The 70,438-nt window shown below is 41.5% G+C and overlaps 6 protein-coding genes across 12 annotated transcripts in view; 4 read left to right on the forward strand and 2 right to left on the reverse strand.

The window, feature by feature from the left end:
* Positions 1-1,525, forward strand: part of josd2 (Josephin domain containing 2) — a 6,198-nt gene extending 4,673 nt beyond the window's left edge. For both annotated transcript variants that reach the window (XM_050047870.1, XM_050047871.1), the window contains exon 5: positions 168-1,525. In XM_050047870.1, coding sequence (XP_049903827.1) covers positions 168-279 — 112 coding nt within the window. In that variant the 3' untranslated portion in view covers positions 280-1,525. The remainder of the gene's footprint in view (positions 1-167) is intronic.
* Positions 1,526-3,537: 2,012 nt separating this feature from the next.
* ttyh1 (tweety family member 1) lies at positions 3,538-33,619 on the reverse strand. Of its 4 annotated transcripts, none has more exons than XM_050047847.1 (15): positions 33,482-33,619; positions 28,795-28,960; positions 27,080-27,309; positions 22,400-22,511; positions 19,297-19,631; positions 13,284-13,379; positions 13,066-13,138; positions 11,481-11,556; positions 11,242-11,297; positions 10,863-10,955; positions 10,676-10,768; positions 10,453-10,592; positions 8,875-8,935; positions 7,130-7,208; positions 3,538-4,640 (listed from the first exon to the last, which is right to left on the reverse strand). In XM_050047847.1, exons 2-14 carry the CDS (start codon positions 28,927-28,929, stop codon positions 7,170-7,172), a joined length of 1,539 nt encoding a protein of 512 aa, XP_049903804.1. In that variant the 5' UTR covers positions 28,930-28,960; positions 33,482-33,619; the 3' UTR covers positions 3,538-4,640; positions 7,130-7,169. The 4 variants fall into 4 exon arrangements, with proteins under 4 accessions (XP_049903804.1, XP_049903801.1, XP_049903803.1 ...); XM_050047844.1 differs by having other exon boundaries at positions 8,768-8,935; XM_050047846.1 differs by lacking the exon at positions 7,130-7,208.
* On the reverse strand, positions 33,495-46,923 carry leng9 (leukocyte receptor cluster (LRC) member 9). 2 transcript variants are annotated; one of them, XM_050047848.1, is made up of 9 exons: positions 46,778-46,923; positions 46,325-46,453; positions 43,799-43,892; positions 41,935-42,059; positions 41,467-41,793; positions 41,092-41,344; positions 38,856-38,979; positions 34,218-38,765; positions 33,523-33,629 (listed from the first exon to the last, which is right to left on the reverse strand). In XM_050047848.1, exons 2-8 carry the CDS (start codon positions 46,443-46,445, stop codon positions 38,094-38,096), a joined length of 1,716 nt encoding a protein of 571 aa, XP_049903805.1. In that variant the 5' UTR covers positions 46,446-46,453; positions 46,778-46,923; the 3' UTR covers positions 33,523-33,629; positions 34,218-38,093. The 2 variants fall into 2 exon arrangements, with proteins under 2 accessions (XP_049903806.1, XP_049903805.1); XM_050047849.1 differs by lacking the exon at positions 46,778-46,923 and having other exon boundaries at positions 33,495-33,629; positions 38,262-38,765; positions 46,325-46,771.
* Positions 46,924-47,101: 178 nt separating this feature from the next.
* Positions 47,102-56,347, forward strand: flcn (folliculin). 2 transcript variants are annotated; one of them, XM_050047851.1, is made up of 12 exons: positions 47,102-47,328; positions 47,526-47,738; positions 47,933-48,091; positions 48,196-48,417; positions 48,527-48,693; positions 48,791-48,882; positions 50,351-50,517; positions 52,089-52,202; positions 53,115-53,238; positions 53,371-53,496; positions 54,051-54,153; positions 55,729-56,347. In XM_050047851.1, exons 2-12 carry the CDS (start codon positions 47,526-47,528, stop codon positions 55,934-55,936), a joined length of 1,695 nt encoding a protein of 564 aa, XP_049903808.1. In that variant the 5' UTR covers positions 47,102-47,328; the 3' UTR covers positions 55,937-56,347. The 2 variants fall into 2 exon arrangements, with proteins under 2 accessions (XP_049903808.1, XP_049903809.1); XM_050047852.1 differs by having other exon boundaries at positions 47,933-48,079.
* A 1,578-nt stretch (positions 56,348-57,925) lies between these two features.
* zgc:174888 (uncharacterized protein LOC558116 homolog) lies at positions 57,926-61,883 on the forward strand. Its single transcript, XM_050047867.1, has 5 exons — positions 57,926-58,472; positions 58,831-58,937; positions 59,408-59,479; positions 59,778-59,924; positions 60,140-61,883. The coding sequence occupies exons 1-5, from the start codon at positions 58,460-58,462 to the stop codon at positions 60,491-60,493; spliced, it is 693 nt and encodes a 230-aa protein (XP_049903824.1). The 5' UTR covers positions 57,926-58,459; the 3' UTR covers positions 60,494-61,883.
* Positions 61,884-63,515: 1,632 nt separating this feature from the next.
* The window catches only part of grwd1 (glutamate-rich WD repeat containing 1), a 15,841-nt gene continuing 8,918 nt past the window's right edge, over positions 63,516-70,438 (forward strand). Inside the window, exons 1-4 of the mRNA XM_050047859.1 lie at positions 63,516-63,771; positions 63,875-63,992; positions 68,181-68,346; positions 69,487-69,697. Of these exons, the coding sequence (XP_049903816.1) occupies positions 63,549-63,771; positions 63,875-63,992; positions 68,181-68,346; positions 69,487-69,697 (718 nt within the window). The 5' untranslated portion in view covers positions 63,516-63,548. The remainder of the gene's footprint in view (positions 63,772-63,874; positions 63,993-68,180; positions 68,347-69,486; positions 69,698-70,438) is intronic.

The raw sequence follows: 70,438 nt of genomic DNA on the forward strand, positions 1-70,438 counted from the left end.
CTGCTTGATTTCTGTCTCAGCGAGTGAGTCATCCCATATGAGTGGTCACATGGGGCTTACCTCACTGTTTGTTTGTGTTAGAGCGCTGCACTCCAGTGATCTGTCCCTCTGTCTGTGTCCATGTTATTCTAACCTTTCATCTCCCGTCGTCCGTGTTTCTCTTTCAGCACATTTCTCAGCGAACAGCTTTCTCAGGATGTGGCAGAGATGCTCCTGGTCGTCCGCCGGGAGGTGGAGGAGGACGGTTCGTGGCTGAACTCTGACAACCCCAAGAAGTGACACCTTGGGACGGGACATACCTTTAGTTAGCATGGAAAAAAAACCTCCTCTGGGAAAATGACAGACATTTTTTAAAAAAAAAAAAACCTCATTACAGAAAACTCTTCAGGGAATGCACTAAAATACATTTAATATCTACACACAGAGGAAATTCCAAAGAGGAGCAGAGACGGGCGGTTACTCCTGAGATGAAGGACTGTTTTGATTGTAACAGCTGTAAAAGCTTTTGCTCTGATATGACACATGTATCTGCGTCGTCCTTCTCTTAGTACCTTTGTTTTTAACACTGAGGAGGTGCATCTAAGCTAACTAAGTTGTGTTTGATGAGTTGTGACATATGACTGAACTTTCACTGTTTTACGGTAGGAAGATTGCAGTGTTTGTGCATGAGAAACCATCCGCAATAAGGATAACTGCACTACTTTGAGTTCTGAAACGTCTCCAAGATGAAAACAGTTTAACAGTCCGAGACTTTTACGATTGAGTCGCCAAAATCAGATCAGTGTGTCAGTTATCAAGCAGCACCTGAGTTCTCTCTTCCCATTGTTGTAAACCTTCTATGCACTGCAGAGTTTGATTTGTTCGCACTGTTTGTCTTTGTGCGTGTTCACACAGGCACAGGTACTGTGAAGGCATCACTCAGTGAGGCGTTGAAGGACCTCCAGTGTCTTTGCATGTTTTCGCTGATTTACTAAAACATTTTCAGAGCGTGCCACGTTTTTTTGTTTTAGATTTTTAATTGTGTTTTGTTTTGCTCCATGCTGCCTTTGTTTTCGTCTCATTTAGCTTTGGTGTAAAAACCAAAAATCAACTTGTAGAGATTTTAAACAAGGCTGAAATCTGTAATCCATCACAGCGAACTTTTGTCTTTGATAATGATGGATGATACATTTCATCCAGGTTTCACGTCTCTGCAGGTCGAGTTTCGCACGAGTGAAAGAAGTTAGAAAGATCTTTTTTTTTTTTTTTTTTTAAATCTAAATTAAAAGTTACAGTAATATAAAAGAAACCCTATTCCTGATCAGTTTTAAATAATTCCAACATGCAAAAACACTGGTCCTGTGACTGTATGTAACCTTTACGTTTGTATGTTGTCTCTCCTATTGATCTATGCATATCCAAAAGAATAGGAGCGCTGCCTCTGGTACACACTAGTGAACAACTTACACATAAACCTCACAGCTCAGAGGTTCGTAATAGTGGAACTTATTTATATTAAACTTTGACCTCTTGTTTTAAGTATGAATCTCTTGCAAAGCATTTTGTTTGTTGTTTACACTAAACAGAAATTTACATGCAACACTTGTTTTTGCTCTCATTTTCACAGGTTTAGGTTCAAGATCTACTTATTTTATGCACTCGAGAGATTTATTTTTCTCACATTTTGGTTGCAAATTTGTTGAACCTGTGAGTGAGCACCTCCTTTTCCAAGATAATCCATCCACCTGTCAGGTGTGGCGTATTAAGAAGCTGATTAAAAGGCATCATTACTACACAGGTGTGCCTTGGGATAGTCACAATAAAAGGTCACTCCAAGACAGTGGTTCCCAACTGGTGGGTTGCGGTTCAAATTCTGAATAGGCCGCAAGTGACTCACTTTATCTTTAAGTACAGTGAATTTCCAGCACAGAGCTTTTATTTTGAAGTGCCGTTTTCTGAAGTAGAGTGAGTGACTAATAGACTTAACAGAGACGGCAAACTTGAACTAATGTCTAAGGAGAAATCTGGACCCCGTTGCTAGACCATTTGGGAACAACTGCTCTGAAATGTGCAGTTTCATCACACAACACAATAATACACGTTGGAAGTTTTGAGGAAGCGTGTCATTGGCATGCTGACTGCAGGAATGTACAACAGAGCTTTTGTCTGTGAACTGGATGTTTATTTCACTAAGCAATCCCAATGTTGTTTCAATGAATTTGGCACAACCCCGGACCACATGTAACCACACCAGCTCAGGAACTTAATATCCTAGATCATTCGAGACCAGCCACCTCGACAGCTGCAGTAATTGTTTTGAGCGTTTGAAAAATGTTGGTGCAGAATGTCAGAAACCTTGTCAGGGAAGCTCATCTGCATGCTCGTTGTCCTCACCAGGGTCTTGACCCGACAGCATGCTCACCTGGCTTGCTCTAAATCACCTCGACTGTCTCTTACAAAATGCACATATCTAAAAAGAATATGTTGAGCCTGGAGTCAACCTTGGGAGCTATGGCAACTGCCATCGCTTATCTGAACCAGCAGTGACCATTAATGTCCATAATTTACCGCCGACAGTGTGATACTGGATACTGTGTGTTATGTTACCTTACCACCGGAGTCTGCTAGGCACCCTTGTCTGGGCAGAAGTACTCCCTCTGCCACAACAATGGGACCAGAGATAGAGTGCATTTCGACCTCGAGGCCTCTTTGAAGACCTCTGCTGACTTGACTGTTACCTTGAGTATAACCATCATCCATTTGCTTTACTGACCGAGGCTAAAGGCCGTAACACAACAAAATTCCTTCACACTGAGCATGTTTTAGATGCTCTGGATCGGAATGTACGACAGTGTCCTGCCAATATCCAGCAACTTCACACAGCCACTTGAAGAGGAGCGGGCCAACATTTCACAGGCAACAATCAACAACCTGATCAACACTATGAGAAGATGTGTCACACTGCACACGTGTCTTAATGATGCTGTTTAATCATCATCTTGATATGTCACACTTGTCAAGTGGATGGATTATCTTGGGAAAGGAGAAGTGCTCACTAACAGGGATTGTTAACAAATTTGCGATTAAAATCTGAGAGAAGTCTTTGTGCCTAGAAAAGTCCTAGATCTTTGACTTGATAAACAAAAGTTCAAACATTCATTTTCCGTAACCGCTTATCCTGTTCAGGGTCACGAAGGGCTGGAGCCTATCCCAGCTGGCATTGGGTGAGAGGCAGGGTACACCCTGGACAGGTCGCCAGACTATCACAGGACTGACACATAGAGACAGACAACCATTCACACTCACGTTCACACCTACGGACAATTTAGAGTCACCAATTAACCTGCATGTCTTTGGACTGTTGGAGGAAGCCGGAGTACCCGGAGAAAACCCACACTGACACGGGGAGAACATGCAAACTCCACACGTAACAGCTCCCCCACCCCAGGGTTCGAGCCAGGAACATTCTTGGTTACATCGTGCCACCCCCCAATCGTTTAATTTTGTTCAGCGCACACTGGATTGACTTGTAAACATGAGGAAAACAAGGTGAAGGTTATTGAAGTTATTTTTATTTATATTAGACTCTTGAGTGTAAAAGGATGCCATTCAAAAGGAGCATTGATAACCATACAAACTCAATTCAAGGGTTAACAAGGTCAGTTGGCAAGGACGGGGGGATTCAATGAAATCTCCAACATACCAGACCATATATACACAAAACATCTTGGAGAGATCTCAGAAACCCAATGCTATACATAGTTATTATTGCTAGTTACGGTAGGGCTACTGCAGCACCAGTAGCAAGAATCATATTGCTATGTACCTGCTGTCATTGCATGGGATTTGTAGTTCTCCACTCTCAAGACTTGAGTGGCAGTTGTAGTTCTCCGTTCGATGGTTAAAACAGGGTCTTGGTAGCCCTCGAGTATGTTTTTTTTTTGTTGTTTTTTTTTAAGAGCAAATGTTCATGATTATTCAGATATTATAGACAGTGAGATATACAGAATACCATAAGGTAATACAAGGAAAATACAGAATTGCCACCTATAAAAAGTAATAATAAAAAAACATGATACCAAGTGAAGGAACTGCATAACCATTCACAGAAAAAAAATGTGTATTGTTGCTACGTGCCAGTGCTTTTCTACAACAATATTTATATAAAAACTTAAAAATAAAATCGGTGGTACTGATACATTGAAGAATATAAAACTACAACGTAGTAACGTCAATACCATTCTGACTTGCCTCACCACTGTTCACAGTTTACACAGAGTTTGGACAGACGAGGGGGAAAAGAATTTAGACCAAGTGGACTTGGTTCATATTTGCACAGCCAGCGTACCAGCATTATCATTGTCGGTTATATCAACGGTCCGTTCAGACCTGTTTCTTTTAAGTGCTTCTAATAATCATCATAATAATAATATTCAGTGGTACTGACGTTACGCACTTTGAATTCACACTTAGCATTCATTTTATTTAGATTAGTTTCTTTTTCATTTCAGTAAAGTGTCCATTCATATGAAAACTAAACTTTTTTTTTCTATACATTTCCTAACAAAAAATAATAATCAACGTGAATACAGGTTCCTCGAATGGGCAGGGTTGGGGTGTGATTGACTTCCCCCGTAACCAGTCAGCATGCTGGGAGAGTACTGTACGTCCAGAACAGACGATGGGAGTCGACAGGAGAGAGGTTGAGGTGGTCCAGAGGAGAGATGAGAGGAAATAAAAGAGAGGAGAAGAAAATTTGTTATTCGCACACGTGAAGATCAGCTCATTAAGAAGAGCAGACAGCACATGTTTTGCTCACTATCTGACCAACAGGCTTCAATAAATTTATTCAGAATCAATTTCATTAAATAAAAGTTAAAGAAATAAAGCTGTCCACTTACTCATTTTTTTCAGATTTCAGTTGCATCTCATGGTCTTCCTAGCACAGTGGTTTTCAAATCCAAAAGGCACGCCTGTATTTATATCTGTGCACAATCGCTTCTATAATGTGTGTTATCACGACGTAAGACAATAAAAATAAGAAAAAATAAGACAGGTAGCTTTCATGATGCTTTCTACTGACTGGTGCTTTGTCGTAATTTGCTCCGTACAATAAAGCGATCCATCGTCCTGCTCACAGCTTTCTCCCTTTAAATGTTATCATCCGCTCACACTGGCTGCCAATCAGAACTTTTGATGTGTCACACACTCATCATTCCCATGTGCGAAATAGGTTCAAATAGATCACGTTTTTTTAGCTGGAGTTTGCCTCATTATTAGGAAATGGATCCCCACAACATACTGATACAGTCAACTAAAAAATAATTTATAACTTTTTGTAAAGGCCTGGTTAAATACTGCAATAATGGCTTGGTTATATAACGGATATCACAAAATCCCATGGCACACCTGGACTGGCATCACGGCACACCATTGTGCTGCGGCTACCATTTGAGAACCACTGTCCTAGAAGCACGCAGTTTGCTCAGCTGTGATGTAGATTATTAACTTGTTATCATGAGACCGAGAGTTTGGTCATGTGATAGACTGTGTGATAGACTATGAGATGCAACTGAAAGCTCTGGAAAAAGCTAGAGAGGTGACCTTACTATACTATGGAAGAAGGAAGTTAGAAAGCAAATCAGTAATATGAAATTATGCTATATTATAGGCTGAAAATAGTCTGGCAAAAGGAAATAAATAAAACGACATATAAGGGTAACTTTGGTATCTTTCAGCCTGGACTCTATTTTCCTATGTTTTACAATTATTGAAAGTGGTCCAGTATTGGGCGAGAGGGCAGCAGCTGGCAACAGCAATACAGGCTGCAACATAATCACACTGGGAATATTAACACCGTCAATTTACTTCCACTAAAGGTACTGGTTTTTGCCACGGACAATCTGGCAATGTCATGGAAAGGATCCCTACAGAGGTGGACCTTTTTGGTAAGAAGTAGCTCTTTTTTGTTTAACCAGAAACAACCCTGAAATTGTTGTCATCAAACCCACCAGATTCCATTAAAAAAAAAAAACACCTCTCCACTATTCCAACAACCTTCAACTCAGGTTTGGTTAAAATTAACCATTAATTCACCCAGTTAGATGTGAAAATGAACTGGCTCTATATACTCTAGAATTACTGTTTATTTAAATGGAGTCTGGTGGGTTTGGCGATAGTGATTCTGGGGCTGTTTCTGGTTAAACAAAAAGGATCTTACTCTTTTAAATGAAGGTCTATCTCTGTAGGGATCCTTCCATAATGTTGTCAGACACTTAAATAATAATCTGAGCCTGTCAGTGGCAAAAACAAACACTTTAATGGACGTAAGTTGATGGTGCATGACTGCCCTGAGTGATTAAGATGCAGCCTACATCCCTGTAGCTCAATCCTGGACTGATTTAAAAAAAAACCTGTTGCTCACCTAAACATAAAACATGGGGAAGTAGTGCAGGTTGAATAAAAGCAAAGCTACATTTTAAGTTATGTGTTTTTTTTCGTTTTGCCAAACTATTTTAAAACCTCCGAAGCTTTTAATTGCATATTCCTGATTTCCTTTCCAACCCCCTTCTTCCAAAGTAACTGTTTCTAGTCAAGTAAGAAGATTATTTTGACAAAAACAATAGGCAAATCAACGTCAATGTCCTCTTACTAGCTTTTTCTTAAGTTTTCAACTGCATTCTGATCTTCCTCAGTGGCTGGAGTTTGCTCGGTTGTCATGAGGATAGCTAAGATGTCATGGGACTGTTAGTTCGGTCATGTGATACGATGTGGTCACAGTATATATCTGCCTCAGTGGATGACCATGAGATGCAACTGAAAGCTGTCAATTTCACATTGAATGTCATTGTTGTTAATTATGTTACATTATATTTAGATTGTTACGGTTGAATTAAGGTGCTCTCTAAAATGGTTAGATAGTGATAAAACATGAGGAGCTCTTAAATCTTATGTACAAGTAAATCAGGGAACAGTGAAAATATGTAACTTCAGGTTCATGTTTTTGAAGCAACAAAAGTCCGGCCCACAGGGTCCTGCGAGGTCACCATGTTAGTCCGTTTGCTACTGATTATCAAAGCGAGCGTGTGCCCTAACAGCAGTGATAAAATGGCACAGATTGCGATGGCGTCACAAGTACAGAGGAACTCACAGAGGGGGGTGGGGACTGCCTGTCAGTCAAGGGTAGGCTCTCATAGCCAGGGTTGCCATTGGAGGAAACGTTTGGAGTCCTGTATAGAGATAGAAAGAGACAAGGACAGAAGAGAGAGGGAGAGGAGCAACAGAGGATGAAGGAGAGAGGGAAACAGGGGTGAGACACATTGAGAAAGACAGACGGGACGAGAGGGGGCCGCAGGGGTGACGGGAGCCAAGGACAGGTAACAGGAAAGAAGGAGAGAGAGCGGTTAGAAATATAGTGCGGAAAAACACAGCACTCAGTATGACTAGTAGGTATTAGTGCTACTGGCACTCAGGCGAGGCTCTGAGAGCGCCAGCAGCAGGCGTACAGTCCACTCCTGACTGATGATGCACTGCAGGATTTATACAATAATCTGCAATTACATGCATTTGGAGCTGGGTGTGACTCACCAGTCCCATTTCAGCTGTAATGTTGTTTTTCTAATGAATCTGTTTATCTGCATGATAAACCCCAGAAAGCTTTTAAAGCAATCCCGAGCAGATTCCATTTAAGAGGAGTGGACTGTATTTTTAGAGCTAGCTGAGTTTCTGAGCCTTGACAGTTTGGTTTTAGTCCATATCCTTGTATTTTTGTGTTAATATCAGACAAGGGAGCAGTCAAGACGATTAGAATAGGAAGTCAAATAGTCCACGATTATTGGGTTTCTCAGAGCTCTGACTAAGCTTGGAAACATCAGTGAGAAGGAGAGACGGGAAAAAACATAATAAGATGAGAAAATTGAAAGAGAGAAAAAGGAAAAGGAGGGATGATAAAGAGAGGACAGATCCAGAGAGATAACTTGAGAGAATCAGACACCACGATGAGGAGACAGATGATGCAGAAGGGTGTTTTTTTGGGGGAAGGGATGGGGAGGGGGAGGGGGAGGGGGTGGGGTTACCTATAGTCAACCTGAGCCTCACATCGCCGGAGTTTTTACGAGCGCGGCCTCGTCAATGACACCCTCCCCCCAACACAGCAGTAGTCTACTGCTGTTTAGGAGACAGGACGCCATTTGAGACAAGATCTGTGAGAGTGACCGAGCGGCCTACATCGTCTGTCCTGAAACACTCGACAGACGGATAGACAGACACACAGACAGACAGACAGACCTCTGGAGTTGTGTCTGTTTCTCTGCCTACACTGTAGTCCATATTGACCTGTCTGTGTGTCTGTCTGCAATGCATGTGCTTAACCTGACAGCTCTGTGGATTTGGACTACGTGTCTATGTAGAGACAAAAGTGTGTGAGCCTAGCTGACTACACTGCACTGACACTACTCTCTGCTAAAGATAGGTGTATAGGTACTAAGATAGGTGCTGATTTGAGGGGGGTATCTTCACCAAAAAGACTATGTGTGTGCACAGAAACGTCTCAGTAGTGTTCAATCTGTCTCTATGTGTTGTTTTAGTATACTCTTTGTACTCTGGCCTTCCTGATTTAGGGGGGCATCAGTATAAAAGTTGCCCATAGGTACAGATATCGACACAGAAACACAAGCTTGATGTCAAAACTGTATCTAAGAGCAACCTCCTCCTCCTCCTGCAACATCTGGGACGTTCTGTCTGTCTGTCTGTCTGTCTGTCTGTGTGTCTGAGTGTCTGTGTTACTCACGGGAGGGGCGGCGCGCTAGAAAAGGGGGGTGTCCACCCGGCCCCCGGGTAATTATAGAAGGGGGCCATGGCCCCTCGCTGAGACCCCGAGGCCGTCTGTCTACGTGCCTGATGGGAGGTGAAGGGGTCCTCACTCTCGCTGTCCGAGTCTTCGTACTCCTCTGATTCACTGTCGACGTCCATGAAAGAGACAGAGAGGGACATGATGAGTGTCTTAAAACTTTCTTCTCTTCACATTCTAATGGTTCTATTAAAAGACACTTTGTCCTTTCAGCCCTCTAAACATACTCAGAGCGGTGACTCAGCATTTTTTGCGCATATGTGAACACTCCAAGAGAACTCAGACCCCTCTTGGTCTGAGTGCGGCTTGCTTAACCTGTGCCTTGTAACACAAGGTGCTCCAGGTTTGCCTTGCTCATTGCCATTGTATTTAGCCCTCTAGATCACATGCTATTGAACTGGGACACTTGGAAAAAACAGAAGAAACCATGTCAGCCTGTAACGCTTGCAAGGGCACAGGACGAGGAGTAGTTTGATCCACGGAAGATACTGCACGTCTCCAGATGTGGAATGTAGAGTACATCAAACAGCAACAGTCTACAGCACAGAAACACTAAGGTTTCCTCCAATTTTAAGTTCATCTGAAAGCGAGTGGCTTTGTAATCGCACTGCAGTGCTACGTCAAAGTAAAAACAAAACTACATCAATATATATCATATATAGGCTATAGTGTGAATAGAAAGAGGACTGAGGCCCCATCAGAGCTGAAGTTGAGCAGAAAGAGTCCTCTTTCAAATGAACTGACAATGTGAATGCAAAAAGGACTGAGTCCCTTTACTGTTGGTCCACTTTAAGAGGACTGAGTTCGGTACATCTAGCATCATCAGCTCTGATGGGGCCTCAGTCCTCTTTCTGTTCACACTATAGCCTATATAATATATAGAGATAGTTTTGTTTTGTTTGACGCTGCACTGCAGTGTGGTTATACTTAAAGTATGTTTGATGCTCAAACTTCTGTACTGAAACTAAAATAAAATTTTGAATGCAGGACTTATTGCAGGAATATTTCTACACTGTGGTATTATTACTTTTACTCAAGTATATGATCAGAATACTGCCTGGATGTAGCCAGCTACTCCATATCCACTCTCTGCAGATCTGACAAACCTGAGCCGCTGCTACCAAACTCCTGAATATGCAAAAAATAAATTAGTTTGATCTAAAAGTGGGCTGAGGAGAGCCAAACCTCCAGCTATTATTAGGATGACTGTACACCCTTTTTAGGCATGCAGGACTTCTGCATATGGCAGTTTTTGTTTAAAAATTTTCAAGGCTAAATTTGAACCAACTATCTCCAATACACTTTGTATATTTTGTATTTATGATCCCATTGTGGATGTTACAGATATTTTTTAATGAATGGACAAGCAGAGGAATGTAAGTCCTCCCCGACACTGTGGGACAAGATGGATTTATTGCTTTTCAGAAACTGTAGCCCAAAAGTGCTGAAAATAGAACAAGACTGTGTCAGACAACAGTGTTTACACCAGGCAATTCAAAGTGTATAAATAAGTGTAAGGGCATGAAAATAACAAAGTGGTAGAAACTGATACAAACAGCTGATCGCTGCAAAACTAACAGCACTTACATCTATGACTGCACACTTATATCCACACGTTCTCTCACCTGGGGAAGCTCCTCCAGGCGCCGGGCAGAGAGCAGAGGATGGCAGTGAAGGCCAGAGCAGAGAGGAAAGAGTAAAGGGAGAGGTAGAGCAATCCCTCCATCCCGTCGTAGCACAGGCCTTTCAAAGAGTCGATGTAGTCCTGCAAGAAAATAGATGTATCAGTGAAAATAAAGAAGCAGTACTTTGGTAATTAGCTGTTACACACACTTAGACTTGGGTTACCTTATTGAGACCTCGGCAGTTTAGCAGCGCCACCAGCTGATGAAAGTTGCCCTCTGTGGAGTTGAGTATCTGCTGAACCTCCCTGAGTGATTTCTGCAATGATGGAAAAAAATCTGACAGGTTCAATATGAATTACCAAAAAGGTGGCAGAAATTCTTAAGCTGCATGTTTGCAGATTACAACATACCTCAGCTTTGGGGAACTGTGTGAGAGCATTTCTTTCCAGACTGGAGAGGTGTGTGTGAATGTTGGACAGCGCCCTCTGTGACTGGGTCAGCAGCTGCAGCCAACAAGTCAGCGGAGTTAAGCGCTTTTAATTTGCATCACTGCTCAAATATACCATTAATATGCCGAGAGTGTAGCTATTTATCTGGAGAGCGAATCGTTTAAGGATAGGACACGCTGCAACAGCTGTGCCTCCCCGTCCTCAAATAATTTGTCCTTAAGTGGCCTTGAGCAAGTCTGACATGCAACCTGTTCACTTGAATCAGTGAGGGGAAGAGTGCCAGCTGAACGCCCGCAGTGCTCTGTGTTATGTACATGTGACTGACAGGAGGTCACATTACCTGCTGGAATGGACTGTTCATGCGCCTGCTGCAGGTCAGGTAATAATCCAACACATCTGAATGGCCAACAAAACACCAGTGCGACAACAGATCAGTGCATAATAGAACAGATGTGGTAACATTTAACTGTCATTATATTAGATTGTGCTGACATAAGCACAGCTGGGAGGTAAATCAAGTGCACTGCATGAATGGGAATCAACTAGTGCTTGTGTTTCAGGGGTAGATTGATACCGTACCTGAGCTGGTGCCGGTGTTGAAGTGGGTGGAGTTTACTACAAACGTGTTTGGATCCGAGCAGAAGTCACTGAGAGCCTGGCAGGGCAGCGAGAGTGACGGGAGCAGCGAGGAAGGATGACAGCGGGAAAAAGAGAGGGACAGATGAGGTGAAAGAGGGAGGGCGAGAGAAAATGATCACAAGGGAGAAGTTAGTAGACACACTGACCGACTGACATACTTACCTCCTCAGATATCTGACAGCAGCTCACAATACAGTGGCAAATATTGATCAGCCTGCATCACATGATGACCTGGATAAACCTGCGCTACACTCCGACGTCTATGTTTCTTTCCATTAGCTCATCACTCATATCCCCCCTCCTCTGTCAATCTGGTTTTCCATATCATCTCCATACACTGCTGTACATTCTGGCCTATTTTTTTTAAAAGAGGGTGCACCCACAAACACTCTCAGCTTGAGATCGCACCACCAGAAGAGGGAGTGAGAGCCACACAGAGAGCCAAGCGGCTGACGGGAAAAGCGGCGACCCCGGGATAGAATAAAGTGGGCAGGCCCACAGCTGGCCCATTGTTTCCCTGTCAGTGACCAGGGACAGAGCGGCTCTGTGTGGACCCACAGGCCTTGGGACCATCTCCCGCCAGCTCCACATGACACTGAGTCTCTTAAAGTGGGCAGCAGTGCAGAAAAACAGCAACCATTTACCCTCTTTACACACCCTCAGACCAGATCCCCCCCTTCAGAGAGTACGACCAAACTTCACAGGGGAAACTGAAAAAGAACACTCCTCTGTTTGAGACATAAAAACTCTCTCTGTGCTTTGTTCTTGATAAATGTTACCGTCTGGACTCATGCCTGCAGCACACTGGTGGTGTTGTCGTGTTTAGGTGTTAAAAGTAGAACATTGTCCAGCAGCATGTTAGTGAGTTTTACTTTCACAGGATTACACTCACACTTCCACCTCCTTGCATGCTCAGTCTGAAGCCCCAAGGGGCCGCGGCACAGTACGGCAACAGCCTCGAGTCTTGCACTGCTGATGGCAATCTGATGGTTTACCCACTTTCTCTCTCCCTCTCTCTTGAGCTGATCTCGAGATGCACTCTCCCGCTCTTCCTCTCCCCTCCTCACTCTCGGTGAAAGCACTTCTCTTCATCTTCCATCTTTACTTCTCCGAGCCAAACGCCCACACACTTGCAAACACACTTACACAAAAAACACACACTTTAATGCACAAACACACTTTGTTCGCAAACGCTCTTGTGCACACGCGCATTGAATCTTTAATCTCTGCCCCATTTTCCTGCCTCTCTGGTCTTCTGCCACGAATGCAGCGTTCCCTAGGAGGCAGGTCTTTTCACAGTTTAGCACAATGGGCACAGAAATCACACATACATACACACACATGGTTCTGGCCTGGCATCAGGGGTTGATCTCCTGTAGCTCTCTTCCCTCGGCTGAAGCCAGCCAATCCCTCCCATGACAGTCCCATTCACTTCCTATTCCTCCAGCCCTTCATCCCTCTGCTACCCTCCCTCCAGCAGCCCCTGGCCTCCGCTCACCAGAGCAGTCTTACTGGGTCTACTCACCACTACTGTGGCTGTCTCCAAACCCAGGGAGCCCCAGCTTAGGAAGAGAGCCAGCCACGCCAGCACAGTCATCCTGTGGGGGGAACAGCACAAACTCTTCAGCCAAGAGGACACCCTGACCATCAATATCAATCCAGTGTTGTATGGATTGTGTCAACAAATACAAGTGTGTGTGTGTGTGTGTGTGTGTGTGTGTGTATGTTTGTGTGTGTACTCACAGGATGAGCAGCCAGCGGGCTTGCTTGGCCAGTCCCAACAGGATGAACAGACACACTATGAGGTCAAGCAGCAGCAGCAACACGTAGGACAGCCACCTAAAACAACAAGGCACACAAACACAACATACAGCAAATTCATAAATATATCAAACACTGTGAAAATGTCGAGTGTCAAAAGTTATTCTTCACTTCAGATCAAAGAGGTCTTAACTAAAGGTCCACTTGAAAGTTTTGAGTGAGTACAAACCACGAGAGTAACTGTCGTTAGCATAGTTCAACAGCAGATACTACACTGCAGCCAGAAATCAGTGAGGAGGAAGTGTAGTTTGTCTGTAGTTTATTGTTGTTTTTCGTGGTTTTATTTTATGAGTACACTGTGTTTATGTCATCAGTAGGGATGCACTGATTGTGAAATTCTGGGCCAATATTGTTGTTTAAAATAACAATTCGGCAGCTGGTTTTTGTTGTTGTTGTTTATTTACCATGCAGCGCCCCTCCCCTTCCAAATATTAAAGGAATAGTTCTCCCATAAAATGACCAATTGTTCTTGCTATGTTCCTTGAACTCATGAAGAAAACTTTTCTCGCATGCCCTACGGAAACGGCAAACATACTGATTTATGGATTAAATGGGGACCACGTTTAACAACAGCAAAATTTGACGCCCCTCCCACTGATTTGGATGATGTTCCAGCCAACATTAAAAGGCAGTTGGCTGAAGCGGGATTTATACTTCTAGGTTGATTCGACGCCATAGCTACTGCATAGGCTCCGTATCGCATAGAGCCTACGCCGTAGCCTGACGTGCACCTCCCCAGAAGGTGACCTACATGTCGCAGCGACGCAGACCTCCTGTCTATTTTTGTAAGCTGAAACCATTTCCCTCAGTGGAGACGAACCTTTTATTTACTTTAATTTCACAGAAAAGAAACAATAAATTGTTAAGACACTAAAGCCTCCACTAAAATAGCATTTTAAGTCTTGTGTGTGATTTATCCTGGCTTTGAATGAGTAACGGAAATCTCTGCTCGTCGCTAGGCTAATTTATACAATGTAAAATGCCATAGGCTGGCGCTAATAACATTAGCATGTTGTAGTTGTTTCGAAAACATGTTTAGCATGACAGTTGTTTTGCCAGTGAACCCTGTGAGTTGTAATGGAGCCAAATTATGTACCGTTACCTTTGTTATGTTACTGTTGTCCCTGGTTTTATATGAGAAGTGGAAAAGACCGCCGGCTGCTAGGCTAATTTATACAATGTAAAATGCCATAGGCATAGGCTAATAACGTTAGCATGTTATATTTGTGAGGAAAATGTGTCCAGATAAAGACATGTGTTTGTCTGTGAATGCTGCGAGTTGTAATGAAGCCAATTTGTGTACTTGTGTTTGAAATTGTCTCCATTAAGTTATGTTTAAAGTGTGTTTTAGGTGTGTTTTGAATCAACTAAACTTTACAGCGCTTCACGGAAACTCCCTTAAACAAACCTTAAATTAGTACACTTAATGCTGACAGATATGAGCTAAAATGTCGACCAGCTCGTCTCCTTTTTCTTAAGCTGGGCAGCTTGCATATTTAAGTTTTGATTTGTCATCTTAGCTGGTGTGTTTTGGGTGATGAGTGAAATATGCAGCGTTTCTTTCATCACATTCAGATTATTCCACCTGATCTGGGATTAAAATTTGCTATTTTCGTTCCACTGTTCCCAGAATTAAAACTGCAGAGAAGTGTAATAAGATTATTGGGATTCAGTTAGCGCTGCTGATCCAGGATATGTCTGTATAAAACAGAAATGAAACACTCAATGTGTGTCTTTGGTCAGCTTGAGTAACTTTATTTGCTCTTTGAGATAAGAGACACAAGGATCTGCTGTATGAGATCAGGGAAGTGGTGAAGTTAGGATGAGGTTGAACTTTACATAACCTCGCACTGTTTAAAGGGGAAGGATGCATTTATGGTCTGTCTGTGCTCTGTGCGGTTAGTTTATGGGAAGCAGTACTTTAATATTGTTATTAGGCAATATGGAATGTAAAAGCATCCCAGTGGCCCATAATGCATCTGAACATTCTGTAGTTTTAAGAGAAGTTTCAATTACATTACCTCAACAAATCCAGCCATCTTAATAAACATGCAACATTTATGAAAGGCTGGTTGGGACAGTTTAATCAAACACTGAGAGCAGGGGTGTGTCATTTTTGATAAACAGCCTGCAGTGTTGATAATTGTGAAATTGATCCAGATGGTTCATGTGCACAGTCCTACAAATCAGCTTGTTTTACACTTTAACTTGTCAGAATCATGGGTGGATCATGAGACAATGGGGCCCTGGGTTCAGATTTGCAAAAGGCCCCACAACCTCTCCTTCACAGGAGCAAGACACACAGATTTTGTAGTTGTTTAGCCTCCTTTTGTTGGTTGTTTTGGTCGCTTTGTAGTTTTTTGTGTCTGTGGTTGTTTGTTGCTCCTATTTGTAGTCGTATAAGTCTCTTTGTAGTTGCATTCTGTCTATCTGAACTCATTTTGTGTCTCTTTGTGGTTATTTTGAATCTCTTTGTAATTGCTTTGTGTCTCTTTTTAGCCATTTTGAGTATGTTTGTAGTTGCTTTGTTTCTCTTTGTGGTCATTTTGTGTCTCTTATTGGTCATTTTGAGTCTCTTTTTAATTGCTTTACATCTCTGTTTAGTCATTTAGAGTTTGTAATTAGTTTGTGTCTCTTTGTAGTCATTTTGTATATCTTTATGATCATTTTTTATATCTGTGGTCATTTAGTGTCTCTAAATTGCTTTACATCTTTGTTTGCGGTCATTTTGTGTCTCTTTATGGTCATTTTGAGTGTCTTTTTAATTGCTTTATGCCTCTTTGTGGTCATTTGGTGTCTCTTTGCAGTCATTTGTGTCTCTTTGTGGTCATTTTGTGTCTCTTCGTAATCATTTTGTGTCTCTTTGTCAGGGTTCCTACACATTTGGAATTTCAAAATTCCATACTTTTCCATACCCTAATTTCCAGACTTCTCGGCGTTTTTTTTTTTTTTTTTTTTTTTCAGAGAATATGCGACATCTGAGTAAATATATCAGTGTACCATATTTCACATCATATTTAATTATTCTTAATAGGCGATTGTAGCCAAGTACCATAATGGCATGCAAATAAAAACTCAGGTAAGTTCAATGTCTGGGCTGAGGCAAAAAGGTTGGGACTCTGGGTGCAAGCGATGCAGTAACGAGACGTCTGTGTTTTTTCCTTTCATGTGGCTCAAAATCGCCTTCTCCCCAATGTTGGTGATGTCAAACGATTTCACACCAAGCTTGCATCTAGCTCTCTGTGTGTGAATTGGGAATCCTTGGCCAACCAGTATTTATATACGGTATTGTCAAGCCATCCATCCAAAAACTTGCATCTACCCATTGTGAACCACGTGAAACTCGTCTTCTTGTCGAAGGTGCAGTGCAGTGTTGGAGAGAAACTTGGTACTGGGGGGCTGGGGCTGTCATGGGACAGCGGACTGGACATACCACTCGTCAATCAGGTAAAAGGGGCGGTATGTTTTCTGAGACGTTTGCTCTCACACAAACTGTGCTTGGCCCGGCATAAAACACGATCCAGACTGATTAAATTATTTTTGGAAATACCTAATTTTCTATTTTAGAAAACAGTATTTTAGAACAGTGGTAATAGTCTGGAAACATAAATATTTTTTCCATACTTTATTTTTCATTTTCCATACTTTTTAATACCTGGAAATTGATCAGATTTATTTCCATACTTACATAGGAACCCTGCTTTGTGGTCATTTTGTGTCTCTTTGTAGTGTTTTGAGTCTCTTTGTAGTTGATTTATATCTCTTTGATGTCCCTTTGAGTCTCCTCCTGATTGATTCAAATTAATTTGAGTGACATTTTGTGTTAAGGCCAGGATGGCCCTTGACTCTTTGGGGCCCTGCGCCTTTGCCAAGTAGGCCCGTTCATTAATCCATCCATAGCCAGAATAGGAAATGGTTATATGAGCAGACTGGGAATGTGTGTTAGATGCTACTTAAGTTTCCATCCTCCAAGACAAAGAAAATGGTTGCCAGTGGTTATTCTTGGATAACGGATGAAGTGGGCCTGGTATAAAATGTAATGGTTCCTTTAAAAAAATACTTTTTACTCTAATCCCTGTAAAATGTATCCATAGATTGGTTGTATTTTAACCCTTGATGCTTCTGCTGAACAAGCTGTAAAAAGTTATATTTATGACCACCTGGGTAAATCCATGTTTACGGCCACATTGTTAAACCGCTGGAGTGGAAAATTGACAGATCAGGATTAGTGCATAAAGTATGTTTGTAAGTGGAAAGCTCAAGAATCCAGATTGTGTTAGTAGAAGAATGGAGTTACGCCATCTATTTTTATTGGAAACATAAAACATGCTTTGGAAGAATCATCATTTCTTGCACAAGAGGAACACATACGTTTATAAGCAGAGCTATCTGATGGTGGTCAGATTATAAACAGAGAAAGAACATGAACAGCTACCAATCAAGGCCAACTGGGAGAGAGCTTTACTCTTATTTCCCAGGAAGATGACTGTCGCTGCCAATGTTTACTATTGTTGGTGTGGAGGTAAACATTGTTTTCTATATTTCTGATTGTAAGCATGATGTGCAAAATTAGGAAATATGGATGTTTCTTTTTTAATTCAGTCGCTTAAAACTAATTGTGGTTGATAAACAACCAAAAATATAAAATCTTGTTGAATATGGGATTAATCAATATGATGTCACAGTAACTGTCTGTCTCTTTGAGTCAGGCCTGTGACAGTCTGGTGACCTATCCATTGTGAACCATACCCCTCAATATTAAGAACATGTGCATTTGTCCCTCTGAATAAAAACATGAAAGTAGCGAAGGACTTTTAAATGGACAAACTTAAAGACATTTACACCATAAATTGATGCAGAAAAGGAACAAATCGGTGCATAAACATTCACCAGAATGCAGGAAATTAGGTGTTTGGTGCTCTAAATTTTCTGCTGGAGGACCCCCAAACCCTTCATTTTATATGCGTCCCCCTCCAATATTGAAATGAATCCTACCCCCTTGATTATGGGCCATGTATCTAAATATGTGTTGATTCATCTGAAATACACAACAAGATCCAGACTAGGGAATTAAGTTAAGGTTAATTTTGATTTTGATTAACTAACCAGTTCAATTTTAGGAAAAAAAAAACAAAAAAAAACACAAAATGATGTCAAACACATGAGGCCTTTCTTTTTGCTCCAGTGCTCCATTAACTTAGCGAGCTTTAGAGCCATATTTTAAAACACTATCCATTTAGAGGTGGTGAAATTTTAATGTTTTGTGGAAACTAAGTGCCCAACGCCAACTCTGCGGTCTCCACTGGTTAGCTAACGTTAGCCTTGGCTGCTCTGCACTGCGCACCACCTGGGTGGGAGCTAGCTAGCGGCAGTGCTCATTTGAAGATTACTGCTAGTAACACCATCCTAGTGCTGCGGAAATATGTTAGCCACCCACTGGTTTTTCCCTCAGGTAGCCCCTGGTGAGTAAGTGGCTTCATTTTGAGCTGCAAAATCCCTTTAGCATTGTTGTCTATGTTAGCACTACTAGCTGTGCTGACGCTGCTAACGGAGCTAAGAGAGCTAAGTGCTAAAGGGGGTTTGGGGCTAAAAACTGAGCAACTTACAACCGGGACTACTTTGGGGGGACCGGAGGGTGGGCATAATGTTTTCACGCCAAAGCTGTTGGGTCAGGACAGCGTTTCTAGCGGTAATTGCTAAATAAGCAGCACCACTAGCTAGCTCCTACCTGACCCAGGTGGTGCACAGTGCAGTAAACTGAAGAGTAGTGAATTCACCTACAGAACAATATACATGACTGGTCAAAAATATTCTATAATCTGGGCAGTTCATTTCAATTCAAAAAATACATCTATTTCCAGTGTGTGTTTGATCCAAATTAAACATCTACTTGTCCGTTTTCAAATCAAGTTTGAGATCTGGACTGTAGCCTCACCTGTAGTCCTCGTTGACCATCAGCGTGTTGGCCGCCCAGCCAGGTGAGAAGGGGCTGGGCATCAAGCTGCTGGTAGGCACCACTGTAGGGGCCACAGAGGGAGGTACCGGGGTCAGAGGTATGATGGACGCCCCGCTGATACTGTCATTGCCCAGGCCTGTGTCCAGACTGGACCGAGCCAGGGAGATGGAGGAGAGGAGGTTGATGACGTTCTCAGATAACCTCCGACAGTTCCGCGTCGACACCAGGAAGGGTTTACTGCCAGTAAAGAGCTCCTCCAGCGAGGTCAGGGGGCTAGAGACGGACAGCTGCAGCCCAGAAATTGTGTCTGAAATCTTGAAGAGGAAGGAAGAATGTGAAGGGGAGTTAAGTGGAATGGAAACCACAAAATAGAGATGACAATGCTCATAAAATGGTGGTCAGCTCAGAGTGGCTGTGTTATGGAGATAAAGAGCAGAAGATTGTGGTCAGCTCAGTTCCTCAGCCTGCTAATGCATCTCTCATAATGTATAACACAAGTTTCAAGTGAACAACTTCTCTACTTTTACTCCTACTTGCAGACTTAACTAACTCAAAGAGCATTTTCAGTTAGAAAGAGATTAGATAAATGTCTTTTTTACTTAAGTTTGCAAGAGAAGCTGCAGTACAGAGACAGAAGTGAACACGCTCCCTTTGTTTTGTATGAATCATGATGAATAATTTGTTATCTGTCACATTCAGGACGGAGCAGTTTGAAGTCTGTTATTTGCAGCTGCTGCTTTTTTGTGAGTCCTTTATCTTATTATCTAATATCTTATCCGTCTATTACATCCCTGTACACACATCCCTGTGTGTATACTGTGCAGTTATTACTAATACTAATCAATGCAACTCCAATAAAGCCCCTCGCTATATTAAAAAACTAAATTCTTCAAATCATACAATTTCTCTGATACACCTCATCTACCAGCAGCAGAATTTCCTTTTCCTCTCCGATGAGGTTTCATTTTGCTTCACAACTCAGTGTTATTTCATTCCTGTACATATACTTTTTCTAATACTATAGACATTTTTTATTTTACAAATATATTCATCTTCCTGTTAATTCTATATTTCAGTGGCTCCTGGTGATATTAAAGATTTCACACGAATAAAATGTTCATAAAAATTCTGTTTTTGCAGAATAACATACTGCAAAAACAGAGGATTTCTATAACACCTGATCACTGGATCACACAGTGGGTCACTGGGTGCTGTGTGACACAATATTTACTTATTTTATTTATTTTCTTACTGTATATTTCTAAAAACAAAAGCAAATTTTCATTTGCATAAATCAAAAGTGGAATAAAACATCAATAAAAGAGTATTAAAAACCCTGTTTACTATGTCACAAGACAATTATAATGTTAAGAAAACCCAAGAAACGGTTTTCGACCCCAGGTCTGTCACTACTGACCCAAACAACATCCTTCATAAGGAGTATGAGCTGATAACCTCAGGCAGAAGGTACAGGTGAGCGAACTGTGAGCTGTGTGTATGTGTAGGGGTGTGATGGGAGGGAAGGGATATGTAATATTTTGGCGTAGGACATCCGTGCCATAATGTGACGTAGGGCATTTGCTGTGAAATAACCTTGTTCAGGGCATCTGAGCAATTACTATGTGTAGGGCACTTATGCAATAATTTTGTGCAGTTGCTTTAGGTAGGGCATCTGTGTACTACTTGGTCGAGGGCATTGTTCAATACTCTTGGGGTGTATGGATGTACATGTGCGTGTCCGTGTCACCTGTGTTCTCTCAAATGTCAGAGACAATAAAGGCTTGTCCTATTTTATCTTATCTCATCTCGTCTCATCATATTATCTGCCAGAGAAAGCTATCAGCAGATAAAAGAGTTAAAGATACACTATGCAGGATTTTCATTAAAAAAAAGGCGTATATAGACTCATACAAAAGTAATCCCCCTTAAACATCCCCCACTCTAAGTGTGTGACAGAGCGCAGGTGAGGTCGCAGGTTTATAAAAAGGTAGTGACCAGGTACTAGACCACAAGCAGCATGCATCCAAGAGAAAGCTACATAAATTGCCGACACAGCACCAAAAAACTGCAAATATAGCAACAAGAGTGAATCCATTTGCTTTCACTGTTGCTGGCGACACATGCAGCATCCGACGCTGCCTGTATAGTATAAATTTAAACAAAAAACAAAATCAGTGCATGATTTCATTTGTGCAATTTATCTTTTTTAGTTTAACACTCGTTTGTACATCTGCACAGCAAGACAGAACGTAAATCGCTGACCTCTTTTTCACTGAGCGACAGCATGTTTGAGGACAGGCCTTTTATTTCACTTAATATTTGTTCATATGTTTCTTATGTTTTAAAACAATGCTTTCTTTTTTGTTCTATTATTTTGTTAGAATAAAATCATTTGATAGAGTTTGATGGTTTTGTTTACAGCTGAAAAGGTTGCATATGTCAAAAAGGCTGCCATGAAAAACAAAGTCACTAGAGATGCCATGTTTTAAAGAATTTAGGAAGCACTGGGGTAAAACTTTGTCTCTGATGGGATATTCCTGCTCTGACACAACATCCAGTTACATGTGGGAGTAAGTTTCTTGATAAATGTGTGTTATTCTTCACTTTTAGCGAATTAATGTTTAAATTAAATATCAACTGACTCTAAATATGATTCTGTCCACTCTCTGCATGTTCACTCTTTTCAAATGGGTCAAATGCTGTTGCTTTATGAGGGTCAAAGACCTCCTGCTGTAATTTTAATAAATGATATGGTAGTTTATATTTTATGAACAGACATGAGCGGAACCGATTAACTCAGATTTATATTGTTATCCATATTACAGTAGCTCTCCTGACCTGCATCTTCTGCAGAGGGAAGAGGACATTTGGCAGTCTGACACATAAACCACTGTCTGACCACAGGGAGATCGATAAAAACACAAGTTTGTATCTGATTTTCTTTCCCTCTCTCTGCAGACCACACTCTCTCTCTCACACACACGCACACACACGCACACACATGTGCACACACATACACACACGCACACACACAGGTTAAGTATTCTGCATGACAGTTTACTCGCTGACTTGCAGCACTCACCAGCAGATCGATGGAAGCTAGCGTATAATTGGCTGTGAGAAGAGACGAGGTCAACTGATACATCCCATCATTAGCCTCGCTGTTGCCATAGAAACCGATGCCTATGGCAACACTGCAAAGGGAGAGAAAAAAGGCAACATGAAAACATTGTGGGAAGGTGTGTGCATGTGTGTGCGAGGGAGAGGGGTGTAGTAGAACAGATAGCAGTGGCATAAATGTGATGTTTAATTCAGTGTGCATGTACATTTTAAATGAATGTGACACAAGGAGATAGAGCTGGAGAGGATGGGATATGTGTGCTCTGGATGAGCATACCAACAGTGGAGCACAGGGGAAGGAATAAACAGATGATGGGAGAAAAAAAGCTGACTCTTTGCACTGCACAGTTAAGCTTCAGCAAGGAAAATATTCGAAATGTTAAACATAGCGACATGTTTACACATCTTTCTGTTATTCAAATATTCAGATTAAGGCTCGGGCCAGATGTTCGTCAAATCCCCTCAAACCCGAGAGGAATGGTATGACCCAATCTCCCACAAAGTATGTGACCCAGATTAGAAAGCAGGGGGAAAGGGAAAAGGAGGAATGTGTGTCTGCGTCTGTGTGTGCTTTGCATTTCAAGCTGCCAAATGTGAACGCTGTCTAATGCAGCTGCATTTCAAATGACTGTTTTTTGTACTTGTGACAAAAGGGCCACCATCTGGAGGAAAGGGTGTCACATGAAATATTTTCAAGAGGTAAACTGCTGCATTATTTTTTCATCCTGTCTAGCGCAGGAAGTCCTTGTGCGGAGCATCAGAGGAGGAGACGGGTACATTACATTACATTACGAGCCATAAGGGGGAGACACGAGCCGCATCAACCTACAGTCTGTATATGACGACATCATTATGACAACTGAAATCAGATTCCCGGTACATTATGTTCTGTGATATAACAATACAGTCTCAGTACATATAACCTCACGGGGAATGGACTGGAATATAATAACAAGCACTGCTGAAGCATTAAATTGCACTATAATTTTATCACAGCACACAGCTGCGCCTCTAGCTTTAGATTTAAAAGGTCTGACGGGCAGCCGAGCTTCCCCTCAGTGACTTCCACTACACAAAAGTGTCCTGGACAGATGTCAAGCACAATTTCTACATAATGTACATCCGGAATGTACTGACTTGATGACTGCATGGTCACCAGATCTGAGGGGAACAGAGGTGGGTAAATGACTGCTGGTGGGCGAGCTGAGATCATCCCCACGCACACAGTGATGAGGAAACCGCTGAAATACACACACTAACTAACACGCACAGAGCTGTCACAGGCCTGTGGTCGGTAAACAGCAACTTAACGTGACCATCAGCTGTCATCCGGGCCTCCTCCCCTCTCCAGTGACATTGGTGACTGTGTGAGAGACTAAAAAGCACATGACGATGGCAAGGATGACAACTTGTGATTCACAGCCTTGGTGCTGTTCTAAATAAAAGTACTTTTACTTAAAAGGACAGTTCACCCCAAAATCAAAAGTACATATTTCTCTTTTTACCTGAGTGCTATTTATCAGTCTAGATAGTTTTAGTGTGAGTTTAGTTTTTTACTAGTTTAGTGTTGGAGATATCGGCTGTAGAGATGTCTGCCTTCTGTCAAATATAATGGAACTAGATGGCACTCAGCTTGTGGTGCTCAAAGTGCCAAAAAAATACATTTTAAAAACTCAACAGCAATGTCTCTTTACAGAAATCATGACCTGGTTACTCAAGATAATCCACAGACCTTGCTGTGAGCAGTTTCATGTAGGAACTAACCACATCACTACGCAGAAGGAAGCATGCATCTACTCATGGACAAGAGGCTCATCCATGAGTTCTGTAATATTTGAGAGAATGCAGACATCTCTACGGCCAATATCTCCAACACTCTGCAACTCACACCAAAACAATCTTAAATACCACTAAAAGTAAGAGGAACAAAATGTGTTTTTGATTTGGGGGTGAACTGTCCCTTTACGCAAAACCTTAAGGTACTTGTAACTTTACTTACTTGTATTTCTAGCATACGTTACTTTATACTTCAACAATTCAGAGGGAAATAATGGACTTTGTGATGTATTTATCTGACAGCTTGTTACTTGTTACTTTACAGTTAAGGTTTTACCAAAAAAAAACACAAGATAAGCTTATGAAAAGCAGTGCACTTTTAAAGATTAAAGGAGCTGTACGTGACATTCAGAGCATATCTATGATTCAGAGTCAGAGCCGGGGTTGCCTGCACACATTTCTCAACATGGAGGTGATGAGCTGGTGGTTAGCAGCTACCTGTGTTAACAGCACTAACAACAGCAACAGTGCTAATAGAGCTAACGGTCACTCTGTGTCGCCATTCCACCACTTGGGATCGGGACAGTATTATCAGCAGTGTTGGGTGTAAAGCGTTACAGTAGCATTACAGAAATGACTAAGTAGCATTACAGTAACGTGTTTCTGTAATCACATTATATTTGTCAGTGAAGCAGTAAGGTAACATGTTACTGTTCTTAATTCTGTAATCACATTACAGTTAATAATCAAACAGTTATGTCGTTACTTGCATTAGACCAAGTCTTCAATTATCTGCGGATGGAATAAAATGAAAAGTGTTGACAACAGCAACATCATCAAGCGTGCCTGTGAAGAGGCTTTTCCGTCTTGTCCCGACTCCAAGGAGGAAAAAGTTGTCTAAAAATGATTTTAGGATCTCCTCCTTATGAGGTTTAACAGCTGCTTAAGTGTTAACACATCAAATAAGCTGGACTAGTCTACTACAAGGCCCATTAAATACCATTCATACACCATTTAAAGTTGTTTTTTTCCCCTTAAGTCTTTCATCACCTAATGGTGTAAGCAAGGCTCGTCTCTTACATTATTTTCTTTAGGCCTACTCATATATTATTTTGATGCCATTATTATTTGTGCTATGAGGTGTAATGAAGCCAAACCTCTTTTACATATTGATATAGGTTTATTTTGAGGCAGTTAAAGCCTACTGCAATGCCTTTTGATTCTCCTGATTGTTGTTTTGGGCTGATATGTGGGCATGTGTAAGGTTTAATACATTTTTTGTTAACTTGCAATTACATGACAATGCCCCTTAAGCCATGCTGCGCAGTAATGACATGTATTTCTCTATTTAAAAGTAACGAGTAATGTGTAATACATTACTTTTTTTAAATAACGACCCCAACACTGGTTATCAGCTGTGATTGCCATATGACAACATTGTAAAGTGGGGGCGATTAGCTAGCCAGTGAGATACACACACAGGGACACACTAGGATGCGCATGTGGCCAGATTGTCTACCACAATACAGATCAGAGAAGTTGGATTACAAAATACACAGAGGAAGTGTGACTGCTCAGGACGCCATTGCTCCACTATATCATCACATAGCAAACAGTGATTTGCTGCTGCATTAGTGCTCTGAATGTCACATACAGAACCTTTAAACAAGTGGTTTCCAAGATTTTTTTACTTTTGACTCTTTTGCTGAATTCTCCCTTTAATTTTTTTTTCTCCCTTTCATTTATAAATATGCTTATTATGAAGAGATAGACGAGAAGAGCAATGCCACTGTTGTGTCTGTAGGGTCAATACGAAGCTACAGCTTAGCTTAGCTTAGCACAGCGTAGCGTAGCATAAAGACCTGAAACAGTGGGAAAGAGCTAGCCTGGCTCCTTCCAAAAGTAACACAGTAAAAATATGTCTTACTTAGTGAGCTTTAAAGGTGTTGTTAGGAGGCTTTCCTACCTTTTGACAGAGCCCGGCTAGCTGTTCCCCTCTGTTTCCAGTTTTTATGCTAAGCTAAACTAAGCTAACCAGGTACTGGCTCCAGCTACAGTCGAGACATGACTCCTGATTTTATTGTTTAACTTTCCCAAAATGCTCGGCAATTACTATAAATTACTCTTTCTTTACACTCAAGAAGATAAAATATTCCAATATTTCACGTCAAAAGCAAAGAAGTTCAACACATGAATACAGATTTGTGTATCACTACTTTGTTTTATCGTCTTACCTACACCATTAATCATCTCACATCCCCTCAGATTTATCTCATGACCCAGTGGGCAGGGCTGAGCCCTAACTAGGGAACCACCAGATTAAACTTAAACCTAGCTGGCCAGCTATCAAACACTAAAATGCTACTTATGCTCTGATGCATCAGTGTTAACAAGCTAATAATAAGTGGTGGAAGAAGCATTCAGATCTTAGAAATACCACAATATGAAAATACTCTGAGTTAAAGTCCATCAGCAAGGCTGTACTTTAAATATCACAAATGGATCCTGTAATTGTGATATTGTCATAGCTGTTGCTGATTGAAGTGCAGCTGGTTGACTGCTTTATATCCTGCTGGATTTTTTTATACTACTGCAATGTATCATATTCTAAAAGATCGTAAAATCATAATCTGTAAAGTAGCTGGCAGCCAGATCGAACCATTAACTCAAAGCATTTGTATTTGGCGACCTCAACAATCACCTCTCCTTCTCCAGAGTTACATACACTTTGAAGTAAGATTTTAAATGCAGGAAGAAAAAGATCGGAATACTTCTCCCACCACTGCTAAAAGGCAATTTGGGTTTGTTGTTTTAAAATGAATAAAAGCTGAGTGGTTGATAATGACGTCTGGATCCTCATTCTCACCAGCACAGCGTGACAGCCGCCACTGCCACCCACGTGACGCAGCAGATGCCCCGCCCCTTCTTCCCGCTGTAACCGTGACCTGTGCTGGCATCTTCATCCTCTTCCTCCTCCTCCGAGCCCTCGCTTCGGTCACCACGGTGACAGCAGCAGTAGTGTATGAGGAAGGAGAGGACCACCAAGAGGGAGATGACGAGAGCGATGGCTGATAAACTGGACAGAACCAGCAGAGTCTGGGAGAGAGGAGGAAGAGGAGGAGGAGAAAGGTATGAGTCAGTGAATGTGAAAAATGGCACTTTAATTCCATTTTTACAAGTGGAGACGAGCCATTTGAGAGAGTAAAATACCAACTAATCCTGTTAAATTCCATGGCTTGTCACATTGTCCCGCCCCCATTAAGCAGCAGGAGATGGTGATTAAAAAGGTATGAGAATATAAACTGTGTGCTTCAGAGAGGCAGCAAAAATCAAGGACGCAGATACACACACTACATGTAAACATACATTATCAGAGAGGCAAATTTAACGCAATTAATTTGACTCTTGATCAGTTTATACTTATTCCAAAGGCTTTAACCCATCAATCCCTGATCTGCACCACAGTGAATATTAATGTCACTAAGCCATATCAGACTCTGCTTTCGATCAGACTCCATGTCACAAAGTCAACATTACTAAAACGCGTTTTGCTCCGACACATATCTACAGTATTATCCTTTATCCATCTGCCCGTCTGTCACTCCCCATTCCTCCACCTTCCCTCCGTCTCACCTCCTGCTCTCCAAAGCCCCTCCCCATCGCTCCTCTCCACCCAACCCCTCTTTCCCCACGCTCTCCCTCACTCCCACTCCCGCTCTCTCCCCCACTCTCTCCCCTCTCTTTCTTTCTATCCACACCACTGAATCTCTATTAATAATCTGTGACCTACTTAAATACATTCACTGCCACTCTCTCTCACTCCCACTCTCTATTTCTCTCTCTCTCTCTCTCTGCCCGGTCTTCTGTTCAGCAACCTCCTCGCATTACTCATTCCCTCTCTCATTCTCCCTCTCGGAGCACTTTCAGTCTCTTTTGTCTTTCTGTTCTGCAGGATAATTTGTGTGTGTCCCCCCTCCTCCTCCTCTTTGTACCGCAGAGAAGTCACAAACACGCACTGTGAGACACTGCTGGCTGGCTGGAGCGTTTTGTATGAGAGCCTGTTGAAGGAGACGAAGGATGAAACCTTGCCATTTTGCAGCAGAACCTGCACAGCGCAGGAACGTGCAGGCAGCAGCAGCTGTGGAAACCTGCTAGAGGACCACGCGCTCCCCGACAGCAATAAAATATCTACAGTTTGCATGCACAGAGGCAGAGGTGCGGGTGACAGTTTAGAGGAGCATTGCAACATCTAAAGCAAGGTAGAAAATGTAGATTAGATGTGATGAGCTAAGGGTCTCTTGGAGGGGTCTAGTGCAATCTTCCCACCAATAATTAGGTCAATGAGCTGGCATGAAGAGGTGTTTTAAAGGTCTGTAAATGCCATCATAATTCAGGGGTTTATGGAGCAATTTAAAGTGTGATGTAGAGCAAATTGCCCATCAAGCAGTCGCTTAATTGTAGCAGAACATACCTGAACATTTATAACTACAAATGGAGCAACAGGGCTGTAATGATTATGCAACGTGGCACCTCAGATTGGACGGCTACAGTGCAGCATGTGGTGTGGCAGGTGTCGGTTACCTGCTGGTACTCCCAGCTGTCAGGGACAAAGATGTTGTCCTTCATCTGCATGGTGAGGTCCAGCCGGGGGAGGGCGTGACACACTCTCACCCACAGTGAGGGGGTATAGCTGGGCACCGTTGTCATGGCAGCCATTTTCTACTGCCACTGGTCCCCCTCCTCCACCCTGTGGGAGGGAAGGAAGGAAGGAAGGGTCAGAGCAACCAGGATGTGAGGTGAGGTAAGAGCAGAGGAGAGAGGGGGAGAAAGGGTGAAGGACTTCCTGAGAGAGGAGGTCACTGCGAGCTCTACAGCTGCTGTGTCCCTCCTCCATTCAGGCTCAGTGGAGACAGTTTATGAACAGAAATCACCTGAGCAAAGTAAGGGTCAAAATGTCAGCCATAGTTACCTGAAACATGCTCTTGGGAGTGTAAAGCACTTTAACTCACTCAGAGTAGAGGCTGAAGTAAGTGTGCTGTTCTGGTTTTTGATTTATGGCTTTACTGATCTTAAATCAGTTCCTTGTGTATTTTGTGTGGACGTATTTCTGTGTATGGGTTCGTCAGTGTATTTGCGAATGTATTCTTTTTTTTTTTTTTTACTAATTTAACTTTTAAAATGCCTCCTGTGGACAGGTGTTGCAAATTAACATTTCACTACAAACACTAAACACAGCACATCTGGTTCTTGTGCATATATGTACGATTTTAATGCCATTGTGATGTCCATATCAGATAAATTAAACTAAATATGAATGAATAAACTTGTTACAAGCTTTACCTGTCCCAATCTTTAGTTTATCATTTTTGAGACAGAAAACACTTTTTTTGTTGAGCATGTGATGTGTTCAGAGCTCAAACATTGTGTCAATTAATTGTTTAGTCAGACCATCTACAGAAAATAAATATCCAGCAATTCTGTTAATCATTTAAGCAAGCAACATTATTTTCTTTGTTTGATATTATCTTAAACAGGGCTGAATTAATAGGAATTTTATCAAAAATCACAATATGGACTAGTGCAAGATCCAAATTTCAGGAGGAGCAATAAATGTTAAAGGCAAAATATAAATGTTAAATAAAGTATTGTGGCGCTGCAGAGATGTCCCAGCCTGTAAACAATATTCCACAGACTTAAAAAAAATCTGCCTGGCACAGATACTAACAAAAAAACAAACAAAAAAAACACACCCCACACCTAGGGTAACAACGGTGTAAGTTTTTCATTCACCCTAAGATAACAGTCAAAATATTTAAGATTCGTGGTATCATTGTATCATGGTGCATGACATTACACAATTATTATTATCAGTTGAAATGACCCTTAAAGGAAGAGACTTGACACCATTTTGTTATGGCAGTATGTGTAAAAAGTCTGACATGCAGTAAAGGAAGAAAGGAGATGCACATGTGATGAAACTGTACGTTCAATTGCATTTTTTTTCAAAACCATAGATAAGCAAATGTATACAATATGATAACTGTCAATTTTCATACCACGGTATACGGTTTTCACAGTAAACCATTGCAACCTTCATCATATTGCAATAGCATTATCAGTCAAAAATAATCGCAATTAGATATTTTTTCCAAATCATTCAGCCCTACTGTTAAATTGGATAGATTTAGGTTTCCGCACTGTTGGACAAATAATTCAATTTCAAGATGTAACCTTGGGCCCTGGACACGTTGCCAGATGCTGTTTCTTAACAATTTTTGACCATACGTAGCACAAATTTATCGACTAACTGAAAAACGTATCAACAGATGAATAATAATAATCGTTAGCAGCAGCGTGAGCGCTTTCTGCCTTGAACACAGAGAGATTACATGACTATATGTAACAAATGGCTGATACACCGACCTCTCCGACCTTATGAAAAGGGTATCTGCTATAGGAGCAGCATGGATTATATAGGGGATATACGGTGTCTTTGAAGAGGTCTTCTTGGTCGAGTATATGCAGGAGAGGAATATTATACATGGCATCAAGAGGACTATCATACATAGAGCGATATATTTGACTGCATCGTCAGCCACTGCTCACTAAAGCCGGCCAAGAGGGAGAAAGTAGGGTAAATACAAAGGGCAAATCCGGTTAGCCAAAACATACACTGGAATCCTCATTACAATGACAGAGCAGAGGGGGAACAGAGGGCGAGACGGGAGCCTGGTAGGATTCTGATACCGGCTGCCCAGATTAAGAGACCATCAGAGCTTTACTGTTTAAGAAAGGAGTGTTTTAAGACAGCTCAAGAGAGGGGGAACAGAGCAGAGGCATTCACAACAACGGCTACAATACTAAAATACAAAGGGTTATACAGCTGAGCTCAATGCTGATATTACAGGCAGATACTATTCTGCATTTGATTCTAACAGGATCCAGTAATGTCAGATAGATTCTGAATGAAAGGCTTTTATTATCTTTCAACGCAGATGTTACACAACTTTCAATCGGCACAGTATTCCACACTGCTGAGGCTCTTTACTATCCCCATTGATTCACAACCCACTGCACATAATTGGGTTAATACTGGGCATGATAAAAGTTTAAATTTAGCCACATGTCACATTCAACGCCAGACAATTTCCCCATTCAGATTTGGGGCGTTTATGGCTCAGAACAAGTTAACAGCTCGCCCACAGGCCAGACAGGGCCGCTGTAAGCCCATTACAATAAGCCTGTTCACCTTAATGGTTCCAGCAGCCCAACTGTCACAAATCAAATCATTGCCAACACTCCATTTCCCTTATTAAAACTGCGGTGAACATAATGGTTTACACACGCTGCGAGGAGTTGCATCCGTTCACCACACATCAGCAGTGTAAACAGACTGTTGTGTTTATGCATTCCTTCATGACCATTTATCTTGAGTGACTTTATTAGATTAGATGTATTACAGGAGCTGTGAGGCAGGTCTATGATGGCATTTATCAGACTCTGGATGGGGTGAAAGCTTTTTGAGAGGCATAATAATCAAGTGAAGGGCCAATTCCACAATTAAAGGAGAATCAGTCTACCTGTTGTGATCACCGCCACCATTAAAGTGGGTCAATATAGAAAAGCATTTCCTTTGATGGACGGCAAACTGCACTAATAATGATTTTCACTGTGAAGCTAATAGGACGCAGACTACACCATATAAACCCCACAATTATTACACAGACAAAGAAATGACCAGCATGACAGCAGCTTATCTGTCTTACTTTGACATCACTTCTCACACTAAATCAATTCTAGATGCATGAAGAAGAAACGCACAGTGGTGACGGACACCAGGTCAAAGTTCAGGTAGGACTCCCCTGCAACCCAGAAAGTTATTGAGGCAACCTAATGAGGTGCTGATGGGGGCGAGGGGGGGGGGGGGGGGGGNNGGGGGGGGGGGGGGGGGGGGGGGGGGGGGGGGGGGGTTCACAGTCCTCTGGAGCAGCAGTTACTCAGCAGTTGTCACAGATAGGAAGCCTCAAGTTGACGTGATGTCTCCTGCCAGCTTGTTATCATGCCTGTTACCATTGCATAACTGAAGCCAAATAAATGTGATTTTGAGCTCAGTCCGTGGAGAGGAAAAGAAAAAAAAAAGGGAGCAACGAGGAGCGAGGTGGCAAAGAAACCACCGACTCTCACCCGCCTGTGAGCTCTGAAGACAAAAAAAGGGGAATGATTTTGGTGTGTTCAGTCTACACAGAGCTCAGACGACACCGAGAATGAAACCACTTGCGTGATATGAGACTCCATGATGTCGGAATGTAAAGAAAAGGGCCATTTTGTGAGGCAGCTAATGAGAACAAGGCTGAAGCATCTCTGTCAGCTGAATTTAAAATCATCTCGAGCACAGGAAATTCATCTCCACCTGCATCTTTTTACGACAATACAACTCTCCTGAGCAGAAGATATAATTAATGAGGTCCTTTTGCTGCTGAAATGAAGCACATATTCAATTTGCCTCATAAAATCTGTTATGGTTCACATTAAAGCCTGAGTGGTCGTCTAACAACCTCTTAACAACAACCTTAATGACTGCAATTTATGACATTACAGCTTCATGACACACTGCATCAGCCAGGAGAAATTAATTAACATCTTTGTGATGGGTGCAAAGTTACCTTTATCTACAGAAGTGAAGCGACAGGAAAAGAATTAAATTTGCACTTCACATTCGTCTGCAAAAATTCAGCTCCGCAACAATGAACCTTCAAAGTGAGTGCAGCTGACCGAAGGTAAGTGAGTGCAGCTCATAGTCAGTAAGTCAGAGCGAATCAGTGCTTTGATGTGTGCAAGAGTCCAGCATGACAAGTTGATGGTGACAAAACGCTTCCACACTACTGACCCAACTGACAAACCAATGCAGGACAAAATATTGAATTATCCTGCAGATTAAAACAAAGAATCCAAAAAAAAAGCATTAAGAGGAATTGTGAGACAAATAAAACTGGGTGCAATTAAACTGTAACAGCTTCTTATTCTACAAATGTCAAATGGAGAAGATTCATCCTTCTCACTGGGTGTGATACTTGGAAATATAAGCATGGATCCATCTTGGCAGCATGGTGTGATGGCTTCATGAACATCCATTAAACATGTTTGAAAATATAAGCATGGATCCAAATTAGCACAACGCTGTGATGTGGTGTAATTTGCATTTAAATCATTTTTCATTTGATGATTAATCTTCACACAAATCAACAGCAGAGAAGGATCAGCCTCTTACCTCTGTCGGTTGTGTTGGGAGGTTTCCTCTCTCCTTCTCGTCTCGTCTCTTCTGCCGGTGTCCGTGAAATATTTACCCACTCAAAGAGGTATACTGCCAGCCATCAACGCTTGATGCTCTTGAAAAAACATCATCCTGAAAAACACAGCTTGGAGACATGCCAAAAATGTGTCAAAATGGGGAGAAAAGGGGAAAAAAAATGAGCCAATAATTCTTGCACTTATTGAAATATTAAATAGCCAATAAGTGTATGGTTGTCTGGTGACAGTGGAGAGGTGCTTGTGTTGATGGATGAGAGAGGCGCTCTCAGTGAGAGCGAGTGAGTGAGAGAGACAGAGAGAGAGAGAGAGAGAGCGCGCGTGAGTTAGAGAGAGAGAGGGATTAAGATTGAGGAGACACCCCTAAGGGACCCTTTATCGTTGCATTGTAGCCCTCCGTAGCTTAATGCCCAAGCGACTTCACAACACGGCAGCAACACGATATTGCCCAAAGATAATTAATCTGTTACCGGGGATTAGCGGGGTCTAACCCCCTCACTCACTTCATACTGAGGCACACTTCTAAACGCCGACCCCCACCAACAGTCCACGCACACTCCCCATCAACCTGACCAATCTGCGTCCAGACTACCACACTGAACCCTGACCAGATTACTGAGAGAAAAGAGTCAAAATGCAGCCAACTGTGTGCACTGAATAATAGTGAAAAGAGATTTTTTTTTTTAAAATCCACTCACAGGTTGGTTGCAAAACTCCTGCCTATGACAGCACAGTTAAGGCTGCGATGTGCTGAGAGCTCATGTGAGGCAGAGATGCATATAAAATTAGAGTAAGAGAAGCGAATAAGCACACAGAGATGAATATGGGGAGAGGGGAGATGCAGGGAGAGGCAACATGAAATACTGAGGAGGGGGAAAAAAGTGGGTTCCCAGGGAGTGATGCTGAGAGAAACAGGAGGGAGGGTGAGAGATGGAGTGAACAATGAATAGAGAGGTGGTGGTGGTGGCGGTGGTGGTGGTGGGGAGAAGCGGCATGCAATGGATTTTTAGGCAAAACCAGCTTTCAGTGGAGGCTGCAGGACAGCATCAGCACTGCTTCAGTGACGAGGTAGCAGAGGAGAACATGATGGAAATGATGAGAGGCTGCTGATGGAGATGCTCTCTGCGAGATTTGACCGAGAAATGCAAATTGGAGATATAATGGAGAGTAAAAAGAGTATGGTGTTTGTCTGCCATCGGAGAAAGGGGGGCAGGAGCAGGCGAGCAAAGAGGGAGGGGGCGGCGTTAGTTTTTCTGTGTCACTGAAAGAGAGTGGGGGAAGGGAGGCAGGGAGATAATGCGAGCGAGGGAGCAAACAGTAGCGAGCCAGAGAGCATACTCACTGACTCATATAGCCTATGTATAGAGGATGTGTGTGAAAGAAGACAGAAAATTATATTATGTATGCAAGAGTTGTTCAGGGAGCGTTTTACGCAGCCTACGTGTGTGTATGTGTGTGTGTGTGTGTGTGTGTGCATGTTAAACCACAGCAACAGTACTGCATCCAGGCCATCCATCACCGCACTGATAAAATATCACCACTCACAGGATTTAAAATAACCAATTCAATATTTAATGTCCTTGACAATCTAGTGGTTATAATTCATCGTAAGAGGCATACAAAGTCATCGTTCTTGTGGAACCCCAGGCATACAATATTCATGTTAAACAGATAAATCGTAGAATTATGAGCTGCAGAGTACAACTGCTTAATTCATAGCTGTAAAGAAAGCCTAATCTTTTCTCCTCATAAACAATTCATGCAACGTACATAAACCTTTATGGCAGGTGCATATGTCCTGTCTGTGTAGCTGTAAAACAGTAGATACAGAAGTGAAGTGTGAAGTTGGCCCCGTGCACCGTGTTTGGTCCAGCAGATCATAAAAAGAGGAAAACAATTTACATTCTACTTAAGGCACCGTATATCATAAGGAAGTTTTCTACTGTGTATGTCAAGTTAGTTTAATGACTCAGAGCTGATTAAAAATCGTTTATGTCCATGTGGCTCTCTCAGGGCCTGGAGGCAGATTTGACAGTAAACTATGCATCTTCAGCAGGTGACGTTCACACTGACTTTGGGTTCCATTTTGACAAGAGCTTCAACTAATGTTACTGTGATTATCAATTAATGTGATTATTTTGTCTATTAAACTTTTAATTTTGGTTGACAAAATTGTAGAAAATCGTAAAAAAAACTATCTCCCAAAGTCCAAGGTGAGGTCATCAAAGTGCCTCTTCAGTTTAATTAAAGGTATACTACACAGGATTTTCCTAAAAGCACAATGTATGCACTCATACAGAAGTAATTCCCACTAGAAGTGTGGGGTGGTGTATTTTTCTGCACAGACTTTTACCTCTGCCTCTATTTTCTTAATTTCTTTGTATTTTCTGTGTTCAGGACATTTATGGGCGAGTACACACTCATGTGAGGTCATCTGGGGTTGGCTTTTACTTCCACTTTCGCTGGCGACCGAATTTACAAATCTTACCCAACAATCCTGCATAGAATACCTTTTAGAGTCAAAAAAGTAATTTTCTACTAATGGACTAATTGATTAATTGGCTGATCATTTTACTTTGAATTTTGTTGTTACGGCTGTGTGTTGTTCTGTGCTGCTGGCCCTTTTCCCTCCATTGTAGATCTGCCCAGGTGTGCAGTGCACCTGGCGTTGAGGAGGTGCCTAAGAGCTCCTGTGCCAGCAGCCCTCTGGTGTTTGTCCTGCTGCCTCTCAGCATGGGATTTTTGTTGTCTTGTTTGCTTGTTTTATTTATAATAAATGCAGTGGATTTGAGTGTTTTAAAGGTGGTTATGTGGTTATTTTGGGTCAGTGTTAGAGTTTTGTTTGCCCCATAGGGCCGTCTAAGGGTGGGGCGTAACACTTGTAAAATGTTTAACTTTGCACTTGTGGGCTTAGTAGAGTATCTTTTAATTTCTTTCAACTAAAGCCAACAAGTAAAACAACTAATGAAACTTTTTGTTTTAACATGATAAACATGTTGGTGAAAATTGCATTATAAATTCCCTGTAGTATTACAAACTACATTCTAGTGCTGTCAAAAATATTGATTCTCAACATTTGAAATGGTTTCAATGCTCATTTTCAGCAGTATAGATACACCAGTATCAAATGTGCTTCCTCTCTCCTTGTCAAAGTTTACAGTCTTTCTGCTGTTCCATTACTAACCAAGAAAAGAAAAGTCGTCGTCATGTTACAGCCGTGTTATATTTATTTTTTAATGCAAATTTTAACTTGTACGCCAATGTCAATTTTTTCCCATGGTGTTGAATCATATATGGATATTTTTTAAGGTATTGTATCAAAGTTAGAAATTCCAGTATTGTGACAAACTACTACAATCATTTCTCATCTTGAAAAGGATATAATATAGGCCCTTAGATTAAAGTGCATTCATTAAGAAAAATACATATATTTTTGATCAGATTATAATTTAAGTGTTGTAGGACCATTGTATGCTTTTGCACCTTAATACAGGTCAGTATACGTGAACATAGAGTTTGTCATTGTGCTAAGTTAAGTTTTCTCCCTTTAGGCCTTCATATAAAAATGTCTTTAACCTGATTATCTTTAAAAGTGCATTTTATCTGAAATAATTTAAGAACTTAAAAACTTAAAAAACACAGACATCAGCTTTGGATGATAAGGCCATATGGCTAGTGCAAATCTCAGAGGTACTGCACCAACTGTACTAAAGCTGCAGTTAGTAACTTGTATAAAAATTACACACTTATGGCATTTAAAAATTCTAAAACTTTTTGTCATATTTGCTGAAACGGTCACTAATATTCACTCAGTTGTACACGAGACGGATAATCTGTGAAAGATACATGTTGCTGCTCCTCTCAGTGCTTCTAATGGCATTCACTAGAATCCACCACAGCTGAAGGAAACAACCAATCAGAGCAGAGGAGTCTCCAACACAGCTGTCAATCATGTCCGTCACAGCTCGTGAACTGCGGTCAAACTGAACAACGCAGATCAAATATGAATCAAGATTCTGTTAATGCATTGCATATTTCTCACCTCAAATGTTTTCAGATATTTTAGTGTACAGTTTAGCTGTAAGATGAGAATGTTTGCTCCAGCTGCAACACTGAGAGCAGTCGAACAACAACCAGTCGAACCAACTGTCTGGTGTAGTGTAGTGTTTGGCTGTAAGAACAGAGAGTTTGTTCTGGTCAGTGGGTGGTGCTTCAATTTGGCACATTCTCATTTAACAGCTAAACAGTACACAAAAATATGTTTCTCAAAACATCTGACGTGAGAAATAGGCAATGTCGTAACAGAATCATGATTCATATTTGATCAGCACTGCCTAGTTTTACAGGTAACATCAGCTCACTAGCAGTGACTGACAGCTGTGTTAGAGACTCCTCAGCTCTGATTGGTTGTTTTCGTTCACATGCGGTGAATTCCTGCCATTAAAAGCGCTACGAGGAGGAGGAGGAGCATATTTTTTTCACTCAATTGTCAGCAAATATAACAAAAAGTCATTTTTCTGAAAGTTACCAGCTGCAGCTTTAACAAACATGTATGTAGTGTTCTTACTCTTCTATCATCGAAGAGTTACTGTGCAGGCGGTCTCATAAAAACCGTCTACTTTGGAACCCCCCATGGCACAGAGGTGTAAGGTGTTTACTGGCAGACGACCAAAATTTAAACCCTTCCCCACTTTCAGGTCCCCCACCCCTTCAAAAATCCTCTCTCCCTCCGTGCCCTCTACCTTGGCCAGGGTGAGGTGATATCGTGGGTTGTACGAGTGCCTGTGGAGCCAGCCCTCCTTCCTGTAGGCCTCCTGCAGGCCGCCGTTGAGCTGCTGGAGGTGAAGCTGAGGCTGAGGGCTCAGGTACAGCACTTTCCCGTTGAAATGTTTCAGCTTCACAGGGAAGGTCAGAGCCACCGGCGGGTTACGATCCAAACTGGCAAACCGTCGGAGGATCTCTCCAGCAGCGGCTACCTCAGCTGGGCCGGACAGATTCAGGAGGCACATTGTGACATGAAGGCTGGAGGCTGTATGCCAGTGAGGGGCGGAGGACGGTAGGAGGGAGGTGACCTCCTCCTGCAGCTGCTGGAACCCGGACAGGATGGCAGGAGTGTTGGCCCTGAAGGTGATGAAGTGCGTGGGTTGTTTTTTCGGGGGGCGACCACCACCGCCACTAGGCTTCTCCTCTCGCTGCTCCAGAGGTGCTGATGGATTCTGGCTGATGTTCATGGCTCCGAGATAACTCTGTGTGTAACAGGAGAGAATGACTGTGTCAAACATGAACTGTAATACCAGAATAAGAATGTATTTCGGGGTGAATTGTGCTGTACCCACCGAAGTGTCTTCGTTGCTGTCCCAGCTTTCTTGCCATTCTGCTAAATTCTCTTCCTTACCCTCCTCTTTTACGCTTGCTTCTTCTTTGTGGGATAAAGACATTTGGTCTGTTGAAGCCTCAGGTCTAAAATCAAGACAGGTGAGTAAAATTACTCAAGGGGCAGAAGAGTGTCTCCTAAGATTACTATCCAAGTCACACAATATACAATTTCCTTAATGAAAAATGTTTTAAGGACACAATGAAATAAAATACATTGTCAAGTTCCAGCCTTGTGTTGTCGAGTTAACTTTTGTTATATACCAAATATATTTATAAAGTACATATAAAAAATTTCAGTATTTTTATATCAAAATCTGTCTCATATATTCTATACATTTTTGATGACTCACCTTAAACTCAGTGGCGTATTGGTTTCTCCAGTAAAATTGGGGCAACTAGCTAATCCATCTATTAACATAAAACCACATTTGGCTGTTAGCTTGTGGGTTGTAGTAGCTAGCAGAGCAATATGCTTTTGGTTTAATTTTATTTTGCCTTAATCTGGGTCAGAGGTGTGTATTTAGATGTAAGTTGGCCTTTTTTTTTTTCACATATCGTAAAGGGACAGTTCACCCCAAAATCAAAAATACATTTTTCACCTCTTACCTGTAGTGCTGTTTATCAATCTAGATTGTTTTGGTGTGAGTTGCAGAGTGTTGGAGATATCAGCTGTAGAGATGTCTGCTTCTCTCAAATATAATGGAACTAGATGGCACTCAGCTTGTGGTGCTCAAAGCGCCAAAACAATACATGTGAAAAACTCAACAGTAATGTCTCTTTACAGAAATCATGACCTAGGTATTCAAGATAATCATGTAGCAACTATTTTCTTTCTACCCAACTACACCCACCAACATATCACTGTGGAGTCACTGGACAATCAATGGACGAGAGGCTTGTCAAAGCCCGATATGTAAACATTAATGGTGTCCTCCCCAGCTGAGCTGTAGTGTAGCTAGCTCAGTGGTGCTACGTGAGCTAGCAGTAGATGCACGCTTCCTTCTGCGTGACAATATGGTTGGCGGGTGTAGTTCGGTAGAAAGAAAATAGTTCCTACATGAAACTGCTCACAGCAACTGTGGATTATCTTGAGTAACCGGGTCATGATTTCTAGAAAGAGACATTGCTGTTGAGTTTTTCAAATGTATTTTTTGGTGCTTTGAGCACCACAAGCTGAGTGCCATCTAGTTCCATTATATTGGAGAGAAGGCAGACATCTCTACGGCGGATATCTCCAACACTCACATCAAAACAATCTAGACCTATAAATAGCACTACAGGTAAGAGGAAAAATCTGCATTTTTGATTTGGGGATGAACTGTCCCTTTAAAATGCTTTGTAGAGGATTTATATTAATTTTTCCCTCGTCCAGACCTCTACAGCTGTGTTGTGATGCCATATTTAGTAGGCCACCCACACTTGTGAGCAATTCAATCAAAGGTGAGGGATCTGATTTGAATCACTCTTGTACTAGTAACCCTTTACACACAAACACACACACACAAACACAATTTTGTTTTACAGCTGCCACTGACATTTACCCTCATTGATTCATCTGCTGAGTATTTTCTTAATCATTTTGTCGATAAATGTAAGAAAACTGGGAAAAATGCCTGTTAGAAACCGAAAGATGTTAAGTATTCTGTCTACAACAAAAAATACATCAAATCCTCACATTTGAACAGCTGAAGCCTGCAAATATTTTGCATTTTTACCTAAAAAATATTTGTTGTTGCAGATTCAATATCTGTGACAACAACTGACTAATTGGTTGTTGCAGTTCTATTCCACACTGATATACGTATGTCACATTGTGAAAGCTAAAGTTGCTTTAACTTGCCTTTCACTAAGACTCTAAGTTGGCATTTACAAGTATAGTATATTGCGCAAGAAGACTCTTTATGTTTAAAGGCGTTAAAGACTCTAGTCCTTTTGTCTTCATCGCTGTGGTCAAATGTTTTGAGCCATTTATGTATTATGTCTCTTGTTTTGAACCTGTTTTGTTTTTGTAGTGTCTTATAAGTCCATGTGGGCTGGGCACTTAAATTCGGTGCACAACAATCTTCTGAGAAAATAAAAATCAATCAATCAAAAAAAAAATATATATATATAGATGACATTAAAATGCTATTTGTTGTGTAGTGGAGAAGTTATCTGTTCTCAGTGAAATTCAAAGGATGAACATGAACACCACACCTCACTGCAGCCTCTTCCATGACACATTCTCCTCCTCGTGATTCCAGTTGTTCCTGAGAACTGTTTTCTTGACACTTTGGAGGTGGTTGTGTTGAGTCAGGGGTGTGAGAATTCATTTCACTCTGCTTCTCTTTCTCCAGATGTGTGTTCTCAGTAAGAGCACACGCCTCTGTTTCACTCTCTTCCTGCACACTGACTTCAGGTGGCTGCTCTTCTGTCGTTTCGAGGCCGTCTTGCTGTTGCTCTTGTTTTTCTGTGTGAATTTCAGAGTGAAAGAGTGATCAGAGTGACAGTGCTTCTGTCTTTTGTAAATGCTGTGTATGTAAGTTTGGTTGTGTATGTAAGGTGTGGTAGCAATAAATGGTTCTCTCTTACCCTTTACTTCCTCCTCCCCTCCAAAGGGGGGAGCCAGAGATTGTCCGGTGGAGCCAAACACCCTGTCAGTCCTGGTATGGCGGTCCCAGACGCGGTGCCCTCTATAGGTGAAGTACTGGATCCTGTGTCTGGGCAGGGCCAGCTCAGATGAGTAGTCACAGTCACAAGGGTTGGTGTCCCAGTTGAAGTCATTGAAGGGTCGCTCCAGCACACCAAGGAAGCGATCCACATACCCCACTACAAATTCTGATGCGTCCACCGATGCGTCCCACAGGATCCGGGAGATAACGTCATCTGCTGTGCGCATGCGAGGCTTTTTGTTCACCTCTGTGTTATAAGACATAAAAACAACAACAAAAAAAAAAAAAGTTTTAAAACAGATTAATGTACGGGAAAAGTGAATCAGCCCCTTCAGAGTATGTGGTCATTATCAGATGTCAAAGGAATTCAAGCTCAATATGGAATGACCTTTTGCCTCATATTTTGGCTTTGCTGCCTTCTTCACTTTCTTCTTGTGTTTTTCCGTCTTTTCTCCATCCTGTTTGTCATCCTGGTCAGGTGATGCGGCCCCTGAATCATCTATTGATGGGTTACTGAAACGAGTTGGCAACAGGGGTGGAAAAAATGTCAGAATATACATGTCAGACATGACAGATGGAAAAAATGCTCTTAGTCTTAATTCCATTTCACACAGATTAACCTTCGTATAGCATTATGAACTTTGAACAGCATCCATATTTAGTCATGGCAGAGTATCAGCGTCTGTCTGGTGTGCGAAATGAGCAGTGATAGACCAGTAGAAATAAAACACATATTATACTTCTTAGATAGAACTCAGCAATAAGAAATTAGCATTCAGGTAACCATTAATTTAATGCTAACAGTTGTACTACAACCTCTTAAGTGTTATAGTTATTAAAAATAAATTATCTAGAAGTTAAAAAAAAAACACTTTTGAAAAACTTTCTGTAACCAGGTGCCGAGTAGGGCTTAGCAATACGCAGTTAAAGGATGAGTTCACGCTTTTTTCTGTTTCACATGCCCACGTCCACGACTAAAACCACAGTTCGTCACATTTATGAAAATAACTTTGAGTCAAATTTGCTGAAATTGCCACAATATTCTAGAAAAAGAACATGAGACAGTCAGTGAAAAAATTCATGTTCCTCCTTCTCTATCCACTCACTCTTATGGCATTTCCTATGATTGACCGTGGCGCACCAAAAACATTTACATGCGGTAAGGCCGTTAGAAGCACTGCGAGGGAATAGAGTAGGCAAAGGAATATGATTTTTCTCACAGATTATCTATCTAATTTATTGCTGTGTGAATATTGTGACAGTTTCAGCAAGTATATAAAGTTATTTTTTTAATAAAAGTTACCAACTACAGCTCTAAAGAAGTATTTTACTGCTGTGAAGACGGTCTTTCCATAAAAAAGGCTGTCTACAAAGTAGAAAGACGCAAAAACATTTGATATTGGTGGTTGCTGGTGTGTGGAGAAATGTGAGTTGCTCGTCTGAAAAACAATATGGTGGCCGTCTGGTTATAAATTATCTCGTATTATAGTCACGCAGTGAGCTAAAATACGTTTATGAAAACATTTGAGGAAGGGAAAAGGCAACGCAGTAACAGAGTCTTAGTTCATATTTGATCAGCACTTCTTAGTTTTAGCGTTTGATCTCAGTTTTTTCCCAGGTTCCCTTTTTCACAATACAGGAAACAATGCAATGCCCACTTCCTGTTGACAAACTCTTGTATTACAGCCAAACACTGTGCTGAAATATGCTAACATAATCATGGTTTATATTTGATCAACACTGTCTGGTTTTACAGTTTGGATCTCTCTCGATCCGTTTCTACACTCTTTGTGTCCATGGTGGCGACTGGCATCCATAAATGAGGAAGTACAATCTGTAATTTAAGCCCTTGGGCCAGCAAAAATACGCCAGATGACATGTTTCTAGGCGCTGGCAAGATCAAAGGAAGTTTAACACAGATCATTTACACATGCTACCCACGCTGTTACAATATGATACAAAGCTGGATGAAAATCGGCATAGTGTCCCTTTAAAGAGTTATTGGTGACTGAAATTGTTGCACAGTGACGACTTTTGATTTTAAGATTTTAAAAAACATGAACCTATCCTTTAACATTCAGGCAGGCATCTATGTAATGCTCGCCATCTTGGTGCTACGATAAATTGCAAATCCATTTAGTGTAGTGATTACTATAAATCAATCATGTACATGTCAATTAACTAACTAAAAATATTAAAACGCCTCCTTTATCCCACTGGTGAGTTTGCTGAACCATGTAAGCTTAACAAACCTGTGAGAGAAACGACATCTGTTGCCAAAGTGACACTTTCCCATCAGGAAAAACTGGCACATGTTGACTCCATTCTCAGCCCGCTCTGCTGACTCTGTCAATGATAGAGCAACAGAGAAGAAGTAAGCAGGACAAACGCGCAATGAAACTGTAATAAAAGCCTTTCAATATGGGCTTTGCATTTAAATTTAATCAAAGAATCACAGCAATGGCGAAATAGAAAAGCAGATCCCGGCTATCAACACAGCATCAACAAAGAACTGTTAACATGGTCACTCAACACGTGATATTTTGCCCTATAATTCTGCTCCAATATGTCAAGGGTCTCCATCATGTGAAGCGTAAGGACTCCGATACGTAAAACATCTACGTCCACTTTCTTTACTCAACAGCCTGAAGGCCCCACCAGACAGTTGGACCTGGAAGAAACACTAAGTGAGAGTCTGGCAGCGAGCACTAAGGGGGGTAGATATATATAAACACAGGATAGTACATCCTGCCAGTTTATAGATGTTTTCACTAACTCTGAAAATACATATAATAGTGTGGCAGGATTTCTTTGAAGTGGAGTTATATGAGGTACTTATGCATAGTCAGTTTATTGCGCAGTAGATGGCAGTTGGCACGCTCCCAGTTTGGAGGAACAGACAGGAGGAGGGGCACAGAAGCTAAGCAATGTACTGCTGTAGACGGGTAACTTATAACTTTTGAGAAATCAGTATCATTTTGTGTACACAATAGAATATTTCATCGCTTTACCCTCCCATCAGGCAGCTTTTTCTGACGAGTAACCGAAGCTGTTATCCATGATCTCATCAAAGACACCAGACTCCTTTTACCAAAACAGCAATTATAACCTGCTAAACACGGGAGCTGTTGTTCTATTGCTGCCTCTAACAGTGAGTCTTTTTGTGTTATTGTGTGAATTCGGTGTTTAAGGGTTAGTTCAGACTCACCAGTCATGCAATAACACAAACAAACTAGCTGATCTAGGCAGCAGTAGATCAACAGCTCCCATGTTCTGCGAGGTAAAATGACTAGTGGCTTTGAAGAGAGCATCGATGGATGTAATGACTTCAGTTCCCCGTCGAAAAGGTAAAGTGGTGGAAATATTCTATACCTTACACTTAAACTGATATATTTTCGGTGGCTTAAATACCTTTTGCTGCTGCTCTCGTCCATGGCAGTACATTACTTAGCTTCCATGTTGGTACTCCTGTCTGAGGGCGCACCGATTGTCATCTACTGTAGATAATCCACTGACTTTAAAAAAGGACTTCATATAACCCCACTTAAAAAAATATGAACTATCCCTTTAAGCCAGCAGGGTGGATAAATGAAAATATTACTGTACAGTGTTATGTCAAAGTCATACTCAGAGCAGGAAATGAGGTTGTCTCTGTTATTTGTGTTTTCGATACATGGTCGAGTTGTGTCTCCTATATGAGCCTCCATGTCAGTGAGTTATGTTTATGTGATAGATGTTAAATGCACAGACGTCAGGATATATGATCCCCAATCACGTCCTCACAGCTGAACTACATTCTTTCTGATCTGTATCAGATCTGAAGTAAGACTGAGCAACTGAAATACAAAATAAATCTGATTTATCACGAAGAGGAAACTCACAGTGGAAAAAATGATAAACACAATTGTGACTTTCCACTACACTTACACAGAGTATAACTCATGTAACAGGTGGCAATGAGTGGCCCCAGACGACTCAAATATCAGCCAAGTAGGTTGGATGCAGTTGCCTGTAAACTCAAACACATACCACACACCCTGCAATGCTATTTCCAGAGAGGAGAACTGGATGTGACTCACGCCCCAAATCCTTTAATTATTGGCTGTAATAATCTTCCTTCCACTGACATAGCACTGGCTGGCGCAGGTTTCCCAAGTCACGGGAGAACATGAGTAAAGTTTTAGCAGTCTTTCAATCCAGACGTTAGATCTCGGAAAAACTGACAGGAAGTGACTGAGTGAAACATTAGTTAAGAAATTCTTTATTCCTCGGGAACTTTGTTTGGATTTGAGCCGGATGATGCAAGAGAGGGAGGAGATGCAGATAGTAGATCTTTGTTTCCAACTGGATAAGAGGTCAGAGCCAATACTTGACTCACTTCCTGATTCCCCTGGCAAACTTTCAGCTGAGCTGCCTGGCTTGAAAATTAAAATGTTTACTGTCAGTGATGTGATCGATGCACTCAGCTGAACATTTCACGGTAAAGGTGTCCAAGCGCATGACAACATACAGTAACTATGAGCTTACCAGAAAGCAAATGGTTCACAGTAACACGGAAGTGCACCACAGACGGAGGAATTTGATGACAGAGTCAATAACTTGGAAAAGACCCAGGTTGATTCCAGTAATATGAGCTACAAGCAGGTTTATACTGTAGATACCAGTCTCCTCAATATGTGATACAGTATATGGACTATCCTGTAATGTCTCAAATTAAGTTAATAGCCTTTGGAGACCCATTTGACAAACACCAAACAGTTTCTGTGTCTTTGATTTACCTGCTGTGGCTTTCAGAGTGTCTGTGCCACAGTGAGGGTCAGTGGGTACCCCTGCCTCTGGACCATCATCTCTCTGGTCCTCTGGTGGCAATGTTGGCTCTCCCAATCCGTCTGATGCCATGCTCAAAGCTGTGATTTAAAAGGCAACTTTACTTCAGAAACGTCTGCTGTGTCACGCTGGTGTTTACGACTATACTTGTCTGACCTGACAGTGGATGACAAGTTAAACGGGACACTCCTAAAACTGGAAAGCTGAGTTCTCAACACCGACAAAGTTAGCTAGCGTCAATGCGGAAGTTGATGTTTTAGCGTTGTACGACAATATATGCCTTCCAAAATCCTAAAAACTCATAATGAAAACAACAGTTATAGTTATATAATACATATAAAACAAAGCATGTATTTTTAAATCGCATAAAAGATGTATTTTTTCTTCATATTCGACATACTAACCGAAGGAAAACACGATTCTGATTTTTTGCCGCCCTTTGACCCCGAGTTTGTTGACGCGCACGGAATCATGGGTAGTGTAGTTTTTACGCGTCTTCGCCTAAAAATGCCTCTGTGGGCTCACTTTTTAAAACCTGATGTCCGCAAATGAATCTGTTTTCTGTTGACTTTCTTATCGCTTTTAAAAATACTCGAGATATTTTCGAAAGTTTCGTTAAAATTGCGAAAAGGTCGCGCGGCTGACAGCCATGCGTCATCTGTGCCCGAGCGCATGACTCCGCGTCATGTGACAGGATCTGTTGTTGCCAGCTAGCAGCAGCTGCACTGGAAGAAAACAGAGCAAGAAAAAGTGTAGAAAACCTTAATTTAAGACACTGAGAATTATGGATTTTACCGAAGCGGACTAAAACAAGAGTTGAGCTTGTTTTATGTCACTGTTTTGATATGTTGCTTTTTATATAACGGCCTTTTTTTGGACGTTGCGACCAATGAATGTCCCTTTGTGAAGTAGCATTGAGCACCAGTCATTTGTTGAACTTGGCTCTCTGCTGAAGGTAAGACTATCCAATATTCATAGCTGTAATGACCCTGTGTAAACCCAGTGTGACCTAGTAATGACTGACCAGGAGCAAGTGTTACATAATAAACTGTTTGTTAATGATCACATCAAACTTAGACACACTCAGTACAGTAAACATTTGTTAAACTTGTTATCTCTCTCTCTCTCTCTCTCTCTCTCTCTCTCTCTCAGATGAATGCTCTGGTTGCTCTCTGTCACTTCTGTGAGCTCCATGGCCCTCGCACCTTGTTTTGCACTGAGGCACTGCACCCTCCATCCCCGTCCCCTTCATCCCAGGCAGGTGCCCCTGTGCCTGGAGACAGGGACCGAGATGGTGACCGGGAAGGTGAAGGGCTGACCATGAGGGCCAACAGCTCGGCCTCACAGAGAGGAGAAATGTGTGAGGTGAGCGGAGAGAAACAGGTTGAGGACAGAAAGTCAGCTTATCAGAAACTTATCTCCACTTGAACCAAACTCCCCTCTCCCTTCCCGTGTTTTACATCACAACACTTAAGCAATAACTTCTTGGTATGCAGGTCAGTACATGGTCCTGTCATGTATCTCAGAGTCCTAATTTTCCTTTCCTCCTTGCCTCACAGGGATGTCGATCTCTTCCTGCATCTCACCCAGGCTTTGTGAGCATCGATGATGAAACAGGCATACGCTTCCTGAGCCACCAGCATCCCAGACAGCCACAGCTATTCAGCGTGGTCCGCCAGGCTTGCGTGCGCAGCCTCAGCTGTGAGGTAAACAGTGACGTACGTCTGCATGTATGTGTGTGTGAGTCACACATCCCATTCACTGAATAACCTTTTGTCGCCACATAGACTTCTACCTATTTTCTCTCTGTCTCTTTCTCCAGGTGTGTCCCGGTCGTGAAGGGCCTATTTTCTTTGGAGATGAGCAGCACGGTTTTGTGTTCTCACACACCTTCTTTATCAAAGACAGCCTGGCCAGAGGTTTCCAGCGCTGGTACAGTATTGTCATGGTAGCAATGGACAGGATCTACCTTATCAACTCCTGGCCTTTCCTGTTACGCCACCTTAGACTCACGATACAGAGCCTGCAAAGCACAGCCCTCAAGGTGGGTGCATAACATGTCTTTATTCAGTTTACTCAAACAGAAATACGAAGACTTATTCCACAGGTACCTATCAGGGCACCTAATGTCTTGGTAATGTTCTCTCAACCAGGTGTTTGACAGTGAACAAGGAGTTTGTCCCCAGCGAGCAGCGAGGATGAACAGTGTCTTCTCACCTGCAGTTTTCCCACACCAAAGGAGTGGCAACGCAGCCCGATCACTGACCTCTCTTACCCAGCATCCCAACCTCTGGGCCAGCCTGCACTCCTCCTTTAGCTGGTGAGTCGCTATCCTGTCAGCTCCACTGTGACATACAAGCTGTCGTCTGTAATGGCTCACCGTGACATGTGGATTTGTGTCTTCACGTTGTGTCCAGGCTGCTGAAAGCTTGTGGTAGCCGACTGACAGAGAAACTGCTGGAGGGAGCCCCCACTGAGGACACGCTGGTGCTCATAGAGAGACAGACAGGTAGTCACAACGAATGTGCTCACTCAAACCAGAAATATCTTATAATGCAAACTTTGATATTTGTAGTCAGGGTATCGTTATAAAATTACGATACCAGTAACCTTAAACCAGTGGTTCCCAACTGGTGCAACTACAGGGTCCAGATGTCTCCTCATTCTACAGCAGGAAACAGGACTTCAAAATAAAAGCTCTGTGCCGGAAATTCACTGTACTGAAAAAGGAAGTGTCTTTCACAAACTCGACATGTTCCTGAGTCACTTCTGGACCGTGACCCACCAGTAGGGAACCACTGTCTTAAAGTAACATGGCAGCATCTCAGAACAGTGAATCGCTAACGCCGTCAAAAATACCATCCCCAACTTCACCACACCACAGACTGTATTGGTTATTGCTGCTGCAGTAGTGGGCCAATCATATGTTGCGTTAAATCTAAGAACGCTTGCGGTGATTGGCTGCGAGCTAAAACACACAAATGGTCTTATTTTCTAGATCTGGATACAAAAACGATCAAATGCAGGTGTCGTTTGACTGGAGATGTTTTGGTACCACTGGTACTGGATTATTTTTTGTCGATACCTCAAAGATCTCGAGTTCTGATACCCAGCCCTGTTTACAGTAACATAAAACTTATCAGGAAAAGAAAGATCATTTGCTTTGGCAGTACTTCAAAATGTCTTGGCTTCCAGTTAAGGTTCTGCTTCTTGCTAGAGGATGATATCAGCAGATGTCATGTGTTTGCACAATGTGCCGTGGTTTTATTATCAGTCTGAAAAGCCTCCTGTGAACGTGTGATTCACTGGGTCAGTCAGTGCAGAGACACTCTTGACTAGAAAAAAAAACAGGGGCTATTCACCGAGCCATTGTAATCAAATGCACAGCCTTTCCAGAAAGTGTTTACACAATTATTAGTCAAGATTTAGAAAGTGATTAAAAGATTTACAGAGATATTTCTGAGTCCAGCGCAGCTCTTAGGTTGTGGAATTTTAATACCCTGTCCCATTTATTAATATTGTAAGTACATAGATTTTATTTCTGTAGCAATTTTCAAAACATGAGACAATACAGTAAAATAATTACATCCTCAGTATTATTTCAAATGAAAGCAGTACAAATAAAAATGTCAGTTTGTATAAAACATTTTTTAAGTTTCTTTTCCTTTGTATTAGTAGTACAGACTCCGTCACCCTGATACTTCAGGGGAAGCTGTTTCATCTTGTGCCAGCTCAAACATCTTTTAGTATTTTAATTGACATTAGTCATAGATAGGAGGTGAGATAATACTGTGCTTTTTTTAGTTTGGAAACAGGATGTTTAGCATCATGTGCACATTACTCTCTATATATGGACTGTTGTATATGACCAGCCCGAAAAAAAAGTCCTGTGGAATTTCCCTCGCACTGGTAATAACTGTCAAAACATTTGATCACCCACTATTTCTGTGTTTATGTCATTCTCTGTTTATTAAAAGAGCAAGAGGAGGAAATGAGCTGCTGGGAGGGAGCAGAAGGAGGCGGCTCTACGTCACAGCGACACCAATCAGAGAGTGAGCTGGGCCCTGACTTCCTGTGTGATGATGACGCAAAATTAAATGACTTACCCGGCCCAAAATTTAGGTCCCTGAGGCATTTGAGACAGGTAAACTTAGGTACTTTTTCACAACTGAAAACTGAAAAAGAAAGGAGATTAAAAAGCCCAGTTTTATTCGATTGGAGAGTGTATAGTTTTTAATGGTGTTTTGTGTCTGAGTGACTGATGGAAACAACAATTTTTTTAAATTGATCCAGTATTTTTTTGGCCCCAAATGTTTTATTGAAACAAGACAGTGATACACAGAGTTTGCACTCAAGCTTCAAGTCATGTCTCAAGTCCTTAACTTTGACATTGAGTACTACAGCAAGTGATAATGCGCTCTTCACCAAATGTAATTCCATTTTAACCACAGAGTAAAAATATGTTGAATTTACAAAAATCATGAATGCTTTTATACATTGTTTATTTGTTAAACCAAATTTGTCAGAAGATGTTGTGTCTGTAATCAACTCGCATGTTTTATGGACTGGAATTTGTTTTTTGTTAATCATCGCATAGTTTTTTGCACAAGACTAATTTATCTTTTATATCATTTTTTCCAGTTGTTAAGAAACATAACATTAGTTCCTCGTGGTTCTTGCTGCAGCTTGACTGGAAGCTGTCAGATTGGTTCAAACTAAGTGGATCATCTGGGGAATTAAGTGTCGACTTGCTGGTAATGAGTAGTGTTGATGTTAGCTGATTCAGGAAATGAAGGGAAATGAGTTGGCACACTTCTCAAATAACATATTTTAAAATCTTTGGGCTTAAGGGAAAGGTATCAAGTGCTTTCAAGTCAAAAGGATTAAGTCTAAGTGAAGTCACAAGTCATTGGTGTTACAGTCCTATTCAAGTTGCAAGTCTTTTTTGATTTTGACAGGTCTAAAATCATCAAATTTGTGATTCAAATCTGACTCAACAACTGTAACTCACACCTGTGGTAGCCAGGATGATAAGGAAAGAGTGGAAATGTACAGTACATATTGGTCCAGTATTGAGCATGAGCGCTGCAGCTGGCAGCTGCACAACAGGCTGCAAAATCCAACAGACTCCATTTAAATAAACAGTCACTTTGTCTTCATAAAACACACCTCATTCAGAGTTGACAGGAACAAAATCAAACTCACAAAAAACACCTTAGTTTGTCTTTCCACTGCTCCAACAACCACAAACTCTGGCTTGGTTTAAATCAACCCTTTAGTCACCCTGTTAGATGGGAAAACATGCCGACTCTATGCACGCTAAAACCATTGTTTATTTGGTTTGGTTGAGGTGATAGCAATTATGGCTCTGTTTGTGGTTAAACAAAAAATATCTTACTTTTTAACAAAAAGTTCAGACACCTAGAATAACAATCTGAACCTGTCTGTGGCAAAAACAAACACTTTTAGAGGATGTAAACTGACAATGTGCATATGCTCTGAGTAGTTGCAGCTGCCGGCTGCAGCGCTCTGGCTCAATACTGGACCAATTTTAAAACAGAATGTTGTTCCCATCAGTCACTCAGACACAAAAACATAGAAAGTCCAGGTTAAGAAAAATTAAAGTTACCTGACTGTTAAAGAAATTATTCCACATCTGTACACTCACTGTATCTGTGAGCTGTTGCACATTACAGTCTGATATGTCTGTTTCAGGTCCTCGGGGCTGCTGAGTTTCGTCAGCTAGTGTGGCACGTGCTCATGGGAAATCAGGTCATATGGAGAGGCGCAGACCCCGGGCTCATCCAGTCAGCTTTTACAGTGCTCAAGGTTGTTTACTCTACTGCTACATCCCTCTGTGCCTCGTTAACAGTGCTAGTGTTATCATGATGTGGGTAGTTATCAATTAGGACAAGTGATAACACCTGTGACGGTCATTTGTTGAGCCATGGTGTAAGCTAAATGCACCATTAAACTCTTAACAGTCATTTAACAGTAAACACTGAAGTTACAGACTGTTACGGTTGAAAAGTACTGATGAAATATGATTAATACCTTCTGACACAGCCGCGTTTGATGTGATAGAAACTGATTGGGTTTCAGTTATTTCTCCACAAAGATATTTTTGTGCGTTCACTTACTTTTTTTTTCTAACTTCCAAGTCTTGCCTGAAGACATGTTATTATTTCAGCTACCATTACAAGCCTTGAAATCGTCTTTGCCCGTACATGCTCCCCTGACCTTTTTAGTGCAAGATACACAAACGAGACGGAGCATGTAACTGTTTTCAATAGACGATTAGGATTCCTTTTTACTGTGCAAAGATATTTGAGTGATTTTTTTTTTTGCCTGTGATCACTTTAAAATTGTTTTTAATATCTTTTTTGGGTAGTTGTAACTGATTCTAATCTTATTTTACATGTTTTCAGCTACTTCCCACGCCTCTCTCACAGTAGTCATTTTGACTCGTCATTGTGGGGAAACCAGTGTGACCAAATAACACTAACAATGATTCAGTTCTTTTTAGGTGCCCCAGTAAGCTACAACAGTGTGATATTGAAGCGGCATACAGACTACCTGAAACTAAAGGAAACTAAATCCTTATTTTATTATTTACACTAGTGCTTTTCCTACTACGACATATCAAAATGTCTTCTGTGCAAAAGGCAGATTAGCCAGAATAGCTGAGTGTGTGAGCAGGGCCATTTTTGTGATCTCAATCTTTGTCCTTCTTCCCATCAGTCTCTGCTCCCAGTAGGCTGTGTGCGTTCTGTGCCATACAGTGCTCAGTATGAGGAGGCCTACAAGTGCAACTTCCTGGGTCTGAGCCCAGATGTGCCAATTCCAATGCACGTCAGCTCCTCAGGTACGAGAGACTCTGTGCTCACACTGTGATAGGTCACTGGATGAAACCTCAAAGAGAGCCGCTGGTACAAGTTGTAGGCTCGCACATGCAGGTTATCTTGTGTTGATTTTCCTTTGTTTGTTTGTCCCGTAGAGTTTTCAGTGTTGGTGGACGTCAGTTCAGAGAGGAGCTGTCAGAGCGCGGCAGTTGGTGAAGACGATATCTCCTCACTTTATCAGTTCACCATCAGCAGTGCCAACACACAGCCCACAGACAGGGGTGAGTGCGCATACCTTAAGTTATAAATAGACACTGTATGTCTGCTGCCACTTTCAATGTCACAAAATATACTTTCATTTGTCTCTTGATAGTGTATGTCTTTGCCAAGGTTGAGCTCACTTGAAATCATTTTAATCAATCACCAAAAACATTTAGAAATTTTTGATATTCATTTGGATGTGAAACTGCATCCACATACACATAGTGCTGTGATAAGTGAGCCAGATATCTTTTTCATTTAAGTAAGAGCAGAGGTGAATGTGAAAATAGAGGAAAATGTTCAGACCAGGACCTGGATCCACATCAAAAACTGATCTGTTCTCTGGATTACAGCCTATCTCTCTACCAGCTTACATTCAAAACTGGTCTGTCAACAAGTTTTTAAGATAACACATGGTCAAAAGAGACCAAAAACAACCTCTGTGTTGAAGGTATTTAAGTTGGCAGGAAACATGTGAAGGCCGACTATTAAAAAAAAGGTTGTACCTAGACTTATATAATAGAATAACAATCACATGACAAACTGTCAAACTTTCTTTGATCTCTTTTTTCAGGTCCCACGTTATTGAACAAGCTGGAAGTGGCTCTGTCTAATGAGAACTTGTCTGTGGACGTTGTGTCTCACTGCCTGCTGTGTCTGAAGGAAGAGTGGATGAAGTGAGTATAATTCATACATCTCTTACAAAAGGTCACCTGAGGTTAAAGGAGGCATAGTATACTCATTTTCAGGTTCATACTTGGATTTAAGTTTCTACCAGAACATGTTTACATTCTTTAATGTTCAAAACAACATTTTATATTCCTCATACTGTCTGTGCTGTAACACCTGTATTCACTCTTGTATCTTGGCGTCTCTGACCCCTCATTGCAGCAGGCGACTGACTGTAATGGAGTTGGCAGCATTTTCTACTGTAGAAAAAATCAGCAATAAAAGCTTCTAAACACAACCAGACATGTTCAAGCAGGAATATAATCCAAAATGTGGGAGAGATTAACAATATCAGCAACCAAAACTACAGGTTTCCCTGATGTTAGGATAAAGCTACATATAGCAGCGTACATGCAATCTGGGGATGACTGTAACGGATTATAGCCACACTTTCTACCATGAGAAGTCACCAATAACAGCTTTTAAACCAAAATCTTCTCAGCCAGATATGTTCCAGCAGGAATATGATCCGAAATTTGGGGAGCAATTGACAACATCAGCAACCAAAACTACAGGTTTGCCTGACGTTAGCATGTAGCTACATATAGCAGTATAGTTGCAGCCTGGGAATGACTGTAACGGAGTGTAGTAGCACTTTCTACTGTGGGGAAAAAAAACACAATGTAAGCTTCTAAAACAACTGGACATGTTCCAGCAGGAATATGATCCAAAGTCGGTGAGAAATTAACAACATTGTCAACATGTGTCCCTGACGTTAGAATAAAGCTACATGTAGCAGTGTACTTGCAACTTGGGAATGACTGTCATGGAGTATAACAGCGCTTCTACCTTCATTTCTAAAAGCTTCTGGAACAAGGTTGTTGCAACCAGACATGTTCCAGCAGGAATATGATCCAAATTTAACAACACTAGCAACCAAGATACCATATTTACCTGACGTTAGCATGTAGCCACATGTAGCAGTGTACATGCAGTCAGTGAATGACTAACAGATTATAGTTGTAGTTTCTACCATGAAAAATCATGGATAAAAGTTGCTAAACCAACATCTTCACAACTGGACATTCTCCAGCAGGAATATGATCCAAAGTCAAGGAGAATTAACATTTGCAACCAAGATTACATGATGTTCACATGTAGCTACATGTAGCAGTGTACTTGAAACCTGGGAATGACTGAAACGGAGGATCCATGAAAAATCACCAATAGCAGATATGTTCCAGCAGAAATATAATCTGAAATTCGGGGTAAAGTTGACAACATCAGCAACCAGGTTCATATGTTTCCCTGTTGTTAGCATGTAGCAACATGTAGCAGTGTCGTCTACATAATGTAAACACTTGCAGTAGTGTGCCTGGAGCAGATCACCACACAAAGAAATCCATCACAATCTGAGTAGAGAAAACTATTCATTTTACACACGTTTACTTCATTATTTGAAACTTAGGCTATGTTTAATATGGACATCGGACTCTGCAACATTATACATATGACAGAAAAATAAGGAAAACCTTGATAGGTCCTCTTTTTGTAAGCCTCTCATTGCCAAATCTCTCTTTCAGTAAAGTCAAAGTGCTCTTCAAGTTCTCCAAAGTGGACGGCAGAGGGAGGGAGGACACCCAGAAGGTTCTGGCCCTCCTTGGCGCCACAGGGCCGGGTGAGGAGGACAACGTCAGGCTGCTAAAGTTCTGGATGACTGGACTCAGCAAAACCTACAAGAGTCATTTAATGACAGCCGTCCGAGGAGGGGAGAGGAGCCCCAGCCAGTGACAAAGAGGAGGAGGAGGAGGAGGTAGAGGGGGTGAAGTAAATGGAGCTGAAAAGAGGGGATAATACTACTGAAGGGAAAGTGAAAGCAAGAATTCTTTCATTATGAGTTTTGTGAACACTTTGGGACTTTTAGTGGAATGAAAGAGGAATGTCAATAGATGACAGAAATGCTTTGGCTCATCCATTATTGTCTTTTTAAGTAATGAGAAATGTACTGTTCCTAACCCTGATTATTATCCAGCACAGATTAACACATACGGTCAGTTTGGATAATGCATGAGGGCTTTTGTTTGTCAAAGGGAATTATGGTTCATACTGATATGTGGAGTTTAACTTATTACAAACAGACTTTGCACTTTGTTTACTCGTTTTATGATGTTTTAAAATGAAAGAAATTAATATAATCACTTACTCTGACTTTTTTTAATTCCACAATTGGCTCCATCTTGTGGCGAACAGGAAGAATAATGAGGGAGTGAATTGGAGGAGGAGAGCAGTGTTCCTCTGCCAGCTCCCACTCACTTGTTCAAGTGGCTGCTGGCCAGCAAGCCTCAAGTGGTGTAAGACAACACTTTTAAGGTTTTCTGGTGTCCTGAAATGTACAAAGTGGTTGCATAACACAGCCCCGCTCCAGTACAGCCGACCACATCAGCAGGATTTTAGCTTCTTAATGAGCCAGTCACACAGCAATCCACTAAAAAAGCCAAGGTTTTTTTTTATTTTCATACCACAGTTACTTGAGCCTGTTGCGTTCCTGAAGCTTGCAGAGTTTAGTCAATAAAATTCAACAACATACGGCTTTGTTTAAATTGCTGGGGGGCTGCTTTTTCTTTTCTTGACCCGCACCCATGTAACGATTGTGTAATTCAAACTCGTGCTTTAGTCCAAATTAAAAGGAAAAGTGAATTTGTAAATATTAGGATTGACTCTAGCTTTCTTCGTAAAACAGATCTTCTTCTCAGCATGGGCGCATGCTACTGTGTCCTGATAGAGTTTTACTGTTTTTTTTCTTTGTTTTGCTTCTCTCTGAAAGCTCAAATCTGGATTTCATTTTGCAAGTTTCACTGAAAGAAGCACAAACATAATTTGCAGCAGCTCCGCAAATTAGTTACATATTGACTTTCCTCAATATGCAAGCGACGTATCAAACAGGAAGACGGCACACTGGCTGGATATTTATACCCGTCATTAAAACACACAGTGTATGTGAAGAGGTTTGGAGTTGATGGTGCCTCTGGGAGTGTTAATGCTTTGCCTGTGGTGACGCTGCTGCTCTCTTGTTTCCTCTTCCCCTCAGCAGAGAAGGGACTTTGGGAAACAGTCTTGCTTCTTTTGGCTTGTTTTCAGAAAAAGGACACAGAAGAACGATTTCTCTTTAACATGAAGAAACAACTTTGCACTTCCTCCCTTTCATTAGTAATTGAGTCCTCTTGTGACATCTAACAGAGAACAAAAATATCATGACGCCTCACACAACCTGAGGGGACAGAACAACACTTTACAGACAGGATGATGACAGCTGTGCACAATATTAGACGTCACGGTCACACCAGCCGCCTCTGTGGAACTGATTTGAGGAGAAATGACTGCAGAAAGCTGTCACACATGGAATGACTTGCAAGTTCTGGTGATGTAGTGTTGCAATCCTGTTTATGAAGGAATGTGATTCTTGATTTATTTAAAAAAAAAAAAAAAAAACATCATGTGATGATTAAACAGGATGATATTGTGCACTGGCTCTAGAGGGATAAAGACCAGGGGATCCACAGGCACAGAGGTGTGGGGGAGAGTCCAAATGAAAAACATACGCTCCAACTGCATGACTAAGCCTCCTTGGGCCTGGTTTGGAGTGGGGGAGGATGGGGGTGAGAGGGTGGGTGTCAGGGAATGTGGGGAGCAGGGGGGAGGGGGCCGGGTCGGTCAATAGTGAGGTAAAACGTGTGGCGGTGGGAGGGGCCGAGACTTAAAGGGAGCAGACTAGAATCCAGCAGGGCACTTTCACTTTGAGCGGAGTGAGGATACACAGAGTGGCCAGAGGGAGAGATAGAGAAGAGGAGGCCAGTGTCTCTCCCGCTTTATCCATTAACCAGTTTTCGAGGGAGAGAGGAGTGGTTCAAATTAGGCTGTTCAGGAAGATTCTAGGTCAGTAGTGAGAGGGAGAAAGGGAAGGAGATATAGTACAAAACAAACAAAAGCTTTCATAGGAAAAGGCTGCAGCCACTCAGGCTTAAGTGGGAAAATCCAAAGTGAGGGAGCAGGATGGCGTGAGAGGATAAATGAGGCATTTATTGGAAAGTACCAAAGGGACTCAAAAGGAAGGAATGTATAAGGGATGTCAACAAGAAGACTAAATATCAGACGGTGAAGGAGAAGACACAGCAGCGCACTCTGTGTCAAAGACCTCAAGGAAAACCACAGAGGAGGAAACTTAGCTTTCACAGACTGACACAGAGACCCGTCTGCAGAGTGATTGCCGTCAACAAGAGAAATGGAGAAGTGTCCATTCTTAGAAAGATAGGAAGGATGTCACTGCCAGGTGAGAAACAAACACATTGGAGCCTTTTCTAAACTTTACTTTTCAAAGTCTGTTGGGGGAAAAAGGGTGATTTTAGAAGTGGTTATTGTATATTCCTGTTAGGTCAGTGACTCAAAATTTGTTGTGTCATTTTGCATTGTCACGATAGCATTTCCGGTGTCTTAATTCAATTAGATGTGTTGCAAAACCAGGCCATATTTCATGTTGTTCTCTGCAGAAATGGCTAATTGAGGCAGGAAATGATGTAATGCTTTTTTGTAAGTATGCAGTTTGAACAAGCTACAAAACCACAGAAAGTTTCCAGCAATTATCTGAATGTGTTCTGTCTCTTTCTCTCTTTTACTCATGCCTCCTACAGTTTTGCTGTTGCTATCACTCTTGACTGTCCGATGTGGTGGATGTAACTTTGACTGGGACGTTGTGAAAAACATTAAAACGACTATTGACGCTAATCCGACTGGATTTGTAAGTTACCTTTGACTTGATTTACGTTTTCATGTCATGCTTTTGGTGTTTCTGAGGTGTGCTCTCTGTGGTAATCGTATGCTCTCTTACCAAATGTATTTACTACCCTTTAAAGTAGGCAGTCTCTTGTATTATCTGCAGTCAGTTGGCACAAAGAGGTGGTCAAAGGTGAAGATCTTACTCAGATGAATGAGAGTATTCAGCTCTGCCTTGTTATCTGACAACCTGTAGAGTTAACACACGGCAAACAGTGTTTACGACAGACATGCCTAGCCCCATAAAGTCAACAAACAGTGTGTAGTTTCACCTCAGTGGTTAGATATGTTGTTTTCCACATTACTACTCCATTCCTTTCAAACTCGGTCATTACTATAGTTCAGTGGAGTACTCATTAAAGTGTAAATGCTAACTCATTCCATTGTGTGTGGGTGTATAATCATGTTTTTCTTTGCTTTTGCTCTCTCTTCCAGCGGACAGTATTTCCTAAAGATTACTATGTAGTGCACCGCTACACGAAAAGCATGCTCTGTGACAGTGATCCGGTGAGTTGCTGATCAGATAAAAAGGGGAAGTGGGTTTTTTTGTGCAATAAATGGTCCACATATCTTAAAACAGCAGCCTTTTGGTTTCTTTAACAAGGAGAATCGTTACCTCCTACCTCACCTACAGCTACTGTTACAGCCTTTGTAAATGTTAAGTCTAGCAGAAAGATCGTCGTGCCATGTTGTTTTGAGTCTCGCTTGTAATTGAGTAATTGATGTGGTTCTTGCAGTGGTTTCTCACATGTGTTTTGCACACTTAAAGCCTAACTTTGGGGTTGCTGTGTTGCTCTCCCTGCAGTGTTGTGTGTTCCCTGCTGCAGTAGTCCTCCTGGAGTCCTGGCATGTGCTTCTCGGAAACCTCTGGGATGAGCACCTAAATCACTCCTTAATCCTCGATCTGAAGCAGACACTGGATAAAATTATAAAGAGGAACAAAAATACAGAGGTAGGGACTTGCTTTACTTTGTTAAAAAAAAAAGTGTTGGTGCAGAAAAGGACAGAAATATCTCTGGTTGTTTGACATGCGATGCATTCTTTTTTTGTTTGTTTGTTTCAAATGATTATATGAAAAGTGCTCCAGAACATCCTGTGAATGTTCCTTTGAAAGCCTCCTCTTCCTCTATCAGAAACCCTCATTTGTTCCTTGTTTCCTTTCCTCAGAGGTTCCAGGAAGAGACGGACCTGTCCCAGTTCTCTGCATTATCGTCCTCTCCTGAAGAGCTCCTCAAGCTAACGTCACAACTTCTCACTCGATGGCTCGAGGTCGGGTGCTTGCCTGAGATCGAAACCTGCACCCTGCCCACTTTGCCCCCCTCCGTTGAGAGGAAGGACTACGGTCCGTCGAGGGCCAGACTCTTGACCACCCGAGCTATCAGCAGCGAGGAGGAAGGACAGCTTGACAAGATAGTAGACATTACAGGGCCTCCGTCCAGTGGCGGTCCTCCATCCCTATCATATTCTGCTTCTGTCTGGAGCCCCTTGCTATTCAGACTCTACTGGTGGCTGTTGCCATAGTTACTAAAAAAGGATCTTTTTTTTTTTTTGGATGATGATGCACACAAAATGCAAGACGTTTCCTGGCACTGAATGTTTGTTTTCTTATATATATGTGTGTGTCTTTATCGTGTTTTAATGCAGCAAGCTATGAAGTGACATGCACAGGTTGCAATTAATGTCCAAAGTTAGTTCACGTAGTCCGCTGTGCACCCGTGCTCTGTAACATCACCGATATAAACGTATAGCTATCCTCTCTAGGGCGAGCCGCGAGCTCCAGCTAGCTGTGCTCTTCATGCTAACCAGAGATAAATGCTGAGCAAGCCAATGCACATAAGCCATCGTCTGTTGATGTGGAATTCATCACTGTTTACAATGAATGTTATGTAAATGTAAGATATTACCGTCTATGGGTGTTTACTTTTGTACATTATTGTAAATTAAAGACATGTAGATATATATAAATATATACATTGTTAGTTTTTGATATAATATCCCAAGGGTTGTAAGCTATATTTATTATGGTCTTTGCTGTTTGTCATGAGTGATGGGAAGTAACCAAGTGCGTTTAAAGGTCCAGTGTGTGGGATTAAAGGGGAATCTATGGAGCGGACCCTCTCCTATGGAGTCGGCCATGTTGTTTCTACAGTAGCCCTGAATGGACAAATCAAACACTGGCTCTAGCTAGGGCTATTTGTGTTTTCACGTCAGCCATCATAGTTCCCCTACAAGTTTGTTTCAGTTCTAAAACTTCACCACTAGATGCCACTAAATCCTACACACTGGACCTTTAATGAACAGTTTTGAGGTATTTAAACATACTTAACTTGAGTACATCCATTGTCTGCTATTTTATACTTTTACTCAGCTATATTTTAGAGGGAAATATTTTTCTTTTTACGCACTACATTTATCTGACAGCTGGAGTAACTGCTTTAATTTACAAATATGATGTGCTGTTATAAATTAACCTACGCAACAGTCGTGCATCGACAGTACTAACCTCACAAATTTATGATAGTGTAACAGTCACTTTGAGCGTTTTTCTACATTATGTACTTTTACTTTTGATCCTTTAATATGTTTTACAAACAACGCTCACATACTTTTACCAGAGGTGCGGACTCGAGTCACAAATTTGATGACTTTGGACTTTACAAAATCAAAATTGACCACCAATGACTAATGACTTCACTTGGACTTGAGCATTTTGACTTGATACCTCTCCCCATGGCAAAATTATGGACATATTTCTCACATAAGATGAGATAAAAAAAACAAGCAAGACAGAAACATACAGCATTCATTTTGTTGTGGTTAATAGTGCTATATTAAAGTGCAATGTCAGTGCTAATTTTTTATGATCAGATTCAGTCGCACTTGTTTTAATAAACTTGTTTTAACAAACACATTTTAAGAAGCATTCATGATTTTTGTAAATGTTATGTATCTTATTTCTGTTGTTAAAATGGCATTACATTTAGTGAAGGCAGCATTATGACTTGTTTGGGACTTTAGACTTAACGCTTAGGACATGAGATTTGACTTTGGATTTGTCAGTTTTGACTGTCTTGGCTTGGGACTTCAATTTAAAGACTTGAAACTTGCAAAACTGTGATTTGGTCCCACCTCTGACTTTTACTTCAGTGTAATTCTGAGTGCAGACTTTTATCTGTAAGAGTATTTTTACATTGTGGTTTTGCTACTTCTGCTTGAGTAAAAGATCTGTTTGTCAGTAAGAACACTTAGATATTTATATTTTTGTCCAATCTGGTCAAACAAGTCAGATTTTGTTTATGATTTTAACATTCCAGCGACATGACACAGAGTCTGTGCTAAGAGTCCACATTCATGTGAGCTCAGCCGTTACTGCCGGCTCTTTTAAAGACTCATCCCCAGTGTGCAAATGCTTTACAACTATTTTGTAACTGATAAAAAAAAGAACTGCGAGACGATTTGCAGATGAGGAAGGAATGTGCTCTGGATCCAGCAGGACTCCAGAGATGATCCGAGTCCTGTCAGGATCTACTCAAGAAATAAAAAGTCCACCATTTGGTGCTTGCACTTGCCCCTGCTTGTACACACCCACGCATGTAGGTCTATTGTGCACCGCTGTCGTCAGAGGATCCTCCTTGTAGTTTCATAATGCTTAAAATACAGAGGTATGTAGCTCTGGCAACTATGGGAACAAACTTTTGGCTTGCATCTCGAGTTTTCGCTGACCTTTTTTTCCACTGAACTTGTGTCAGAAATTGGGAAAGGACAAATGTAATGCAGCATGAATGCAGATTACAAAGAGATCAACAACATAGTGCTAGAAGACAAAACGTTGGACATATTATGAAAACAAAAATCAGGGCAAAGGCTCAAATGCTGTTCTTCTGGACAGTGGACAGTGCACATGTCCAAGTATCTGTTCCTGGCATATACTTCAGGAAGAAGAACTTTATTAATCCCTCATTTGGGAAATTCAATTTGTACAGTCTGATATTTACACATTAAATATCCAGGCTGTGAGGCTGCTGCCAGATTAATTGTTTCCTATCAGTAATCCAGGGGCGACTGACCTCAGTGTCAGTGCCAGGCAGTGCTGCTGCAGGTCGCACTCATGTTGCATTCACTTGAAATTAATATAATAATGTGACTCAGCCAGAGCAGGTGTGAGATCCTTTCAGCAGCACATGGACATGATGACCCCAAAATGTGGAAATGAGTCATCTGATTTCTTATAACAACGTCGTTCTCCGGAAAGTGAAGGGTGCCCCTGAACATGCACTTAACTCCTGTGAAATCTGAATTAACATTTATATCTTAGCTTCGTATTTTGGGCAATTTCCGAGACAAATATTTGCAAGTCTGATTTTTCCTGGCAGCCGAGCACCAAAGAGGCCAGCTGAATTCCCGTAAATGGGGGGAAGAGACAGGGAGAGTGGGCGAGACAGAGAGAGAGAGACGGAGAGGGAAAGACAGGGTGGGTGGGGGCGAGGCAGCAGCGGCAGCAACAGCAGCAGGGGAGGGGTGACGGCGCAGGGTGTTTAAACCACGTGGCCGCTCCACAAACCGGAAGTAAGCAAAGATGTCTGCGCCCGATGAGGACACGTTTGCCGAGGAAGGAGGCGAGATGGAGGAGATGGACGAGGCTGGCAGCGACGATGATGAAGGAGTGGACATGGAGGAGGAAGGTGCAGGAGGAGAAGGGGAGAGGAAAGTGTACGTGCCCGGGATCGAGCCGCTGCAGCCCGGAGAGGAGCTGGAGATGGACCGGTCTGCGTACCGCATGTACCACGAGTGTCAGACAGGCAAGTTGTACAAAGAGATAGCAACTATTTAAACACGCAGGCACCACTTTAAACGTGTTGTCACCACACATGAGCTGCAGCATGAACTGTTGTGTGTGTCCAGGTGCTCCGTGTCTGAGCTTCGACATCCTGAGAGATGGAGACGGAGACAACAGGGAGCAGTTTCCTCTGTCCATGCTGCTCTGTGCAGGCACACAAGCAGACACAGCCATGAGCAACAGGTACAAACCTCCAATCACACTTCATACACACCGTCACACAGGTTAGCAGGGGCGGAGCCAGGAGGTGTAAACACTGGGGACTCAGCATGATTCAAAGTTATATGTGTTTCATCTTCAACTCCCCCTCTATCATTTCCAAGCAGTGGTTGGAAATGATGGTTTAGTGCAGTGGTTTTCAAACCTTTTATGTCCAAAGCACACCAAAGGTCAAGCCAAAGTCTCAAGGCACACCTGTTTTTATATCTGTGCACAATAGCTTCAACACTTGTGTTATCACTCTTATCACGACATAAGGACTTAAGACAATAAGAATATGGAAAAAAAGAAGGCCGGTAGCTTTAGCTGGTGCCTTGCTGTAATTTGCTCCGTGCAATAAAGCTATCCATTGTCCCACTCATGGCTTTCTCCTTTTAATTATCATCCCTCACACTGACTGCCAAACAGGGCTTTTGATGTGTCATATATTTATAATTCCCAGGCACAAACAGAGACAAATAGGTTCCTCCTGAAGATTTTTGAAATTAAATTAAATTAGATAATCATTTTTTAGCTAGAGTTTGCCCCTTTATTAGGAAATGGGTGTGCACAACATACTGACACAGTCAATAAAAAAACTCATAACTTTTTGTATAGGTCCATTTGAATATTGCAATAATAATCTGCAGTTATCACAAAATCCCACAGCACACCAGTGTGCCGCCACAGCATTTGAGAAACACTGGCTTAATGTATTACTGTGAAGTTTCAGTAAGCTTTCTAGCTGCGCCCACATCCTTGATAATGATGGGAGGAGATGATCCAGTCCCGACCGCAGCTTAAAAGATGAGATGACTAGAGCAGCGAAAGCTTACATTTCGACATTTTAGGCTTCTCACAGTACTTTCGTCTATATGAAATGATTATCATGTTATCACAAGTTGTTAAATATATTACCTTTGGTTAAATAAATGTTTTAAAATGGGCATTTTTAACATCTGTGCCAGGCGATGACTGCTTGGCAGCACCAGCAGGGAGCAGCTGCAAGTTTTGGGGTATTTTGTGGTTTGTTTTTTAAACTTTATTGAGACAGTAACATACAACAAGTTTACAAACCTAAGTTGTAGCTGCAAGTGTAAGTAAGTAAGTAAACTTTATTTATATAGCACCTTTCACAGGTAAAAACCACAAAGTGCTTCACAATAGATTAAAACAATGACAAAACATAAGAACAAAGGTGCATAGATTTAGACAGCCAAAAAACCCCACATTTAACCAAATACTTGTTTAAATAAAAGAGTCTTCAAATGCTTTTTTGAAGCAGTGTGTCAAAACAGATGCTGTTTGCATGTCACCCTGCTTACAATGATGATGATAACTGATTATGATTATGATACATTTAAAATATAAAATAGTATCAGTAGTAAGTAATAGTGGATAATAAAAATAATAATAATAGATAATATTTCTTGTGTTTTGTGACATTTTTGCTGTTGAAATCATGTTCTATGAGCTCAGAACAACGTTGGTCACCTGTAGGGAACACCGATGAGACTCTGATTTTAAGAGTCAAAGGTGGAGGTGTTACTCTTCCACACTTTTCTCAAAAACTATTGGTCCAAAAGACATAACTCAAAGTGTGGACTGTCTTGTGGATATTCCCCCAGAGAATGAGCTCACAAACATGCTTGTCTGACCCCTAACAACAGACAAGTGCTCACTGACATGCACTAAAAGGCAAAAAGTGTACAGAACACCATTAGTCTATGTTTCTCAGTTTGCTTTGCCCAGGGACCACTTTTGCAAAATGATAGAGGGCCAGAAGCCACTTAATAAACAAATCTTTTTTCAAAGATATGTTTATTAAATAGACTTGAAATCATGTTGTAGACAGTACAGATACTAATTGAAAAACAGTTTTCTGAAATGTGAAATTTTTTCAACCTCTAAACAAACAGTAACAAACAACACACCCATTACCCCAAAATCACACTAAAGGCCCAAACACACCAAACTGACTTCAGATAACTAACGGCAACGAAGGCCCCCTGCTGCATTGCCTCATGTCGCCATGTCTCGGCCCAAAAGGTTGCACATGAACACACCACAGAGACTACAGCCGATAGTCAACAAGCACATATGTTCTGCACCTGTGTGAGAGGATATAACTCTCCATATGTGAGTCAGCCAAAAAAGGAAAAAAAAGGTGCCATCTGATGTCTTAAACATGTTGTGACGCTTAACACTCACCATCAGCCAAAAAACAAAACAACAAAACCATGGGGATAAAGGGGAGTGTTGAACACATTAAGAGAGTTAATACAGGAGAAAACGGGGTCCCAGATTTTGTGGAATCTTTTCACAGATCGTCTGACTGTGTGTTTGATTTTTTCAAAGTAAAGAAAAGACACCAAATCCCTCAACCAAGTTGTGCCAGGCGTGTTAGGGCTCTTCCTCTGTAACAGTACATGCTGTTTGGCGATGAGGGTAGTGAACGCAACAAGGTCAGCTTTGTATTTGGTAATACTAGTTCTGTACAGTGTTTCAGTAATTTGAGTCTAAAAGTTTATGCAGAAAGAACATAAAGAGAGGACATTGGGTCTGAAATTGTATATAAGTTAATTACACAGATATTATCTATGAATTTATTTTACTTTATTACAGGCAAACAACCTGTCAAATTCTGTCTAAACATTTGTATTAATGTAGCAGTTACTTCATATGAGGTGGATGATGTTAGTGACGGCATTCTCATCATCGGGACAGTTTTACGACTCTTGAGTTTACTATGTGAAGAAATACTGTGCACTGACAATATCACAAACACCATAAACGTCTAGTTTATAACGTGTGGACTTTTGGCACAGATATAAAGTTTGGTGACCTCACACAATTCCCAGCATAGCTTCACCTGAGCAGAGGCCAAGAAGTGTGTGTGTATGTGTGCAAGACGTTCAGAAGCAATACCATATTATAAAATACTCCACTGCAAATAAAAGTCCTGTGTACAAAGTGTAAAGGTGACTCTGGATTGGAGTGAAATCAGAAATCCGTCAGTCTGGTTTCTAGAGGGCTTCTGTTAATAAGAGGCGATGAAAGTGTTCAATTACTTTAATTATTAGTGAAGTGGTTGTTAATTGATTTTCCTCTCCTCAGGGTGAAACAGAATGCTAACGCTTCTTTATATCTAAGAACACATTAATTGGAAATCTTTGATGTAGTAATGAGACTTTTAGTTGCTGTTTCTGTAGAAGGTAAATCAAGCCCACCTGTTCAATGGCCATATAGACAGGACAGCATCAACATGCTCACACCTATCACTTTTTTAAGATTAGTCAACAACAGTGATTTTCTTTTTATTATTTTATTGTTTGTTTTAAAGGGACAGTTCACCCAGAAATTAAAAATACATATTTTTCCTCTTACCTGTAGTGCTGTTTATCAGTCTAGATTGTTTTGGTGTGAGTTGCCGAGTGTTGGAGATATCGGCTGTAGAGATGTCTGTCTTCTCTCAGATATAATGGAACTAGATAGCACTCAGTTTGTGGTGCTCAAAGCGCCAAAAAATACACAAGCTGAGTGCCATCTAGTTAAATTTGAGAGAAGGCAGACATCTCTACGGCTGATATCGCCAACACTCAGCAACTCACACCAAAACAATCTAGACTGATAAATAGCACAACAAGTAAGAGGAAAAATATGTAAGTTGATGCTGGGGTAAAATTTACTAAGCCACACACACTTGTGAGCAATCCAGTCAAGTACGGAAGATCTGATTTGATTCATTCTTGTAATTAAAAATATGTATTTTTGATTTTGGGGTGAACTGTCCCTTCAAGTGCTCACATGCAGTGAGGTGTCACCAGCAGGGCATGTTATTGTTCTTACAGAGGCAGTAACCATGGGTGCTGGTAGAAATACCAAAATGTGCAAGTTTAAGCAGCAGATTGTTTTGGCAGTGTTGGCACCGAGGCATCAGTCACTGCACACTTTCAGTTTTGTTTTGACACAATCCACACAGCACTGAAAGAGTCGGGAACTTTCATCTCTCTGGAGGTTCAGTTAAAGGTTATTGCAAGATCATTGTTTCCTCCTTAAACTCAGCACTTGAGCACAAACATCAGACTGGGTCTACTAAACACCACTCGGAAACAAGTGTCAGATAGTTTGTCATCGACATTCTCTTTAATGCATCATTTCATTTTCTTGCAGACTTCTTGTCATTCGCATGCATAATCTTCATGGAACAGAGAAAGACAAAGAGGGTGAAGAAAGCAGCGATGAAGAAAGCGATGACGAGGAGGAGGAGGATGAAGATAAGAAGCCACAGATGGAACTGGCCATGCTGCCTCACTATGGAGGGATCAACAGAGTCAGGGTGTGTAGTGTGTGTCAGTTTCTAGGCAAACGTGTATAAACTTGAGCCCTGTTTCCAGCGAACAGTACAAAACGGTTCTGTACGGTGCGCACTGTGAAAAGTTGTGGATGGTACCAATGGAAGCGTTCCATACCGTCCCCATTTTTGGTCCCTCCTCTGTTGGGGTGCCTAGCACACAGATCTGGTACTAAAAGGTGGAGCTGTGAACACTGCAGTCTGTTGATAGGTCAGTAGAGGACGGTCACTCTGCTCAGGGCTGAGTTGTGGCTGGTTTTGAGGCTTATGTAACCACTGTTCATACCATGGAGAGGTTTATTTGTAGACTGTAAGGATGTTTTGCTGCCTCTTGCAGCAGCTGGAGTTGGAGAAAAAAACTTAATTCTCTAGGCCGACTGCCGGCAACTTTTAAGGTGGAACGTTAACTTGTAATGTTACTCAATGCATGAGGTGACAACGTGAATCAGTCAACACACGTGACCATTACTTTAGTTTTTATATGACATACATTTTTCGTAATGAGTGGATCTTTAATCGTTTATGTATATTAATTTGGTGGAAACAGACGTTAGCTGTCCTTTCTCCTTTAACAGAATATTTTTTAACAATGTTTTATTGGGGTTTATAATTATTAAAGTTATTACATATAAATGAAAATGTCAGTCTTGGCAGCAAATATGGTGAACCATCAAATGAAGTGCATATGGGCTACCACACTTTACCCCACCCCCACTCCAGTCTTTGGTTTTATTAAACATTATCAACACTTTGCTTCAGAAGGGCCGCCAGCTTTCCTTTAGTGATATATGTACGTTTTTCCACAGCAACACATGTCGATAACTCCTTAATATACAGATTCATACTTGGTTTGTTCACATCTTTCCATCTTAGAGCTATTGCTGTTTTAGCTTGTGAGAGACATGAGTGTATCAGTGCACAGTCATTTGTGTTAGTAATGAAATCTTTTGGATAAATACCAAAGATGCACAATTTTGGCTGATAAGTGATTTTAACCTCCTTCCAAAAACTTTTGACCACATTACATTTCAACAAGCAGTGAAACAGTGTTCCTTTAGCACTGTTACATCTGAAGCATGTGTCTTCATGTGTTCCTCATTACTGATTTTGCTTCTGAATTCCCAGGTGACCCGACGTGGAGCGCAGTCGCTGGCCGCTGTCTGGTCAGAGAAGGGACAGGTAGAAATATTTGACCTCCAGTCACAGCTGGAAGCCGTGAACAGCCCTGCTGCCATGGCTGCTTTCCTCAAACAACAGAAGGAGGCCACAGCCCTCTTCAGCTTCTCAGGACACATGACTGAAGGTTTTGCTATCGACTGGTCACCTACAGTGCCTGGTGAGTGTCTCCTTTACCTGCAGTTACTCACATACACTCTGACCTTGCTGAAGGTATACTAAGCAGGTTTGTTGGTTACTGTTTGTAAACACGCTCGCCAGTAAAAGTAAAAGCCAATCCCAGAGTCACTTTGTTTGGCGTTTCGCCTCGCTATATTTGCATTTTCTCAGCGCTGTGTCTCTTGGATGCGTGCTGCTTGCATCCTGGTACCTGGTCGCTACCTTTTTACAAAATCCTGACCTCACCTGAGCGCTGTGGGGGTGCACGCCCGTAAGCGTCTCAGAGACAAAACAATTCCTGCATAGTATCTTTAAAAACTAACCTCAAGTGACCACCATATGTTGTGTACTGTAAGTGTAAATGTGTCCCTGACTGCACCTCGTTGACTTTATAATGTGTGAGAAACAAGAGAGGAACAGTCTGTACCCAATGGAAAGTATAATTTTCTCTTCCTGGCTCTTAACAGTCTCTCCATCTGTCACCACAGCATCAGAGATTTCTGTGTAAATTCCCAAACTGTGACTTTCTGATGCCGAAAACAACAACAAATGTCCTTTTCACCACAGCCATGTTTGCTTGCTGTTATATAACAAAAGAGCTCATAAATGAGGAGTTTTAGATTTCAAAACATCTTTTAACAATGATCCATCCACTGACAAAAAATTCCTTTACTTGGCTCATGGCTCAACTTTCTACCAAATTAAATTGAAAGCAGGATTATTTTACAACATGTGACACAAA

Source organism: Epinephelus moara, chromosome 6 (genome assembly GCF_006386435.1).
Source record: "Epinephelus moara isolate mb chromosome 6, YSFRI_EMoa_1.0, whole genome shotgun sequence".
Classification (NCBI taxonomy): Eukaryota; Metazoa; Chordata; class Actinopteri; order Perciformes; family Serranidae; genus Epinephelus; species Epinephelus moara.

Excerpts from the sequence above, each read along its gene's own strand:
- ttyh1 (XM_050047844.1), bottom strand. The coding sequence starts at position 28,929 with ATGGCTGCCATGACAACGGTGCCCAGCTATACCCCCTCACTGTGGGTG. Across the intron at positions 11,298-11,480 it reads CAACACCGGCACCAGCTCAG|ATGTGTTGGATTATTACCTG; the intron begins GTACGGTATCAA and ends TTGGCCATTCAG. Across the intron at positions 10,956-11,241 it reads TGAACAGTCCATTCCAGCAG|CTGCTGACCCAGTCACAGAG; the intron begins GTAATGTGACCT and ends TGTTGGCTGCAG.
- leng9 (XM_050047848.1), bottom strand. The coding sequence starts at position 46,445 with ATGGCATCAGACGGATTGGGAGAGCCAACATTGCCACCAGAGGACCAG. Across the intron at positions 41,345-41,466 it reads AGGGGAGGAGGAAGTAAAGG|AAAAACAAGAGCAACAGCAA; the intron begins GTAAGAGAGAAC and ends AAATTCACACAG. Across the intron at positions 38,766-38,855 it reads ACAGCAACGAAGACACTTCG|AGTTATCTCGGAGCCATGAA; the intron begins GTGGGTACAGCA and ends TGTTACACACAG.
- flcn (XM_050047851.1), top strand. The coding sequence starts at position 47,526 with ATGAATGCTCTGGTTGCTCTCTGTCACTTCTGTGAGCTCCATGGCCCT. Across the intron at positions 48,418-48,526 it reads TGCAAAGCACAGCCCTCAAG|GTGTTTGACAGTGAACAAGG; the intron begins GTGGGTGCATAA and ends TCTCTCAACCAG. Across the intron at positions 52,203-53,114 it reads CAGCTTTTACAGTGCTCAAG|TCTCTGCTCCCAGTAGGCTG; the intron begins GTTGTTTACTCT and ends TCTTCCCATCAG.
- zgc:174888 (XM_050047867.1), top strand. Across the intron at positions 58,938-59,407 it reads ACGCTAATCCGACTGGATTT|CGGACAGTATTTCCTAAAGA; the intron begins GTAAGTTACCTT and ends TCTCTCTTCCAG. Across the intron at positions 59,925-60,139 it reads AGAGGAACAAAAATACAGAG|AGGTTCCAGGAAGAGACGGA; the intron begins GTAGGGACTTGC and ends TCCTTTCCTCAG.